The sequence below is a fragment of the Eleutherodactylus coqui genome, unplaced genomic scaffold (assembly GCF_035609145.1).
Source record: "Eleutherodactylus coqui strain aEleCoq1 unplaced genomic scaffold, aEleCoq1.hap1 HAP1_SCAFFOLD_135, whole genome shotgun sequence".
Classification (NCBI taxonomy): Eukaryota; Metazoa; Chordata; class Amphibia; order Anura; family Eleutherodactylidae; genus Eleutherodactylus; species Eleutherodactylus coqui.
The window spans coordinates 294478-363388 of record NW_027101871.1 but is presented as its reverse complement, the minus strand read 5'-3'; the positions used below and the strand labels follow the sequence as shown (position 1 = coordinate 363388).

At 47.7% G+C, this 68911-nt stretch overlaps 1 protein-coding gene across 1 annotated transcript; it reads left to right on the top strand.

The window, feature by feature from the left end:
* Positions 1 to 11481: 11481 nt before the first annotated feature.
* LOC136592645 (disks large homolog 4-like) lies at positions 11482 to 67154 on the top strand. The gene is made up of 7 exons (XM_066588635.1): positions 11482 to 11505; positions 11693 to 11740; positions 11822 to 11923; positions 13603 to 13775; positions 13861 to 13970; positions 61711 to 61802; positions 66326 to 67154. Exons 2-7 carry the CDS (start codon positions 11722 to 11724, stop codon positions 66430 to 66432), a joined length of 603 nt encoding a protein of 200 aa, XP_066444732.1. The 5' UTR covers positions 11482 to 11505; positions 11693 to 11721; the 3' UTR covers positions 66433 to 67154.
* The last annotated feature ends 1757 nt before the right edge of the window (positions 67155 to 68911 follow it).

Sequence of the window (68911 nt, the reverse complement as noted above, 5' to 3'; positions counted from 1 at the left end):
TGTGAGTGATGGGCCTGTACTCTGTAGGGTGTGTGAGTGATGGGCCTCTACTGTGTAGGGTGTGTGAGTGATGGGCCTCTACTCTGTAGGGTCTGTGAGTGATGGGCCTCTACTCTGTAGGGTCTGTGAGTGATGGGCCTCTACTCTGTAGGGTCTGTGAGTGATGGGCCTCTACTCTGTAGGGTGTGTGAGTGATGGGCCTCCTCTCTGTAGGGTGTGTGAGTGATGGGCCTCTACTCTGTAGGGTGTGTGAGTGATGGGCCTGTACTCTGTAGGGTGTGTGAGTGATGGGCCTGTACTCTGTAGGGTGTGTGAGTGATGGGCCTCTACTCTTTAGGATGTGTGAGTGATGGGCCTCTACTCTGTAGGGTCTGTGAGTGATGGGCCTCTACTCTGTAAGGTGTGTGAGTGATGGGCCTCCACTCTGTAGGGTGTGTGAGTGATGGGCCTCTACTCTATCGGGTGTGTGAGTGATGGGCCTCTACTCTGTCGGGTGTGTGAGTGATGGGCCTTTACTCTGTAGGGTGTGTGAGTGATGGCCCTCTACTCTGTAGGGTGTGTGAGTGATGGGCCTGTACTCCCTATAGGCTGTGTGAGTGATGGGCCTGTACTCTGTAGGGTGCGTGAGTGATGGGGCCTGTACACTGTAGGGTGCATGAGTGATGGGGCCTGTACACTGTAGGGTGGGTGAGGGATGGGCCTGTACTCTGTAGGGTGCTTGAGTGATGTGGCCTTACTCTGTAGGGTGTGTGAGGGATGGGCCTGTACTCTGTAGGGTGTGTGAATGATGGCACTGTACTTTGCAGCATGCCTGAGTGATGGGCCTGTACTCTGTAGGGTGCGTGAATGTGCCTGTACTCTGAAGGGTTTGTGACTGATGGGCCTGTTCTCTGTAGGGTGTGTGATTGATGGGTCTTTTACTTTGTAGGGTGTGTAAGTGATGGGGCCTGTACTCTGTAGGGTGTGTGACTGATGGGCATGTACTCTGCAGGGTGTGTGAGTGATGGGCCTCTACTTTGTAGGGTGTGTAACTGAAGGCCTGTACACCCTATAGGGCATGTGAGTGATGGGCTTGTACTCTGTAGTGTGTATGAGTGATGGGCCTCTGCTCTGTAGGGTGTGTGAGTGATGGGCCTGTACTCTGTAGGGTGTGTAAGTGATGGGCCTCTACTCTGTAGGGTGTGTGAGTGATGGGCCTGTACTCTGTAGGGTGTGTGAGTGATGGGCCTCTACTCTGTAGGGTGTGTGAGTGATGGGCCTCTACTCTGTAGGGTGTGTGAGTGATTGGCCTCTACTCTGTAGGGTGTGTGAGTGATGGGCCTCTACTCTGTAGGGTGTGTGAGTGATGGGCCTCTACTCTGTAGGGTGTGTGAGTGATGGGCCTCTACTCTGTAGGGTGTGTGAGTGATGGGCCTCTACTCTGTAGGGTGTGTGAGTATTGGGCCTCTACTTTGTAGGGTGTGTGAGTGATGGGCCTCTACTCTGTAAGGTGTGTGAGGGATTGGCCTCTACTCTGTAAGGTGTGTAACTGAAGGCCTGTACTCCCTATATGGCATGTGAGTGATGGTCCTGTACTCTGTAGGGTGTATGAGTGATGGGCCTCTACTCTGTAGGGTGTGTGAGTGATGGGCCTGTACTCTGTAGGGTGTGTGAGTGATGGGCCTGTACTCTGTAGGGTGTGTGAGTGATGGGCCTCTACTCTGTAAGGTGTGTGAGGGATGGGCCTCTACTCTGTAAGGTGTGTAACTGAAGGCCTGTACTCCCTATAGGGCATGTGAGTGATGGGCCTGTACTCTGTAGGGTGTGTGAGTGATGGGCCTCTACTCTGTAGGGCGCGTGAGTGATGGGCCTCTACTCTGTAGGGTGTGTGAGTGATGGGCCTCTACTCTGTAGGGTGTGTGAGTGATGGGCCTGTACTCTGTAGGGTGTGTGAGTGATGGGCCTCTACTCTGTAGGGTGTGTGAGGGATGGGCCTGTACTCTGTAGGGTGTGTGAGTGATGGGCCTCTACTCTGTAGGGTGTGTGAGTGATGGGCCTCTACTCTGTAGGGTGTGTGAGTATTGGGCCTCTACTTTGTAGGGTGTGTGAGTGATGGGCCTCTACTCTGTAGGGTGTGTGAGTGATGGGCCTCTACTCTGTAGGGTGTGTGAGTGATGGGCCTGTGCTTTGTAGGGTGTGTGAGGGATGGGCCTGTACTCTGTGGGGTGCGTGAGTGATGGGGCCTGTACTTTGTAGGGTGCGTGAGTGATAGGGCCTGTACACTGTAGGGTGCGTGAGTGATGGGGCCTGTACACTGTAGGGTGTGTGACTGATGGGTCTGTACTCTGTAGGGTGTATGAGTGATGGGCCTCTACTCTGTAGGGTGTGTGAGTGATGGGCCTCTACTCTGTAGAGTGTGTGAGTGATGGGCCTCTACTCTGTTGGGTGTGTGAATGATGGGCCTCTACTCTGTAGGGTGTTTTAGTGATGGGCCTCTACTCTGTAGGGTGTGTAACTGAAGGCCTGTACTCCCTATAGGGCATGTGAGTGATGGGCTTGTACTCTGTAGGGTGTATGAGTAATGGGCCTCTGCTCTGTAGGGTGTGTGAGTGATGGGCCTGTACTCTGTAGGGTGCTTGAGTGATGGGCCTGTACTCTGTAGGGTGCTTGAGTGATGGGCCTGTACTCTGTAGGGTGCTTGAGTGATGGGCCTCTACTCTGTAGGGTGTGTGAGTGATGGGCCTCTACTCTGTAGGGTGTGTGAGTGATGGGCCTCTACTCTGTAGGGTGTGTGAGTGATGGGCCTCTACTCTGTAGGGTGTGTAACTGAAGGCCTCTGCTCCCTATAGGGCATGTGAGTGATGGGCCTGTACTCTGTAGGGTGTATGAATGATGGGCCTCTACTCTGTAGGGTGTGTGAGTGATGGGCCTCTACTCTGTAGGGTGTGTAACTGAAGGCCTGTACTCCCTATAGGGTATGTTAGTGATGTGTCTGTACTCTCGGTAGGGTATGTTAGTGATGTGTCTGTACTTTCGGTAGGGTATGTTAGTGATGTGTCTGTATTCTCGGTAGGGTATGTTAGTGATGTGTCTACTCTCGGTAGGGTATGTTAGTGATGTGTCTGTACTCTCGGTAGGGTATGTTAGTGATTTGTCTGTATACTCAGTAGGGTATGTTAGTGATCTGTCTGTACTCTCGGTAGGGTATGTTAGTGATGTGTCTGTACTCTCGGTAGGGTATGTTAGTGATGTGTCTGTACTCTCAGTAGGGTATGTTAGTGATGTGTCTGTACTCTCAGTAGGGTATGTTAGTGATGTGTCTGTATACTCAGTAGGGTATGTTAGTGATGTGTCTGTACTCTCGGTAGGGTATGTTAGTGATGTGTCTGTACTCTCGGTAGGGTATGTTAGTGATGTGTCTGTACTCTCAGTAGGGTATGTTAGTGATGTGTCTGTACTCTCGGTAGGGTATGTTAGTGATGTGTCTGTTCTCTCGGTAGGGTATGTTAGTGATGTGTCTGTACTCTCAGTAGGGTATGTTAGTGATGTGTCTGTACTCTCGGTAGGGTATGTTAGTGATGTGTCTGTACTCTCGGTAGGGTATGTTAGTGATGTGTCTGTATTCTCGGTAGGGTATGTTAGTGATGTGTCTGTACTCTCAGTAGGGTATGTTAGTGATGTGTCTGTACTCTCGGTAGGGTATGTTAGTGATGTGTCTGTTCTCTCGGTAGGGTATGTTAGTGATGTGTCTGTACTCTCAGTAGGGTATGTTAGTGATGTGTCTGTTCTCTCCGTAGGGTATGTTAGTGATGTGTCTGTACTCTCGGTAGGGTATGTTAGTGATTTGTCTGTATACTCAGTAGGGTATGTTAGTGATCTGTCTGTACTCTCGGTAGGGTATGTTAGTGATGTGTCTGTACTCTCGGTAGGGTATGTTACTGATGTGTCTGTACTCTCGGTAGGGTATGTTAGTGATGTGTCTGTACTCTCGGTAGGGTATGTTAGTGATGTGTCTGTACTCTCGGTAGGGTATGTTAGTGATGTGTCTGTACTTTCGGTAGGGTATGTTAGTGATGTGTCTGTACTCTCGGTAGGGTATGTTAGTGATGTGTCTGTACTTTCGGTAGGGTATGTTAGTGATGTGTCTGTACTCTCGGTAGGGTATGTTAGTGATGTGTCTACTCTCGGTAGGGTATGTTAGTGATGTGTCTGTACTCTCGGTAGGGTATGTTAGTGATGTGTCTGTATACTCGGTAGGGTATGTTAGTGATGTGTCTGTACTCTCGGTAGGGTATGTTAGTGATGGGCTTGTACTCTCGGTAGGGTATGTTAGTGATGTGTCTGTACTCTCAGTAGGGTATGTTAGTGATGTGTCTGTTCTCTCGGTAGGGTATGTTAGTGATGTGTCTGTACTCTCAGTAGGGTATGTTAGTGATGTGTCTGTACTCTCGGTAGGGTATGTTAGTGATGGGCTTGTACTCTCAGTAGGGTATGTTAGTGATGTGTCTGTACTCTCGGTAGGGTATGTTAGTGATGTGTCTGTACTCTCGGTAGGGTATGTTAGTGATGTGTCTGTACTCTCGGTAGGGTATGTTAGTGATGTGTCTGTACTCTCAGTAGGGTATGTTAGTGATGTGTCTGTACACTCGGTAGGGTATGTTAGTGATGTGTCTGTACTCTCGGTAGGGTATGTTAGTGATGTGTCTGTACTCTCCGTAGGGTATGTTAGTGATGTGTCTGTACTCTCGGTAGGGTATGTTAGTGATGTGTCTGTACTCTCGGTAGGGTATGTTAGTGATATGTCTGTACTCTCGGTAGGGTATGTTAGTGATGTGTCTGTATACTCAGTAGGGTATGTTAGTGATGTGTCTGTTCTCTCGGTAGGGTATGTTGGTGATGTGTCTGTACTCTCGGTAGGGTATGTTAGTGATGTGTCTGTACTCTCGGTAGGGTATGTTAGTGATGTGTCTGTACTCTCGGTAGGGTATGTTAGTGATGTGTCTGTACTCTCAGTAGGGTATGTTAGTGATGTGTCTGTACTCTCAGTAGGGTATGTTAGTGATGTGTCTGTACTCTCAGTAGGGTATGTTAGTGATGTGTCTGTACTCTCAGTAGGGTATGTTAGTGATGTGTCTGTACTCTCAGTAGGGTATGTTAGTGATGTGTCTGTACTCTCAGTAGGGTATGTTAGTGATCTGTCTGTACTCTCGGTAGGGTATGTTAGTGATGTGTCTGTACTCTCGGTAGGGTATGTTAGTGATGTGTCTGTACTCTCGGTAGGGTATGTTAGTGATGTGTCTGTACTCTCGGTAGGGTATGTTAGTGATGTGTCTGTATACTCAGTAGGGTATGTTAGTGATGTGTCTGTACTCTCGGTAGGGTATGTTAGTGATGTGTCTGTACTCTCGGTAGGGTATGTTAGTGATGTGTCTGTACTCTCGGTAGGGTATGTTAGTGATGTGTCTGTACTCTCGGTAGGGTATGTTAGTGATGTGTCTGTACTCTCGGTAGGGTATGTTAGTGATGTGTCTGTACTCTCTGTAGGGTATGTTAGTGATGTGTCTGTACTCTCGGTAGGGTATGTTAGTGATGTGTCTGTACTCTCGGTAGGGTATGTTAGTGATATGTCTTAACTCTCGGTAGGGTATGTTAGTGATGTGTCTGTACTCTGTAGGGTATGTTAGTGATGTGTCTGTACTCTCGGTAGGGTATGTTAGTGATGTGTCTGTACTCTCGGTAGGTATGTTAGTGATGTGTCTGTACTCTCGGTAGGGTATGTTAGTGATCTGTCTGTACTCTCGGTAGGGTATGTTAGTGATGTGTCTGTACTCTCGGTAGGGTATGTTAGTGATGTGTCTGTACTCTCATTAGCGTATGTTAGTGATGTGTCTGTACTCTCGGTAGGGTATGTTAGTGATGTGTCTGTTCTCTCGGTAGGGTATGTTAGTGATGTGTCTGTACTCTCAGTAGGGTATGTTAGTGATGTGTCTGTACTCTCGGTAGGGTATGTTAGTGATATGTCTGTACTCTCGGTAGGGTATGTTAGTGATCTGTCTGTACTCTCGGTAGGGTATGTTAGTGATGTGTCTGTACTCTCGGTAGGGTATGTTAGTGATGTGTCTGTACTCTCAGTAGGGTATGTTAGTGATGTGTCTGTACTCTCGGTAGGGTATGTTAGTGATCTGTCTGTAATCTCGGTAGGGTATGTTGGTGATGTGTCTGTTCTCTCGGTAGGGTTTGTTAGTGATGTGTCTGTACTCTCAGTAGGGTATGTTAGTGATGTGTCTGTTCTCTCGGTAGGGTATGTTAGTGATGTGTCTGTACTCTCGGTAGGGTATGTTAGTGATCTGTCGGTACTCTCGGTAGGGTATGTTAGTGATATGTCTGTATACTCAGTAGGGTATGTTAGTGATGTGTCTGTATACTCAGTAGGGTATGTTAGTGATGTGTCTGTACTCTCGGTAGGGTATGTTAGTGATGTGTCTGTTCTCTCGGTAGGGTATGTTAGTGATGTGTCTGTACTCTCGGTAGGGTATGTTAGTGATGTGTCTGTACTCTCGGTAGGGTATGTTAGTGATGTGTCTGTATTCTCGGTAGGGTATGTTAGTGATGTGTCTGTATTCTCGGTAGGGTATGTTAGTGATGTGTCTGTACTCTCGGTAGGGTATGTTAGTGATGTGTCTGTACTCTCGGTAGGGTATGTTAGTGATCTGTCGGTACTCTCGGTAGGGTATGTTAGTGATGTGTCTGTACTCTCGGTAGGGTATGTTAGTGATGTGTCTGTACTCTCAGTAGGGTATGTTAGTGATGTGTCTGTACTCTCGGTAGGGTATGTTAGTGATGTGTCTGTACTCTCGGTAGGGTATGTTAGTGATATGTCTGTACTCTCAGTAGGGTATGTTAGTGATGTGTCTGTACTCTCGGTAGGGTATGTTAGTGATGTGTCTGTACTCTCGGTAGGGTATGTTAGTGATGTGTCTGTACTCTCGGTAGGGTATGTTAGTGATGTGTCTGTACTCTCAGTAGGGTATGTTAGTGATGTGTCTGTACTCTCGGTAGGGTATGTTAGTGATATGTCTGTACTCTCGGTAGGGTATGTTAGTGATCTGTCTGTACTCTCGGTAGGGTATGTTAGTGATGTGTCTATACTCTCGGTAGGGTATGTTAGTGATGTGTCTGTACTCTCAGTAGGGTATGTTAGTGATGTGTCTGTACTCTCGGTAGGGTATGTTAGTGATGTGTCTGTACTCTCGGTAGGGTATGTTAGTGATGTGTCTGTACTCTCAGTAGGGTATGTTAGTGATGTGTCTGTACTCTCGGTAGGGTATGTTAGTGATGTGTCTGTACTCTCAGTAGGGTATGTTAGTGATGTGTCTGTACTCTCGGTAGGGTATGTTAGTGATGTGTCTGTACTCTCGGTAGGGTATGTTAGTGATGTGTCTGTACTCTCGGTAGGGTATGTTAGTGATGTGTCTGTACTCTCGGTAGGGTATGTTAGTGATGTGTCTGTACTCCCTATAGGGTATGTTAGTGATGTGTCTGTACTCTCGGTAGGGTATGTTAGTGATGTGTCTGTACTCTCGGTAGGGTATGTTAGTGATGTGTCTGTACTCTCGGTAGGGTATGTTAGTGATGTGTCTGTACTCTCGGTAGGGTATGTTAGTGATGTGTCTGTACTCTCGGTAGGGTATGTTAGTGATGTGTCTGTACTCTCTGTAAGGTTTGTTAGTGATGTGTCTGTACTCTCGGTAGGGTATGTTAGTGATGTGTCTGTACTCTCGGTAGGGTATGTTAGTGATATGTCTGTACTCTCAGTAGGGTATGTTAGTGATATGTCTGTACTCTCAGTAGGGTATGTTAGTGATGTGTCTGTACTCTCGGTAGGGTATGTTAGTGATGTGTCTGTACTCTGTAGGGTATGTTAGTGATGTGTCTGTACTCTCAGTAGGGTATGTTAGTGATGTGTCTGTACTCTCGGTAGGGTATGTTAGTGATGTGTCTGTACTCTCAGTAGGGTATGTTAGTGATGTGTCTGTACACTCGGTAGGGTGTGTTAGTGATGTGTCTGTACTCTCGGTAGGGTATGTTAGTGATGTGTCTGTACTCTCGGTAGGGTATGTTAGTGATGTGTCTGTACTCTCGGTAGGGTATGTTAGTGATGTGTCTGTACTCTCGGTAGGGTATGTTAGTGATGTGTCTGTACCCTCGCTAGGGTATGTTAGTGATGTGTCTGTACTCTCGGTAGGGTATGTTAGTGATGTATCTGTACTCTCGGTAGGGTATGTTAGTGATCTGTCTGTACTCTCGGTAGGGTATGTTAGTGATGTGTCTGTACTCTCGGTAGGGTATGTTAGTGATCTGTCTGTACTCTCGGTAGGGTATGTTAGTGATGTGTCTGTACTCTCGGTAGGGTATGTTAGTGATGTGTCTGTACTCTCGGTAGGGTATGTTAGTGATGTGTCTGTACTCTCGGTAGGGTATGTTAGTGATGTGTCTGTACTCTCGGTAGGGTATGTTAGTGATGTGTCTGTACTCTCGGTAGGGTATGTTAGTGATGTGTCTGTACTCTCGGTAGGGTATGTTAGTGATGTGTCTGTATACTCAGTAGGGTATGTTAGTGATGTGTCTGTACTCTCGGTAGGGTATGTTAGTGATGTGTCTGTATACTCAGTAGGGTATGTTAGTGATGTGTCTGTACTCTCGGTAGGGTATGTTAGTGATGTGTCTGTACTCTCGGTAGGGTATGTTAGTGATGTGTCTGTACTCTCGGTAGGGTATGTTAGTGATGTGTCTGTACTCTCGGTAGGGTATGTTAGTGATGTGTCTGTACTCTCGGTAGGGTATGTTAGTGATGTGTCTGTACTCTCGGTAGGGTATGTTAGTGATGTGTCTGTACTCTCGGTAGGGTATGTTAGTGATGTGTCTGTACACTCGGTAGGGTATGTTAGTGATGTGTCTGTACTCTCGGTAGGGTATGTTAGTGATGTGTCTGTACTCTCGGTAGGGTATGTTAGTGATGTGTCTGTACTCTCGGTAGGGTATGTTAGTGATGTGTCTGTACTCTCGGTAGGGTATGTTAGTGATGTGTCTGTACTCTCGGTAGGGTATGTTAGTGATGTGTCTGTACTCCCTATAGGGTATGTTAGTGATGTGTCTGTACTCTCGGTAGGGTATGTTAGTGATGTGTCTGTACTCTCGGTAGGGTATGTTAGTGATGTGTCTGTACTCTCAGTAGGGTATGTTAGTGATGTGTCTGTACTCTCGGCAGGGTATGTTAGTGATGTGTCTGTACTCTCGGTAGGGTATGTTAGTGATGTGTCTGTACTCTCGGTAGGGTATGTTAGTGATGTGTTTTACTCTCGGTAGGGTATGTTAGTGATGTGTCTGTACTCTCGGTAGGGTATGTTAGTGATGTGTCTGTTCTCTCGGTAGGGTATGTTAGTGATGTGTCTGTTCTCTCGGTAGGGTATGTTAGTGATGTGTCTGTACTCTCAGTAGGGTATGTTAGTGATGTGTCTGTACTCTCGGTAGGGTATGTTAGTGATGTGTCTGTATACTCAGTAGGGTATGTTAGTGATGTGTCTGTACTCTCAGTAGGGTATGTTAGTGATGTGTCTGTACTCTCGGTAGGGTATGTTAGTGATGTGTCTGTATTCTTAGTAGGGTATGTTAGTGATGTGTCTGTACTCTCGGTAGGGTATGTTAGTGATGTGTCTGTACTCTCGGTAGGGTATGTTAGTGATGTGTCTGTACACTCGGTAGGGTATGTTAGTGATGTGTCTGTACTCTCGGTAGGGTATGTTAGTGATGTGTCTGTACTCTCGGTAGGGTATGTTAGTGATGTGTCTGTACTCTCAGTAGGGTATGTTAGTGATGTGTCTGTACTCTCGGTAGGGTATGTTAGTGATGTGTCTGTACTCTCGGTAGGGTATGTTAGTGATGTGTCTGTACTCTCGGGAGGGTATGTTAGTGATGTGTCTGTACTCTCGGTAGGGTATGTTAGTGATGTGTCTGTACTCTCGGTAGGGTATGTTAGTGATGTGTCTGTACTCTCGGTAGGGTATGTTAGTGATATGTCTGTACTCTCGGTAGGGTATGTTAGTGATGTGTCTGTATTCTCGGTAGGGTATGTTAGTGATGTGTCTGTACTCTCAGTAGGGTATGTTAGTGATGTGTCTGTATTCTCGGTAGGGTATGTTAGTGATGTGTCTGTTCTCTCGGTAGGTATGTTAGTGATGTGTCTGTACTCTCGGTAGGGTATGTTAGTGATGTGTCTGTACTCTCGGTAGGGTATGTTAGTGATGTGTCTGTACTCTCAGTAGGGTATGTTAGTGATGTGTCTGTACTCTCGGTAGGGTATGTTAGTGATGTGTCTGTACTCTCGGTAGGGTATGTTAGTGATGTGTCTGTACTCTCGGTAGGGTATGTTAGTGATATGTCTGTACTCTCGGTAGGGTATGTTAGTGATGTGTCTGTATTCTCGGTAGGGTATGTTAGTGATGTGTCTGTACACTCGGTAGGGTATGTTAGTGATGTGTCTGTACTCTCGGTAGGGTATGTTAGTGATGTGTCTGTACACTCGGTAGGGTATGTTAGTGATGTGTCTGTTCTCTCGGTAGGGTATGTTAGTGATGTGTCTATTCTCTCGGTAGGGTATGTTAGTGATCTGTCTGTACTCTCGGTAGGGTATGTTAGTGATGTGTCTGTACTCTCGGTAGGGTATGTTAGTGATGTGTCTGTACTCTCGGTAGGGTATGTTAGTGATGTGTCTGTTCTCTCGGTAGGTATGTTAGTGATGTGTCTGTTCTCTCGGTAGGTATGTTAGTGATGTGTCTGTACTCTCGGTAGGGTATGTTAGTGATGTGTCTGTACTCTCGGTAGGGTATGTTAGTGATGTGTCTGTACTCTCGGTAGGGTATGTTAGTGATGTGTCTGTACTCTCGGTAGGGTATGTTAGTGATGTGTCTGTACTCTCGGTAGGGTATGTTAGTGATGTGTCTGTTTTCTCGGTAGGGTATGTGACTGATGGGCCTGTACTCTTTATAGGGCGTGTGAGTGATGGGTCTTTGATCTTGGAAGATCAGAGGGTTTTGATGTTCTCGTTCCTGGTTTGGTCTGTTTTACAAGTCTTGTGTTCTTTCTGTGCTTCTCCCCATGTTGCACTTTGATGGATTCTTTTGTTTGTAACCTGATTTTCAGTTCCCAGTATGACAAGGTTATCAGGTGCTCCAACAACCTAGGGCCACGTAGAAGTAGACGCGGCCCGTGCAGAGTATCAGTACTCGGCACGGACTGCAGTCTCTCCTCTCCTTCCATTGTTCTTATGTGCCCATCAGAGCGATGGCCTGCAGCATGCCACCATTACAATGTGGGAGACATTATCTACCTTTCACCTGCCTTTCCATCGCATCCTGTCATGTAGATGTCATACAACTGGGAGCCATTCTCTTACTTGAATATCTGTCTCTATCTTTTCACTTCTCTCCTCCGCTGCCCAGGACCGAAGCAGCACTACGGGTTCTCAGAGTATGTATCTCACGTACCCCGACATACATTCCTGTAGCCCCTCCATCCTCCTCCTAATGAACCTGCCTGACATCTCCCTTCCATCCTGTCTTGTATGTACTATTTCTATACATCTACACTATAGCTGAGCTCTGCTGTTCCCGGTATTGGGGGTCCCTCGCCTGACCTTCTCTCCTTTTGTCTCTAGGTCGGGAGGACATTGTGCTCAGTTATGAGATGGTTGTACATATGGAAGGTTGGTGACTTTCATGCTGATTATTGAGGCCTCCTTTGTGTATAGCCTCATGATGGACTCTCTTCTTTCCTTTCCGTACAGTGCACTATGCCCGTCCTATCATTATCCTCGGCCCTGGGAAGGACAGGGTTAATGACGACCTTCTGTCTGAATTTCCTGATAAGTTTGGCTCCTGTGTTCCCCGTAAGTATCCTTGGTGTGGAGATATTGGCTCAGGTCACCTCTGGGCGATGTATCCTGGGTGTTTCTGGGATGGACAGGTGATTAGTCGCAGGTTCCGGTCAGGGTTACATCTGTTCCAGAAGTAGTCCTTACGGTCAGCATTTATTTCTGGAGACATTCTGTTTGTTTATGTCAAATCATAAACTGTTCCCACTGAAGACGTCCATCCCCTGGTGCTGGCCGATGAGTGGAGGAAGTCCTCCATGTTTACCAGGTTACACCTAAAGATAACAAAGATCCAACTTTGAGACTGAGCTGCGATGGATGTCCAGATGCTACTATTCATTGCTGCGTGTATGACTGTAGGGCCCCCGGGGGAAGGATCCAGCAGACCCCACATTCAAGAGTAACGAGAATGACTAGAAGCCTCCATGCAGATGCAACACCTGAGCACACTGGAGCCGTCAGAGAGAAGGTACTGCTCCATGGCGGCATTGTGAAGGAAGCCCACTAGTGACTGGCTGGGTTGCCAATACATGCAAGTCCGGATGAAAGCGAAAGAGTGTAAAGACATTTTGGAGCTGAGCTGCAGCGTGGTGTCAGTAAACTGTATGTTCGTCACACATCATTAGGAGAAATTAACACAAAAATTCTCTAAAATGAAGATGTGTGAAGATTCTGTCCACTGCTGGAGAGATCTGCTCCAACAGTCATTTGGTCGATTGGTGGTGATCTGCTGTAAAGATCTGGTGCATCAGTGATCTGGTAGTGTGGAGATCTAGTTTATCAGTGATGTTGTGATGTAGAAATTGGGTCCATCAGTGATGATATAGTATAAAAGAAGTGGGAAGAAAACACTGGAGATTTACGAAGAGATGCCAGATCTATCCCATAGAAAGAGCTAAGGAAGAACAATGTAGCTTGAAGTTAACGGTGAACCAACATACCAGCTGAGTGTGGAGTGTCAGAGGATCCTGGAAGGCCCTCCAGTAAGTATACAGCATCATATCCTTAAGTAAATCCTTGGAGGGTGAGCCAACTCTTCTAAAACACGTCATGGGGTGGTGAGACATGGTGGATGAGGGGGTAACAGCCCATGGTGCTCAGGAGGATGGTGCTAGAGAAGCAAGTAGGACATTGTCAATGAAAATAATGGATGCTCACAAATTACAGAGGGAGACCTAGGTGGAACCCTGCCATCCCCCAATATCCAGAAGGGGACGTAAAACCAAGTGGCAATATCCAAGTGGAGCTGGTGGTGGTACTCAAAGACCTTTATTATACAAAGTTCAATGCATTTTGGGGAAAGCAGGTCCCCTTCCTCAGGAGAATATCGCTTGACACTGCTGATTTTGGGGTACAAGAAGTGGTGGACCCAGCCCCCCAGACAGCAATATGAACTTATCGAATCAGAAAAGCGAAGTAAAATAAACTCGTCTGTGTTATCAGTCATCTTGTGAGTCCTTCATTACGCAGTACCAGGACTAAAGGTCCATTACCTTACACTTGGTCAGAAGTAGGATCAATGCACATCAGTCACTCCTTTTATGGCTAAGTGTTGGGGTGGTGATCCTGTTACTGTGAAGTGTTTCTTTATGGGACACTCCATTATTTGGGGGACCCCCTGCAGGCCTTCTGGTTATATAATGTATGGCCATCACCCATAGCCTGGCACTATTTACTGTTCTCCTACTCTGCAGATACAACCCGTCCGAAGCGAGATTATGAGGTGGATGGAAGAGATTACCACTTTGTATCGTCTCGAGAAAAAATGGAGAAAGACATTCAAGGTCATAAATTTATTGAGGCTGGACAATATAATGGACACCTGTATGGAACCAGCGTGCAGAGTGTCCGAGAGGTCGCCGAGCAGGTAATCATTGTGTGCTCCCTCCAGATGCCTCCATTATGCTACATGTTACTCCCTTCATAATGTGAACCAGGTAATCTCTCCTCAGGGGAAGCATTGCATCCTGGATGTCTCTGCGAATGCTGTTCGACGCCTTCAGGCCGCCCAACTCCAGCCTATTGCCATCTTTATACGGCCCAAGTCACTGGAAAACATTCTGTAAGTTATAACCTATGAAAACATCTATAGAGATGCCTCTGAGTGTTCATGACCTCCTTACCAGTGCAGAGATGGGAGCAGGCACCGGGCGGCATAGAACTTATCTTTATACTCTGATCAAATCTACTGTATCTGTTTGAGTAGAGAAGACATCAGGACTATTGGTTGTGTCCTTATAAAGAGGTGATCTCCACGACTCATGTCCATGTGTAGAGGTGATCTCCACGACCCATGTCCTTATAAAGAGGTGATCTCCATGACTCATGTCCATGTGTAGAGGTGATCTCCATGACTCATGTCCATGTATAAAGGTGATCTCCTCCATGACTGATGTCCATGTATAGAGGTGATCTCCACGACTCATGTCCATGTATAGACGTGATCTCCACGACTCATATCCTTATATAGAAGTGATCTCCTCATGACTGATGTCCATGTATAGAGGTGATCTCCACGACTCATGTCCATGTGTAGAGGTGATCTCCACGACCCATGTCCTTATAAAGAGGTGATCTCCATGACTCATGTCCATGTGTAGAGGTGATCTCCATGACTCATGTCCATGTATAAAGGTGATCTCCTCCATGACTGATGTCCATGTATAGAGGTGATCTCCACGACTCATGTCCATGTATAGACGTGATCTCCACGACTCATATCCTTATATAGAAGTGATCTCCTCATGACTGATGTCCATGTATAGAGGTGATCTCCACGACTCACGTCCTTATATAGAAGTGATCTCCTCATGACTGATGTCCATGAATAGAGGTGATCTCCATGACTCATGTCCATGTAAAGAGGTGATCTCCTCATGACTGATGTTCATGTATAGAGGTGATCTCCACGACTCATGTCCATGTGTAGAGGTGATCTCCATGACTCATGTCCATGTATAAAGGTGATCTCCTCCATGACTGATGTCCATGTATAGAGGTGATCTCCACGACTCATGTCCATGTAAAGAGGTGATCTCCACGACTCATGTCCATGTAAAGAGGTGATCTCCACGACTAATGTCCATATATTGAGGTGATCTCCACAACTCATGTCCATGTATAGAGGTGATCTCCATGACTGATGTCCATGTATAGAGGTGATCTCCACGACTCATGTCCATGTATAGAGGTGATCTCCATGACTGATGTCCATGTATAGAGGTGATCTCCACAAATCATGTCCATGTATAGAGGTGATCTCCACAAATCATGTCCATGTATAGAGGTGATCTCCACGACTGATGTCCATGTATAGAGGTGATCTCCACGACTGATATCCATGTATAGAGGCGATCTTCACGACTCATGTCCATATATTGAGGTGATCTCCACGACTCATGTCCATGTATAGAGGTGATCTCCACGACTCATGTCCATTCATATAGCTGATCTCGACGACTGATGTCCATCTATAGAGGTGATCTCCACGACCGATATCCATGTATAGAGGTGATCTCCACAACTCATGTCCATGTATAGTGATCTCCATGACTGATGTCCATGTATAGAGGTGATCTCCTCGAATCATGACCATGTATAGAGGTCATCTCCATGAATCCATGTATACGAGTGATGTCCACAACTCATGTCCAGGTATAAAGATGATCTCCATGACTGATGTCTCTATATTGAGGTGATCTCCATGACTCATGTCCATGTTTAGAGGTGATCTACATGACTCATGTCCATGTGTAGAGGTGATCTCCATGACTCATGTCCTTATATAAGGGTGATCTCCTCATGACTAATGTTCATGTATAGAGGTGATCTCCACGAATCATGTCCGTATATAGAGGTGATCTTCATGACTCATGTCCATGTATAAAGGTGATCTCCTCCATGACTGATGTCCATGTATAGAGGTGATCTCCACGACTCATATCCTTATATAGAAGTGATCTCTTAATGACTGATGTCCATGTATAGAGGTGATCTCCACGACTCATGTCCATGTATAGAGGTGATCTCCTCCGTGACTGATGCCCATGTATAGAGTTAATCTCCACGACTCAAGTCCATTCATATAGCTGATCTCGACGACTGATGTCCATCTATAGAGGTGCTCTCCACGACCGATATCCATGTATAGAGGTGATCTCCACAACTAATGTCCATGTATAGAGGTGATCTCCATGACTGATGTCCATGTATAGAGGTGATCTCCTCCAATCATGACCATGTATAGAGGTCATCTCCACGAATTATGTCCATGTATAGAGGTAATCTCCACGACTCCTATCCATGTATACGAGTGATGTCCACAACTCATGTCCAGGTATAAAGATGATCTCCATGACTGATGTCTCTATATTGAGGTGATCTCCACAACTTATGTCCATGTTTAGAGGTGATCTCCATGACTCATGTCCATGTGTAGAGGTGATCTCCATGACTTATGTCCTTATATAGAGGTGATCTCCATGACTCATGTCCATGTGTAGAGGTGATCTCCATGACTCATGTCCTTATATAGAGGTGATCTCCTCATGACTGATGTTCATGTATAGAGGTGATCTCCACGACCCATGTCCTTATATAGAGGTGATCTCCTCATGACTGATGTCCATGTATAGAGGTGATCTCCACGACTCATGTTCATGTTTAGAGGTGATCTCCATGACTCATGTTCTTATATAGAGGTGATCTCCTCATGACTGATGTTCATGTATAGAGATGATCTCCACGACTCATTTCCTTATATAGAGGTGATCTCCTTATGACTGATGTCCATGTATATGGGTGATCTTCACGACTCATGTCTATGTATAGAGGTGATCTACATGCCTGTTGTCCATGTATAGAGGGGATCTCTTCTATGACTGATGTCCATTTATAGAGGTGATCTCCACGACTCATGTCCATGTATAAAGGTGATCTCCACGACTCAAGTCCATGTTTAGAGGTGATCTCCACGACTCATGTCCAGGTATAGAGGTGATCTCCACGACTCAAGTCCTTATATAGAGGTGATCTCCTCATGACTGATGTCCATGTATAGAGGTGATCTCCTCATGACTGATGTCCATGTATAGAGGTGATCTCCTCATGACTGATGTCCATGTATAGAGGTGATCTCCATGACTCATGTCCTTATATAGAGGTGATCTCCATGACTCATGTCTATATATAGAGGTGATCTCCTCATGACTGATGTTTATGTATAGAGGTGATCTCCACGACTCATGTCCTTATATAGAGGTGATCTCCTCATGACTGATGTCCATGTATAGAGGTGATCTCCACGACTCATGTCCTTATATAGAGGAGATCTCCCCCATGACTAATGTCCATGTATAGAGGTGATCTCCACGACTCATGTCTATGTATAGAGGTGATCTCCATGCCTGATGTCCATGTATAGATGTAATCTGTTCTATGAAAAATGTCCATGTATAGAGGTAATCTCCACGACTCATGTCCATGTTTAGAGGTGATCTCCACGACTCATGTCCAGGTATAGGGGTGATCTCCTCCATGACTGATGTCCATGTATATAGGTGATCTCCGCAACTCATATCCATGTATAGAAGTGATCTCCATGACTCATGTCCTTATATAGAGGTGATCTCCACGACTCATGTCCAGGTATAGGGGTGATCTCCTCCATGACTGATGTCCATGTATAGAGGTGATCTCCACGACTCATGTCCATTCATACAGCTGATCTTGACGACTGATGTCCATGTATAGAAGTGATCTTCACGACTGATATCCATGTATAGAGGTGATATCTACAACTCATGTCCAGGTATAGGGGTGATCTCTTTCGTGACTAATGTCCATGTATAAAGGGGATCTCCACGACTCATGTCCATTCATATAGCTGATCTCCATGACTGATGTCCATGTTAGGTGATCTCCACGACTGATATCCATGTATAGAGGTGATCTCCGCGACTCATGTCTATGTATAGAGGTGATCTCCGCGACTCATGTCCATGTATGGAGGTGATCTCCCCGACCCATGTCCATGTATGGAGGTGATCTCCCCGACTCATGTCCATGTATAGAGGTGATCTCCCTGAGTCATGTCCATGTATAGAGGTGATCTCCCTGAGTCATGTCCATGTATAGAGGTGATCTCCATGACTCATGTCCATGTATAGAGGTGATCTCCATGATACATGTCCATTAGGGATGAGCGAGTATACTCGCTAAGGCACTACTCGCTCGAGTAATGTGCCTTAGCCGAGTATCTCCCTGCTCGTCCCTGAAGATTCAGGGGGCGGCGCGGGTCGGGGGGCTGCGGGGGGAGAGCGGGCAGGAACGGAGGGGAGATCTCTCTATCCCTCTTTCCCGCCTGCTCTCCCCTGCTCCCCGCCGCAACTCACCTGTCAGCTGCAGCGGCCCCCGAATCTTTAGGGACAAGCAGGGAGATACTCGGCTAAGGCACATTACTCGAGCGAGTAGTGCCTTAGCGAGTATACTCGCTCATCCCTAATGTCCATGTATACAGGTGATCTCCACGACTCATGTCCATGTATAGGGGTGATCTCCAAGAATCATGTCCATGTATAGAGGTAATCTCCACGACTCAGGTCCATGTATAGAGGTAATCTCCACGACTCAGGTCCATGTATACGGGTGATCTCCACAACTTATGTCCATGTAGAGAGATGATCCCTATAACTGATGTCCATGTATAGAGGTGGTCTCCACGACTGATGTCCATGTATAGAGGTGATCTCGACGACTCATGTCCATGTATACAGGTGATCTCGACGACTCATGTCCATGTTTAGAGGTGATCTCTACAACTCATGTCCATTTTTAGAGGTGATCTCCATGACTCATGTCCATGTATAGAGGTGATCTCCATGACTGATGTCCATGTATAGAGGTGATCTCCATGACTCATGTCCTTATTTAGAGGTGATCTCCACGACTCATGTCCATTCATATAGCTGATCTCGACGACTGATGTCCATGTATAGAGGTGATCTCCACGACTGATATCCATGTATAGAGGTGATCTCCACGACTCATGTCCATGTATAGAGGTGATCTGCATGACTCATGTCCATGTATAGAGGTGATCTCCATGACTCATGTCTCTATATTGAGGTGATCTCCATGTCTCATGTCCATGTATAGGGTTGATCTCCTCCGTAACTGATATCCATGTATAGAGCTCATCTTCACGACTGATGTCCATGTATAGAGGTGATCTCCACGAATCATGTCTATGTATAGAGGTGATCTCCATGAGTCATGTCCATGTATAGAGGGGATCTCCACGACTCATGTCCATGTATAGAGGTGATTTCCACTAATCATGTCTATCTATAAAGGTGATTTCCACTAATCATGTCTATGTATAGAGGTGATCTCCATGAGTCATGTCCATGCATAGAGGTGATCTCCACGACTCATGTCCATGTATAGAGGTGATCTCCAAGACTCATGTCCATGTATAAAGGTGATCTCCAAGACTCATGTCCCTATATTGAGGTGATCTCCACTACTCATGCCCATGTATAGAAGTGATCTCCATGACTCATGTCCATGTATAGAGGTGATCTCCATGACTCATGTCCATGTATAGAGGTAATCTCCACGACTCATGTCCATGTATAGAGGTAATCTCCACGACTCATGTCCATGTATAGAGGTGATCGGAGACTCATGTCCATGTATAGAGGTGATCTCCACGACTCATGTCCATGTATAAAAATGATCTCCATGACTAATGTCCATTAGAGATAAGCACCAAAATGCTCGGGTGCTCGTTGCTTGAGTCGAACGTTTCGTAATGCTCGCAAGATCGTTTTGAGTAGCGAACCCGATTGAAGTCAATGAGAAAATCGAGCATTTTTGTATGGGACCGATGCTCAGCATAGGTGATGACTAGACATGAGCGAGCACCAAAATGCTCGGGTGCTCGTTACTCGAGACGAACTTTTCGCGATGCTTGAGGGTTCGTTTCGAGTAACGAACCCCATTGAAGTCAATGGGCGACCCGAGCATTTTTGTATTTCGCCGATGCTCGCTAAGGTTTTCATTTGTGAAAATCTGGGCAATTCAAGAAAGTGATGGGAACGACACAGCGACGGATAGGGCAGGCGAGGGGCTACATGTTGGGCTGCATCTCAAGTTCCCAGGTCCCACTATTAAGCCACAATAGTGGCAAGAGTGCCCCCCCCCCCGCACTGTCAGCATAAAGATCGTTCTCCTCTGCCACAGCAGTAACAGCTGTGGCAGAGAAGAACGATGTTAGCCCATTGAATTCAATGGAGCCGGCAATACAGCAGGTTCCACTGAAAGCAATGGGCTGCCGGCGATCGCAGGATGAATGGTCGGGAAGGGGTTAAATATACAACCCCTTCCCTGCAATTCATCCAGAAATGTGTTACAATAAAAATATATACCGGCGTATAAGGCGACGGGGCGTATAAGGGGACCCCCCAACTGTCACCTTATACGCCGGGAATACAGTGGAGCAAAGAATAAAAATCATTACTCACTTCACCGGTGCTTCTGCGGCGCTCCTGCAGGCTGTCACTCCTTCCTGACGTTCTGCGGCGCTCCTGCAGGCTGTCGCTCCCTCCTGGTCCCCGGCAGAACATTGCTTTCTGGACACAGGGCTTGAAATCCCCGCCTCCAGAAACACACGTGCCTTCAGCCAATCACAGCCATTCAATGACATCATTGTCATTGGCTGTGATTGGCTGAAGGCACGTGTGTTTCTGGAGGCGGAGATTTAAAGCCCTTCGTAGAGAAAGCAGTGCTCTGCCGGGGACCAGGAGGGAGCAACAGCTCTTGAAGCCTAAAATCACTCCTAACACGCTCCCTATAGCAGCAGCACTTTCCCTGATTTATGTCAGAATGCATCTGTGGCGAGCCGCGGGAGGGCAGATTTTAATACTCGGGTGACACCTAATCTCGCCAGCCACTCACTGCAGGGGGGTGGGTATAGGGCTTGAACGTTGCAGGGGGAAGTTGTAATGCCTTCCCTGTCTTTCTATTGGCCAGAAAAGCGCGCAAATTTCTCAGGGAAGAAAATGAAAGTAACCCGAACACCGCGTGGTACTCGTTACGAGTAACGAGCATCTCGAACACCCTAATACTCGAACGAGTATCAAGCTCGGACGAATATGCTCGCTCATCTCTAGTGATGACCTGTGAAACATCAGAAAATATCAGAAAGTCATGGAAACACCACAGAAATGCATAGGTAATGGCAGGAGCAGCATGCATGGCTGCATCTGAGGCTCCCAGGTCCCACTATTAAGCCAAAATGGGGGCAAGAGCCTGGCATCACCCCCCTAACAATTTACTTGGGACAAATCCTAATTAGCAAGGCACACGCGCTGGCACATCTTAGCTAAGCACCACACTACCTGCAACCAAGGACAATCACTGCCTGCGGGTGACACCGCTACCTCTTCTCCTGGGTTTCATGCTGACATTGCTGTCCACACACAACCCTGCGTCCACAGCGCACACAAAAGTTTCCCTACGCAGCCTTCAGCTGCCCTCATGCCACACACTTGCTCCATAGCTACACCACCCTCATGTCTATTTTAAGTGCGTACTGGATGAGGAGGAACCGGAGGCACACACTGCAGAGGGTTGGCAGGGCCAGGCAGCGACCCTCTCTGAAAGTGTGGCCGATAGCCCACAATGCTGTTGAGAATTGATGATAAATTGACGTACGATCATCATTCCAATCCTGTGCCACCTCCGTCACAAAATTGTCAGGAGCTGCAAACGTGGGCATAAAGGGGACTCAGGTGCCAGCACTTCTACACATCTCCACAATGCAGCAATACTATGTGTGGGAAACATGTGAGCGGGTCCAGGGTCAGGCTTAGTCCCAGCCTCCACCTTGTGTGACCCAAGGTGCCGCAAGTTACATAGCAATTGGAAATCCATGTGTTCTTGTTAAGGACCGTTACACATGACCGGTCACATTAACCTTTCAAGCCTTGGGTTCCAAATTAGTTCGTACCTGGATGCATCAGGGAGGCCAAAAACTATATGATTTATAGTAGTTAGTTCCCACAGATACGTAGAGATGAGCCGCGGCAAGTATACAGCCCACTCTGCTTAAGGCGCGTACACTGAAAGTTTATTAATAATAATAATAATAATCTTTATTTGTATAGCGCCAACTTATTCCGCAGCGCTTTCAGGCATGGATAAATGCAAAACAATACAACAATTACAATATAAGGTACATTGGGTTAGACACAAATGGGTTGAGGGTGGTACAGGAGGTGCAGGGGTTGGGGAACATAGGCAATAGGAAATTTTATGTACAGATAATTTATCAGAAGGCACTTGGTATAGTTCTAATACAGGAAAGGAATACGTCATTAGTCATGGGGTTAATCTTATTGGGTTAGAAAAAACATCAAGAATCGTGTATTGTTCAACAATCAGCGTAGTGAGAATATCTTTGTGAAATGTCCTTCAAATGATTATTCCTCCCTTGTGAGTTTGGATGATCGCAGCGTCTTATCAGCACAATTTGCTCTTTTCCCAAAGCTCAGAACGTCGGGGAGTCTCTTCTGATAGCGACTGTACCAGGCAAATGTTCTCGGATGAATAGAAAAAAAATCATTAGACATTGCACCGAATGTCATGCTCTAAAGTTATTTCTGCTTTAATTATTGTTTCACTACACACAAGCTTATTTACATCTTATAATGCTCCATTTTGTATCTAGCGGCCATTTTGAGACAGATTCTTCCATTTTATGGACCTGTACCTTCTCAAACCCCCCTAGAAACTGTCTCAAAATAAACAATACCTTATAACTTCTACTGGGCGGGGTAAGGTTTGCTTTCCCTATCTCTAGTTTATGATCTATGCCCTACCTATCATTGTTGGTCAGCTGTCCAAGGGCTAATCCCTTCCCCGACAACTAATCCTAGCTAACTAAACGCGAAGACACAGAAGGGATCTACAACACACATGCTACTCTATTCTAATGGCTGGGAGACTAGAGTGGTCACCCCTGCTTCTGCTGAAACAGCTCCATAAGGGGACAAATCGCTCTGTTGTATTATAGGCATATAGCCATCGCCTGGGGTTTCTACATCTACGTATACGGGGGCGACAGGTACCATCTGGTCTGTAAGCTTAGCACAGGAGCGTTTTATGCAGGGCACAATACAGACAGAAAGTAGCAGGAGTATGATAAGAGTAACCAGAATCCCTATTCCTATCTGCATCAAGAATTGTTTCCATTGTCCGGTCCATGCAAACCACTCATCCCAGGGGTTAGTTATCCCAGAATTACGCTTCAGCTCTTCTGACAATGTGGCCAATTTCTTTATTGCGATAGTCACTTTACCTGTGGGCCCTGTGTTATCTGGAATATACGTACAGCAAGTCTCACCAATCATTTTACAAACACCACCTTTCTCGGCTAGCATCATATCCAGAGCCACTCGGTTCCGGAAAGCCATGGTGGCCGTGGGGCCCAACTGATCAGCAAGCCCCTAAAGTGCATCTCTTGTATAGCTCACGAACCCCTGCTGGTTGTAATATATATACAAACATTCTTATTGATGGTTACTATTCCAAACAGGGACTCAAATCCGGCCCCAACCTGATCCCTGGCCTCAAACCCATCCGGCACCCCCCTTGGCACTCCGACCACATCCATATATACACACATGTGGATGAAACCTGCCACCTGGTTTCAGATTGTGACGCTCGTCTGTAGGACCTGAGAGAGAAGCAGAGACCACAGAATGCGTTATTGACAATTCCTTGGAGAGACCTATGACAAAATTAACAAGAGAATCATTCCCCAAACTCGGCTACTGTGGCATGTACCCTCCGGAGAAAAAGAAAAACTAATAGAAGACACTCAATTCAAGATTTGCCCGTTTCCTTCATTGCCCATGGATCTACTTTCCCACTACTCCGCGGATGGTAGGGTGTGTGAAAAGCCTGAAATATACCCAAAACAGACATGATGTGTTGCATTATTTCACCTGTGAAGTGTGTACCTTTGTTTGACTCAATCACTTCCGGTACCCCATATCTGCAGATTACCTCATTCATGAGCTTCTGTGCGGTTACCTGCTTATTTACTTTGGTAACAGGGTAGGTCTCTCCAACCTGAAAAGAAATCAACAACAAGCACATATTCATGCTTCCCAACAAGTGGGAGCTGAGTGTAGCCAATTGGCAATCCCTGAAATGGGTAGAGTGGCCCCGGCAAGTGTTATGTGGCCCCTTTACTTCTGCCCTGTTGCTTACAGCAAAGATCATGCAAAATTGGACAAATGATGCAGCAGCTACAGGAAACCCAGGGGCCACCTGTCCTCGTTCAAGCGCCTATATCATTGCTGCTTTGAGAGGTGCGTCTTTCCGTGCATCAGCTGGGCCATCATGGGGCACAGGGACCGTGGTAGGCAAGTGCTGTTGACTGTTCGCCATACGCCGCCCTGTTCTGTTGCTCCCATATTTAGTCCATTTGTCTTTTTTCTTCCTTGCTGGCTTGTAACTGTAAAGTCCTTAGCATATCAAAGTCCAAAGTTTTTATCAAAGTCCAAAGTTTTTATCAAAGTCCAAGATTTTTGTCAAATTCTTCTTTTCTTCCACGGCTTCAGGGCCGCTGCCTTTGCTGTGTGGTCTGTGATGGTGTTGCCTCTTGCTTCTCCGGTGTAGGAATTGGTGTGAGCTTTCCACCTTGTCAGGTAGAAGTAGGGCCTCCGTGAGACTCTGCACCGCTGCACCATTCTTAATTGGCTGTCCTGCTGAGGTAACAAGCTGTCTGGCCTTCCATGTTGGGCCGTAATCATGAGCTATGCCAAATGCATACCGGGAGTCAGTGTAAATGTTTGCCGTCTTACCTTCTACCACTCTACCCGCCTCAGTGAGGGCCTTCAGTTCCGCTTCTTGTCCTGAAACATGCGGAGGCATTCTGCTTTTAGGACATCTTGTTGTGTATATCCGATGTGGAGTCGTCCATCCTCACCCTGGGACCATCTTTAAAAAACAACTCAAAATATGCATTGTTAACAGGGGCTTCAGTAACCTCTTAAAACTTACATTTTCTTGTTGCATCACTGCCTGACAATCAGGCTGATATTCTATTTCAAATAGATCACAATCTTGTTGCAAACAATTTAAAAATAGCTGATTTGCAATACCTAGATCACCTATGCCTTCTCCTCCCCCCTGTGAACCAGGATACTCAATTGAAAGAAGAGTAGCCAGGTTCAAAAGAGCACATTGTAGCCGGATCTGACAGGCCAGAGATAAGTGCTTGGTTGCACTTGCGTGAGTATGCTCCGAATCACATGAGGGGTGAGGACCACTAAGGAATGGGGGGGTGGGGGTGGGGTGTAGTCCAATACCAACTCCGAAGATTTGTTAACCATTGCCTGTACTGCTGCCACCGCACAAACACATGAGGGAGCTCCTCGAGCCACTGGATCCAGCCTCATGGAGTAGTATCCAATTGGCCGTGGTTGTCCTCCGTGCTTTTGTGTCAACACTGCCGTCACATGGCTAGAAAGTTCAGTACAGAAAAGAGTAAAGGGTAAAGAGTAGTTGGGAATACCCAAGACTAGAGAGCTGCTTCAGAGGTGAGAGAGAAAAGAATAATTGAAAGACAGTCATAGAGTGGTTGCATAAGAGAGGAAACCGAGTAGAACCATGGGTGACAGTCTGAAACAAGGCCCAGAAAGGTGCGGAGTTTGGCAACAGATGTAGATACAGGTATGGCCTGGAGAACAGCCTTTTGTTCCTATGTCAGATGTCCAGTAACTTGGCCTAAACAATGACCCAGGAGAACAACGTTTATTTTGCAGAATTGGAGTTTGTCCTTAGAGGCTTTACAGGCATTTTCTGCAAGAAAAATTAACAGTGAAATTGTGGCCTGTTGGCAGGCTTCCAAATTATCAGCACACAGCACCGACATGCCGTAGGTGTCTGACTGACGCCTCATCAGCACACAGCGCCGACATGCGGTAGGTGGCTGACTGACACCTCATCAGCACACAGCACCTACATCACACAGCGCCGACAGCACACAGCACCGACATGCCATAGGTGTCTGACTGACACCTCATCAGCACACAGCGCCGACATGCCATAGGTGTCTGACTGACACCTCATCAGCACACAGCGCCGACATGCCATAGGTGTCTGACTGACACCTCATCAGCACACAGCGCCTACATCACACAGCACCAACAGCACACAGCGCCTACATCACACAGCGCCGACAGCACCTACATGCGGTAGGTGGCAGACTGACACCTCATCAGCACACAGCACCTACATCACACAGCTCCGACAGCACACAGCGCCTACATGCGGTAGGTATCTGGCTGACCCTTTAGTGTCTTTTCTGGAGTGGAAAAAGAGGGGTGTTTGTTGGAGCAGTTAGTTTACAAGACTCTTCTGAACTGTCACCTGAGGTCTCAACCCGTACTGATCTATCCGGTGGGAATTTGATGGATGCAGATAAGGCCTGTAAGATATCAGTGCCAATAACAGAGACATGAATATTCTACAAACATCTATCCACATTGAAAATTTACAGTCTGCATATGCAGGGGGGAGAAAAACTTGTATCCCCAGTCAATATCTGCATCACACATCTTACATTTATCACAGTCTGAACACGGGTCACTAACTCTCATCCATCCATGCGGTCAAGTCTGTCTCTCTCATTCAAATGCCTATGATTCAGCACACACACAATGTTTGCGTCGTTACAGAGTTCAGGAAATTGTGGATACATTGCAGTAGGATGCACACCGTTCACACCAGGAGATAACGCGTATGATGCAACTGTCCTCATCTTGCAAACAAATGCATTCAATCACTACCACCCCTCCCTGGAATCAGTCAAACTTTAACTGTCTGTAATACTAGAGATGTACAACAGATTCCACAACAACCACTTCATCACTAATATTTCCCATAAAAGGAACACACATTTAGCAATTATACACACGTCCAACCAATCACAGAACTGACATTTACACAACAGCAAGAATATACCATAAAAATTCCTATCCTTCCTATTTTTAAGACAGTATGATTCACTGGATTCATTATGGGTTCTATACTGTTAAAGCAAGCAACGCTCTTGTCCAAGGTTCTCCGCTCTAATCTTTTAGCCTTGAGAGTTAGATGAAGAGAAAAACAAAGGGAAGGGGGGAGATTGGAGACAAGGGGGAGGACCTGCTCCGGACTAGCTGCGGCTTCTCATAGATCAAGCATTAACCCTCTCCTTCGTTCTGTAAGCTTTTCTACTGCCGTCTGCGATCCTAGCACCTATAGTGACCTTTCTTCTCAGCAGTATCTGACTTATGAGGAATGGACAACACGTACAGCAATGACACAATGGTAGGACATTAAGACATACAAATTGTCACATAGATCACAGATTCTGCCTGAACTCGCCCCCAGGTTCCTCCTCGCGACAACTACATTTGTGGGCAATTTTGAGCACAAACCTACTTGGGATAGGGGTGCTAAACACAGACTGCAGAACAGATAATCGGGAGGAGGCTGTTTGCAGGCGCGATGAGGGGACTTGAATGTTTCTATGCAAAATTCAGAAAAGGCACTCGTCATTGCAGTTCAAAGAATTGGTATGCCAGGTAAAAACATACATAGATGGGAGGTCAGAGGCCAGCTCATTTCTGCTGCGGAGCTAAGATGACATCTGAGGGCTAACTGAAGGTATTGTTGCAACAGATGCTAAAATGGCTGCTGGGCCATGGCTGGCACTGAAATGGCCACCGAAGGTGTGGCCTGACTGGGCGATGGTGACAGGAGGGTCCAGGAATACTACATACTAGACACGTATCAAGATATACCGACTGGTATTGGCCCCAATAACAACACGGCCATCTAGGGGCAGGACAAAAGGGAGAAATAGATCGTCCATGACACGGCCGGGGCGGTGCCCTCAGATGGTGAAGAAGGGCTGCCTTCCTTTTTTTTCAACTCAAAGCATATGAATAATCGCCATCTTGAAATTGCAACTTTCTTACTTCAACTTTACGTCACTTACTGAAACATTTTTCTCTGCAAACTTGAGCAATCGTCTATTAACTACAATTCCTTCATTATCAGCTAACACACTTTCCAAGCCTTCTCCGACAGCCCCCACCTTTGTAAAACAACTGTCAGCTCTCAGTGAATATGAACTATTCCCTGCATTTAGACTCATAGATAAACACATATGCTGGGTTTTGAATTCCACACCTTGTGCACATCCAATGTGGAATATCATCAGTCTTATCAGAGCCCTCGTATGGAGGCGGTCTGACAGGCTTACGGTACTTGTAAGACTTTACATGTTCTTCAATCCATTCAACTTCCTCATAACCTTCAGCTTTCAACTGTACAGAAACCTTATGCCACATTTCAGCGTCAATCAATAAACCAGCATCATTCAGTGACCCTCTACACTTAATCAACATTTCTGACCACAATCCAGGTTGTAGCCTGCCACCAGACGGCATACCCACTATCTCACATAACTTCTTAACCTTCTTCACATACTCCTTGCCTCCTCTACATGACACCAAGTGGACAGGATCCAGGAGACCAGTAACACTGGACTTCTTCTTAAAGAACTTCAACATGTTTCTAATATCCGAGCCCTTTTTCCACTGGAGGTCTGATGCCCTATGCTCAATCACGTGATGTTCAAAGACTTTCACGTCTGATGCCCAATGCTCAATCACCCCCTGGAACCTATACTCATGGATATTTTTAAATACACCTAATATCCGAGCCCTTTTTCCACTGGAGGTCAGAATCGCCCCCTGGAACCTATACTCATGGATATCTTTAAATACACCTAATATCCGAGCCCTTTTTCCAATGGAGGTCAGAATCACCCCCTGGAACCTATACTCATGGATATCTTTAAATACACAATAAATTTGCAACAACAACTTAGGTACCTATATCTATCGATTCTGTCCCTTGGTGTCACTTAAGATTACCCAAGACCTGAGGTAACAATGTCTATTGATGACAACTTAACAATTGTACATTGAAATAACGACTGACCGCAGGACAGACTACAATCAAACGTGCCAAAACAGACCACGGTAGACATCATATATATGTATATATGTGACTTACCGCGCTGTATGGAGTTGATCAGTCCCCGGCCTTTGGCACGGCTGATATCATCAATCCAGGTCTGTGTCGTAGTCCAATGGTTATCATCAGCGTCAATCAATAAATCCTGCCGACCACGCCAGTTGTAAAGGACCGTTACACATGACCGGTCACATTAACCTTTCAAGCCTTGGGTTCCAAATTAGTTCGTACCTGGATGCATCAGGGAGGCCAAAAACTATATGATTTATAGTAATTAGTTCCCACAGATACGTAGAGATGAGCCGCGGCAAGTATACAGCCCACTCTGCTTAAGGCGCGTACACTGAGAGTTTATTCACTTGGAATAGTTCTAATACAGGAAAGGAATACGTCATTAGTCATGGGGTTAATCTTATTGGGTTAGAAAAAACATCAAGAATCGTGTATTGTTCAACAATCAGCGTAGTGAGAATATCTTTGTGAGATGTCCTTCAAATGATTATTCCTCCCTTGTGAGTTTGGATGATCGCAGCGTCTTATCAGCACGATTTGCTCTTTTCCCAAAGCTCAGGACGTGGGGGAGTCTCTTCTGATAGCGACTGTACCAGGCAAATGTTCTCGGATGAATAGAAAAAATCATTAGACATGGCACCGAATGTCATGCTCTAAAGTTATTTCTACTTGAATTATTGTTTCACTACACACAAGCTTATTTACATCTTATAATGCTCCATTTTGTATCTAGCGGCCATTTTGAGACAGATTCTTCCATTTTATGGACCTGTACCTTCTCATCCCCACACTATTCATTCTGTGTAGGTGTCAGATAGCTGTAAGATGTCCCACAGCATAGACGAGCCCCTGGAACCCAAGGAAATTATTACACATAAAGAAATCAGAGCACCCAAATAAGGCAGTTTCACCCTGCCAAGGACCTCAACCTCGGCTCACACCCTCAGTAATCGTGGGCATAAAGCGGACTCGGATGCTAGTGCAGCTGTGAACGTCTCATTAATGCAGTAACGCTCCTTTTGTTTGGCCCAAGCCAGTGTCTCAGCTAACTGTGGTAACACGGGAGAAAATACATGTTGCCCACTGCTGATCCTCAGACCTCATCCAGGAGGAAGAGGTGGCATAACAAGGCCAAGAAAACATGACAGAGGTAGGACCCGCAATACTCTGTGTGGGAAGTACGTAAGCGGGCCCTGGTTCAGGCTCGGTCCCAGCCTCCACCTTGTGTGACCCAAGGTGCCGTGAGTTACATAGCAATGGGAAATCCATGTGTCCCCACACTATTCATTCTGTGTAGATGTCAGATAGCTCAACACCGCAGTGGGAAGTCTTTGAGTTCCTTGGGCTCGCCTCAGAGTGCCCAAACATGGCAGAGTTTCACCCTGCTAAGGGCCTTGGCCCACATTTCTGCCCTGTATTTGTGCCAGATATGTAAAACACTGCGATGGGAAGTCTTTGTGCCCCCACAGTATAGGCGGTCCCCAGTAACATTTCTGTAGCAAACGTATAGGTGGACCCCAGTAACATTTCTACAGCAGAAGTATAGGCAGACCCCAGTAGCATTTGTGTAGCAGAAGTATAGGCAGACCCCTGTAACATTTCTGCAGCAAGAGTATAGGCGGACCCCAGTAACATTTCTGTAGTAAAGGTATAGGCAGACCCCTGTAACATTTCTGTAGCAGAAGTATAGGCAGACCCCTGTAACATTTCTGTAGCAAAAGTATAGGCGGACCCCTGTAACATTCCCGTACCAAGAGTATAGGCAGACCCCAGTAACATTTCTGTAGCAGAAGTATAGGCAGACCCCTGTAAACATTTCTGTAGCAAAAGTATAGGCGGACCCCAGTAGCATTTCTGTAGCAAAAGTATAGGCAAACCCCTTAAACCATTCAGTAGAAACTGCATAGGTGGACCCCAGTAACATTTCTATAGCAAGAGTTAAGGCGGACCCCAGTAACATTTCTGTAGCAAGAGTATAGGCAGACCCCTGTAACATTTCTGTAGTAGAAGTATAGGCGGACCCCAGTACCATTTCTGTAGTAAAAGTATAGGTGAACCTCTGAAACATTGGTGTACCAAGTGTATAGGCGGACCCCAGTAACATTTCTGTAGCAAGAGTATAGGCGGACCCCTGTAACATTTCTGTAGCAAGAGTATAGGTGGACCCCTGTAACATTTCTGCAGCAGTATAGGCAGACCCCAGTAACATTTCTGTAGCAAAAGTATAGGCAGACCCCTTAAACCATTCAGTAGAAACTGCATAGGTTGACCGCTGTAACATTTCTGTAGCAAGAGTGTAGGTGGACCCCTGTAACATTTCTATAGCAAGAGTATAGGAGACCCAACCTTTGGAACATTGGTGTACCAAGAGTATATGTGGACCCCAGTAACATTCCTGTAGCAGAAGTATAGGCAGACCCCTGTAACATTTCTGTGGCAAAAGTATAGGCAGACCCCTGTAACATTTCTGTAGCAAAAGTATAGGTGAACCCCTTAAACCATTCAGTAGAAACTGCATAGGTGAACCCCAGTAACATTCCTGGAGCAGAAGTATAGGCAGACCCCAGTAACTTTTCTATAGCAAAGGTATAGGCGGACCCCTGAAACATTGGTATACCAAGAGTATAGGCAGACCCCAGTAAAATTTTTGTAGCAAAAGTATAGGCGAACCCCTGTAACATTTCTGTAGCAAAAGTATAGGCAGACCCCAGTAACTTTTCTGTAGCAGAAGTATAGGCAGACCCCTGTAACATTTCTGTAGCAAAAGTATAGGCAGACCCCAGTAACTTTTCTGTAGCAGAAGTATAGGCAGACCCCTGTAACATTTCTGTAGCAAGAGTATAGGCAGACCCCTGAAACATTGGTGTACCAAGAGTATAGGCGGACCCCTGTAACATTTCTGTAGCAGAAGTATAGTCAGACCCCTGTAACATTTCTGTAGCAAAAGTATAGGCGTACCCCTTAAATCATTCAGTAGAAACTGCATAGGTGGACCCCAGTAACATTTCTATAGCAAGAGTATAGGCGGACCCGAGTTACATTTCTGTAGTATAGGTGTACACCAGTTACATTTCTGTAACAAGAGTATAGGCGGACCCCAGTAACATTTCTGCAGTAGAAGTATAGGTGGACCCTAGTAACATTTCTGTAGTAAAAGTATAGGCAGACCCCTGTAGCATTCCTGTAGCAGAAGTATAGGCAGACCCCAGTAACATTTCTGTAGCAGAAGTATAGGCAGACCCCAGTAACATTTCTGTAGTAAAAGTATAGGCAGACCCCTGAAACATTTCTGTAGCAAGAGTATAGGCGAACCCCTGAAACATTGGTGTACCAATAGTATAGGCGGACCCCAGTAACATTTCTGTAGCAGAAGTATAGGCAGAGCCCTGTAATATTTCTGTAGCAGAAGTATAGGCAGAGCCCTGTAACATTTCTGTAGCAGAAGTATAGGCAGAGCCCTGTAACATTTCTGTAGCAGAAGTATAGGCAGACCCCTGTAACATTTCTGTAGCAAGAGTATAGGCGAACCCCTGAAACATTGGTGTACCAAGAGTATAGGCGGCCCCTAGTAACATTTCTGTAGCAAGAGTATAGGCGAACACCAGTAACATTTCTGTAGCAAGAGTATAGGCAGACCCCTGTAACATTTCTGTAGTAAACGTATAGGCAGGCCCCTGAAACATTGGTGTAGCAAGAGTATCAGCGGACCCCTGTAACATTTCTGTAGTAAAGGTATAGGCAGACCCCTGTAACATTCCTGTAGCAGAAGTATAGGCAGACCCCAGTAACATTTCTGTAGTAAAAGTATAGGCAGACCCCTGAAACATTGGTGTACCAAGAGTATAGGCGGACCCCTGTAACATTTCTATAGCAAGAGTGTAGGCGAACACCAGTTACATTTCTGTAGCAAGAGTATAGGCGGACCCCAGTAACATTTCTGTAGCAGCAGTATAGGCAGACCCCTGTAACATTTCTGTAGTAAAAGTATAGGCAGACCCCTGTAACATGTCTGTAGCAAGAGTATAGGCAGACCCCAGTAACATTTCTGTAGTAAAGGTATAGGCAGACCCCTGTAACATTTCTGTAGTAAAAGTATAGGCAGACCCCAGTAACATTCCTGTAGCAGAAGTATAGGCAGACCCCTGTAACATTTCTGTAGCAGAAGTATAGGCAGACCCCAGTAACATTTCTGTAGTAAAAGTATAGGCAGAACCCTGAAACATTGGTGTACCAAGAGTATAGGCGGACCCCAGTAACATTTCTGCAGCAGAAGTATAGGTGGACCCCTGTAACATTTCTGTAGTAAAAGTATAGGCAGACCCCTGTAACATGTCTGTAGCAAGAGTATAGGCAGACCCCAGTAACATTTCTGTAGTAAAAGTATAGGCAGACCCCTGTAACATTCCTGTAGCAGAGGTATAGGCAGACCCCTGTAACATTTCTGTAGCAAGAGTATAGGCGAACCCCTGAAACATTGGTGTACCAAGAGTATAGGCAGACCCCAGTAACATTTCTGTAGCCATAGTATAGACGAACACCAGTAACATTTCTGTAGCAAGAATATAGGCAGACCCCTGTAACATTTCTGTAGCAGAAGTATAGGCAGACCCCAGTAACATTTCTGTAGTAAAAGTATAGGCAGACCCCTGTAACATTTCTATAGCAAGAGTATAGGCAAACACCAGTTACATTTCTGTAGCAAGAGTATAGGCGGACCCCAGTAACATTTCTGTAGCAGAAGTATAGGTGGACCCCAGTAACATTTCTGTAGCAGAAGTATAGGCAGACCCCAGTAACATTTCTGTAGCAGAAGTATAGGCAGACCCCAGTAACATTTCTGTAGTAAAAGTATAGGCAGACCCCTGAAACATTGGTGTACCAAGAGTATAAGCGGACCCCTGTAACATTTCTATAGCAAGAGTATAGGCAAACACCAGTTACATTTCTGTAGCAGAAGTATAGGTGGACCCCAGTAACATTTCTGTAGTAAAAGTATAGGCAGACCCCTGTAACATTCCTGTAGCAGAAGTATAGGCAGACCCCTGTAACATTTCTGTTGTAAAAGTATAGGCAGACCCCAGTAACATTTCTGTGGTAACAGTATAGGCAGACCCCTGTAACATTTCTGTAGCAAGAGTATAGGCAGACCCCTGTAGCATTCCTGTAGCAGAAGTATAGGCAGACCCCTGTAACATTCCTGTAGCAGAAGTATAGGCAGACCCCAGTAACATTTCTGTTGTAAAAGTATAGGCAGACCCCAGTAACATTTCTGTAGTAACAGTATAGGCAGACCCCTGTAACATTTCTGTAGCAAGAGTATAGGCGGACCCCTGTAACATTTCTGAAGCAAGAGTATTGGCGAACCCCTGAAACATTGGTGTACCAAGAGTATAGACGGACCCCTGTAACATTTCTGTAGCAGAAGTATAGGCAGACCCCTGTAACATTTCTGTAGCAAAAGTATAGGCGTACCCCTAAAACCATTCAGTAGAAACTGCATAGGTGGACCCCAGTAACATTTCTATAGCAAGAGTATAGGCGGACCCGAGTTACATTTCTGTAGTATAGGTGTACACCAGTTACATTTCTGGAGCAAGAGTATAGGCGGACCCCAGTAACATTTCTGCAGCAGAAGTATAGGTGGACCCCAGTTACATTTCTGTAGTAAAAGTATAGGCAGACCCCTGTAGCATTCCTGTAGCAGAAGTATAGGTGGACCCTAGTAACATTTCTGTAGTAAAAGTATAGGCAGATTCCTGTAGCAGAAGTATAGGCAGACCCCAGTAACATTTCTGTAGCAGAAGTATAGGCAGACCCCAGTAACATTTCTGTAGTAAAAGTATAGGCAGACCCCAGTAACATTTCTGTAGCAGAAGTATAGGCAGACCCCTGAAACATTTCTGTAGCAAGAGTAGAGGCGAACCCCTGAAACATTGGTGTACCAATAGTATAGGCAGATTCCTGTAGCAGAAGTATAGGCAGACCCCAGTAACATTTCTGTAGCAGAAGTATAGGCGGACCCCAGTAACATTTCTGTAGCAGAAGTAAAGGCGGACCCCTGTAACATTTCTGTAGCAGAAGTATAGGCAGACCCCTGTAACATTTCTGTAGCAAGAGTATAGGCGCACACCAGTAACATTTCTGTAGCAGAAGTATAGGCAGACCCCTGTAACATTTCTGTAGTAAAAGTATAGGCAGACCCCAGTAACATTTCTGTAGCAGAAGTATAGGCGAGCCTATGAAACATTTCTGTAGCAAGAGTATAGGCGACCCCCTGAAACATTGGTGTACCAATAGTATAGGCGGACCCCAGTAACATTTCCGTAGCAAGAGTATAGGCAGACCCCAGTAACATTTCTGTAGTAAAAGTATAGGCAGACCCCTGAAACATTGGTGTACCAAGAGTATAGGCAGACCCCTGTAACATTTCTATAGCAAGAGTATAGGCGAACCCCAGTAACATTTCTGCAGCAGAAGTATAGGCAGACCCCAGTAACATTTCTGTAGGAAGAGTATAGGCGGACCCCAATAACATTTCTGCATCAGAAGTATAGGTGGACCCCAGTAACATTTCTGTAGTAAAAGTATAGGCAGACCCCTGTAGCATTCCTGTAGCAGAAATATAGGCAGACCCCTGTAACATTTCTGTAGCAAGAGTATTGGCGAACCCCTGAAACATTGGTGTACCAAGAGTATAGGCGGACCTCTGTAACATTTCTGTAGCAAGAGTATAGGCGGACCCCAGTAACATTTCTGCAGTAGAAGTATAGGCGAACACCAGTAACATTTCTGTAGCAGAAGTATAGGCGAACCCCTGTAACATTTCTGTATTAAAAGTATAGGCACAACCCTGTAACATTTCTGTAGCAGAAGTATAGGCAGACCCCAGTAACATTTCTGTAGTAAAAGTCTAGGCGAACCCGTTAAACCATTCAGTAGAAACTGCATAGGTGGACCCCAGTAACATTTTAGTAGCAAAAGTATAGGCGAGCCCCTGAAACATTGGTGTACCAAGAGCGTAGGCAGACCCCAGTAACATTTCTGTAGCAAAAGTATAGGGGACCCCTGTAGGATTTCTGTAGCAAAAGTATAGATGAACCCCTCAAATCATTCAGTAGAAACTGCATAGGAGGACCGCTGCAACATTTCTGTAGCAAAAGTATGGGCAGACCCCAGTAACATTTCTGTAGCAAGAGTGTAGGCGAACCCCTGAAACATTGGTGTACCAAGAATGTAGGTGAAGGCCAGAAAAATTAGTTAGATAACAGTATAGGTGAGGGCCAGAAAAATTGGTGTACCAAGACTACAAATGCACCCATGAAAAATTGCTCAACCTGCGAGGGCAGGTGAAACCCATAAACATTTTTTAAAGATACAGCTGTTGCTTAATTTGTAACAGAGCCTGGAGGCAGCCCTGTGAAAAAAATTAATTTCTGTTAAAGTATCAATACTTTTGAAACTTTGAAAAATTGTAAAAAACTTTTAAACCGAGCCTTTTGGGCCGGAGAAAAATTGGCAGTTCAGCGTGGTGACATGCTGTTTTAAGAGGAGTAGGAGGAGTAATAATATCCGAGAGTGATTGACAAAGCTAATTCCCCCTTTTTTGTGGTGATAGAGGATGCTTTTTTCTCCTGTTGCAGCGAAAAGAATCATTTGGTTCAGCTGCTCTGCGCCGGTGGAGAAGAGAAGTCTGGGGAAATCCAGCCTTTGTTCATCTTCATGAGTGTAAGCATGTCGGCACTGGCAGTTGACAGGCGGGTACGCTTATCCGTGATGATTCCCCCAGCCGCACTAAACACCCTCTCTGACAAGACGCTAGCGGCAGGGCAGGCAAGCACCTCCAGGGTGTACAGAGCGAGTTCAGGCCACGTGTCCAGCTTTGACACCCAATAGTTGTATGGAGCAGAGGCATCACGGAGGACGGTGGTACGATCGGCTACATACTCCCTCACTATCTTTTTACAGTGCTCCCGCCGACTCAGCCCTGACTGGGGAGTGGTGACACAGTCTTGCTGGGAAGCCATAAAGCTGTCAAAGACCTTGGAGAGTGTTTCCCTGCCTGTGCTGGACATGCTGCCTGATCCCCGTGCCTCCCCTGCTACTTGGCCCTCTGAACTGCGTCTTCTGCCGCTAGCGCTGTCAAATGGGTACTTTAGCATCACTTTTTACACCAGGGCCCTGTGGTATTGCATCACTCTCGTACCCCTTTCCTCTTCGGGAATGAGAGTGGAAAGGTTCTCCTTATACCGTGGGTCTTGAAGGGTGTACACTCAGTAATCCGTGTTGGCCAGAATATGTCTAACGCGAGGGTCACAGGAAAGGCAGCCTAACATGAAGTTAGCCATGTGTGCCAGGGTCCCAGTACGCAACACATCGCTGTCCTCACTAGGAAGATGACTTTTAGGATCCTCCTCCTCTACAGCCCATACACACTGAACAGATGAGAGGCAAACAGCATGGGTACCCTCCGCAGTGTGCGCAGCTGTCTCTTCCCCCTCCTCTTCCTCCCCCTCCCCATCCTCCAAAACGCGCTGAGATATAGACATGAGGGTGGTCTGGCTATCAAGTGACATACTGTTATCCCCCGTCTCCTGTTCCAACCGCAAAGCGTCAGCCTTTATGCTTTGCAGCGAACTTCCTAGCAGGCAAAGCAGCGGGATGGTAACGCTAATGATTGCCGCATCGCCGCTCACCATCTGGGTAGACTCCTCAAAGTTTCCGAGGACCTGGTAAATATCTGCCATCCATGCCCACTCCTTAGTAAAGAATTGCGGATGCTCACTACCACTCCGCCGCCCATGTTGCAGCTGGTATTCCACTATTGCTCTACACTGCTCGTACAGCCTGGCCAACGTGCAGCGTAGAATTCCAGCATGTGGGCATGTCACACAGCAGTCGGTGCTCGGCAGCTGAAACCGACGTTGCAGAGTCCTCAGGGTGGCAGCGTCCGTGGTGGACTTGCGGAAATGTGCGCAGATGCGGCGCACCTTGCTGAGCAGGTCAGACAAGTAGGGGTAGTTTTTCAGAAACCGCTGAACCACCACATTGAAGATGTGGGCCAGGCATGGCATGTGTGTGAGGCTGCCGATCTGCAGAGCCGCCACCAGGTTACGTCTGTTTCACACACGACCACGCCCAGTTGGAGGCTCAGCGGCGAAAGCCAGAGGTCGTTCTGTTCTGTCAGACCCTGCAGCAGATCGGGGGCCATGTGCCTCTTGTCACCTAAGCTGATTAGTTTCAGCACGGCCTGCTGACGCTTGCCCACCGCTGTGCTGCCACGCCGCATGTTACCGACTTCTGGCGACGTGCTCACAGGGTTTGGGGAGGGTTTGGAGGAGGTGGCATAAAACGCTGCAGATACCAGCACGAAGGTAGGACCCGATATTCTGGGGGTGGGTAGGACGTGAGCGGTCCCAGGCTCTGACTCGGTCCCAGTCTCCACCAAGTTCACTCAATGTGCCGTCAGGGAGATATAGTGGCCCTGCCCGCCAGTACTTGTCCACATGTCCGAGGTTAAGTGGACCTTCCCAGTGACAGCGTTGGTGAGGGCACGATTTATGTTGCGGGAGACATGCTGGTGTAGGGCTGGGACGGCTGGGATGCTGCCGCCATCATGTTTTTGAAAGCCTTCGTTTCCACAAGCCTGTACGGCAGCATCTCCAGGCTGATCAATTTGGCAATGTGCACATTTAAAGCTTGTGCATGCGGGTGGGTGGCGGTGTATTTGCGCTTTCGCTCCAACACTTGTGTTAGCGACAGCTGGACGCTGCGCTGGGAGACATTGATGGATGCGGTGGAGGACAGTGGAGGTGTGGGTGCAGGCCGGGAGGCGCTCGTGCCTGTGTCCTGGGAGGGGGATTGGATCTGTGTGGCAGACTGGGGCACAGGGGAAGAGGCAGTGGTGTGACCCGGAGGCGGTGAACGGCCTTCGCCCCACCTTGTGGGGTGCTTGGCCATCATATGCCTGCGCATGCTGGTGGTGGTGAGGCCGGTAGTGGTGGCTCCCCGGCTGATCTTGGCGCGACACAGGTTGCACACCACTGTTTGTCGGTCGTCTGCGCTCCCACTAAAAAACATCCACACCTTTGAACACCTAGCCATCTGCACGGAGGCTTGCCACGAGGGGGTGGTTTGGGAAACAGTTGGGGGATTCTTCGATCTGGCCCTGCCTCTCCCCCTGGCCACCCCACTGCCTCTTCCAACCTGTTCTGCTGCTGCACTTGCCTCCCCCTCTGAAGACCTGTCCTCAGTAGGCTTAGCAAGCCAGGTGGGGTCAGTCACCTCATCTACCCGCAGCTCTTCCTCCGAATCCTCTGTGCGCTCCTCCCTCGGACTTACTGCCCTTACTACTAACTCACTGACAGACAGCTGTGTCTCATCATCATCATCATCCTCACCCACAAAAAGCTCTTGAGACAGTTGCTGGAAGTCCCCAGCCTCATCACGTGTACTCTGGGAACTTTCCAAAGGTTGGGCATCGGTCACGACAAACTCCTCAGGTGAGAGAGGAACGAGTTTTTCCCACTCATGGCAGGGGCCCGAGAACAGTTCCTGGGAGTCTGCCTGCTCATCAGAATGTGTCATTTTCATGGAGTGAGGAGGCTGGGAGAAGAAGGAGCAGCAGCCCGAGGATTCAGAGTTGCAGTCCCTAGGCCAGGAGTAGTGGACTGCGTAGAAGACTGGGTGGTCAATACATCGCTGGATGCATTTTCTGCCATCCACGACAGGACCTGCTCGCACTGCTCTGTTTGTAATAAAGGTCTACCATGCGGACCCATAAATTGTGATATGAAGCTGGGGACCCCAGAAGCTTGCCTCTCTCCTAATCCCGCAGCAGCCGGCTGTGATTCCCCCACAACTAGGAACTCGGCCTATGCCCACACCCTCACTTGGACGTCCGCGTCCTCGACCCTTACCCCTACCCCTCATCATGGGGGATTAGGAATAAAGCAGGGCCCAAATAAATGACCCCACTGTACAGCACTGACAACTGTGGTTTAATTCACCGCACACAGAGACTGTAGATAGCGGAGGCTCTATGCTGTGACTTGTGTCTTGCGCTGATACCTAGGGGTAATTTACCGCTCGCAGAGACTTGTAGATAATAGAGGCTGTGTGGAGGGGAGAAGACTCTAAAGCCAGTGGATAGTGCTGGTAACTGCGGCAATCTCAACCCCCCCAAGGAAAGGGTATAGTGGGACGCTCTGCACAGCGGCAGAGCTGAAATACTTTGCAGTGGCCCCGGTAATATTACAGTACTGTTTAGCGGTGAGACCTCTGTCTAATGCACTGCAGACACAGAACGGTATAACTGAAGTCGTTCGCAGCAGGCTAGGAAATGAAAGAGAGCAGTTTCACGGTGAGAGCGGGCTTGTACGGTACTGCAGGCTGAGAACGCTATTACTGACAGGCTGGGAACAGGCCTAGATGCGTAATGCAAAAATTGATGCATTACTACTCCCAGCCAGCCACAACTATAATGCACACGGTCAGATGTGGCCCTAAGAAGGACCGTTGGGGTTCTTGAACACAGGATCCTACTCTAACACTTTCCCTATATCAGCAGCAGCACTTTCCCTATACTCTGCATAATACACTGCAGACTGAGAACACTATAGCTGTAATGACCTGCACGGCCCGAGATGCTTAAAAAAAAAAAAGGTGCACTACTGCTCCCAGCCAGCCACAACAGTAATGCACACGATGTGGAGTAGCCCTAAGACAGACCGTTGGGGTTCTTGAAGAGTAGATCCTACTCTAACACTCTCCCTATATCACCAGCAGCACTTTCCCTAACCTCTGCCAGCGTCTGTCTGAGGCGAGCCACGGGCGGGACCAGTTTAAGTACTCGGCGGTCACCTAATCTCGCCAGCCACTCACTACTGTGGGGTGGGATAGGGCTGGTACGTCACAGCAGGAAGTGGTACTGCCATCCCCGCATGTCTATTGGCTAGAAAATGGCGCTAAACTTGCAGGGAATTAATGCAATTAAGTTGAGTACCGCGTGGTGTTCATCTCGAGTAACGGGCATCTCGAGTACCCTAATGCTGGAACGAGCATCAAGCTCAGACGAGTACACTCGCTCATCTCTAATGTCCATGTATAGAGGTGATCTCCACGACTCATGTCTATGTATAGAGGTGATCTCCACAAATCATGTCCATGTATAGAGGTGATCTCCACGAATCATGTCCATGCATAGAGGTGATCTCCGCTACTCATGTCCATGTATAAAGGTGATCTCCACGACTCATGTCCATGTATAGAGGTGATCTCCATGACTCATGTCCATGTATAGAGGTGATCTCCATGACTCATGTCCATGTATAGAGGTGATCTCCACTACTCTGTCCATGTATAGAGGTGATCTCCACTACTCATGTCCATGTATACGGGTGATCTCCACTACTCATGTCCATGTATACGGGTGATCTCCAAGACTCATATCTATGTATAAAGGTGATCTCCACGACTCATGTCCATGTATAAAGGTAATCTCCACGACTGATGTCCATGTATAGAGGTGATCTCCACGACTGATGTCCATGTATATAGGGGATCTTCACGACTGATGTCCATGTATAGAGGTGATCTCCACGACTCATGTCCATGTATAGAGGTGATCTCCACTACTCATGTCCATGTATAGAGGTGATCTCCACGAATCATGTCCATGCATAGAGGTGATCTCCGCTACTCATGTCCATGTATAAAGGTGATCTCCACGACTCATGTCCATGTATAGAGGTGATCTCCATGACTCATGTCCATGTATAAAGGTGATCTCCACGACTCATGTCCATGTATAGAGGTGATCTCCATGACTCATGTCCATGTATAGAGGTGATCTCCACTACTCATGTCCATGTATACGGGTGATCTCCACTACTCATGTCCATGTATACGGGTGATCTCCAAGACTCATATCTATGTATAAAGGTGATCTCCACGACTCATGTCCATGTATAAAGGTAATCTCCACGACTGATGTCCATGTATAGAGGTGATCTCCACGACTGATGTCCATGTATATAGGGGATCTTCACGACTGATGTCCATGTGTAGAGGTGATCTCCACGACTCATGTCCATGTAGAGAGGTGATCTGCACGGCTCATGTCCATGTATACGGGGGATCTCCACGACTCATGTCTATGCATTGAGGTGATCTCTATGAGTCATCTCCATGTATACGGGTGATCTCCACGACTCATGTCCATGTATAGAGGTGATCTCCACGACTCATGTGCATGTATAGAGGCGATCTCCGTGACTCATGTCCATGTATACGGGTGATCTCCAAGACTCATGTCCATGTATAGAGGTGATCTGCAGGATTGATGTCCATGTATAGAGGTGATCTCCACGACTGATAACCATGTATAGAGGGGATCTCCACGACTGATGTCCATGTATAGAGGTGATCTCCACGACTGATGTCCATGTATATAGGGGATCTCCACGACTCATGTCCACGTAGAGAGGTGATCTCCACGGCTCATGTCTATGCATAGAGGTGATCTCCGCGACTCATGTCTATGCATAGAGGTGATCTCCACGACTCATGTCCGTGTATAGAGGTGATCTCTACGGCTCATGTCCACGTAGAGGGGTTATCTCCACGATTCATGTCCATGTATACGGGTGAACTCCACAACTCATGTCTATGTATAGGGGTGATCTCCGCGACTGATGTCTATACATAGAGGTGATCTTCACGACGCATGTCTATGTATAGAGGTGATCTCCACGACTCATGTCCATGTATACGGGTGATCTCCACGACTCATGTCCATGTATAGAGGTGATCTCCACAACTGATGTCCATGTATAGAGGTGATCTCCACGACTGATGTCCATGTATATAGGGAATCTCCACGACTGATGTTTATGTATATAGGTGATCTCCACGACTCATGTCCACGTAGAGAGGTGATCTCCACGGCTCATGTCCATGTAGAGAGGTGATCTCCACGACTCATGTCCATGTATACGAGTGATGTCCACGACTCATGTCTATGTATAGAGGTGATCTCCACGACTCATGTCCATGTATACGAGTGATGTCCACGACTCATGTCTATGTATAGAGGTGATCTCCGCGACTCATGTCTATGTATAGAGGTGATCTCCGCGACTCATGTCCATGTATACGAGTGATGTCCACGACTCATGTCTATGTATAGAGGTGATCTCCACGACTCATGTCCATGTATACGAGTGATGTCCACGACTCATGTCTATGTATAGAGGTGATCTCCGCGACTCATGTCTATGTATAGAGGTGATCTCCGCGACTCATGTCTATGCTTAGAGGTGATCTCCACGACTCATGTCCGTGTATAGAGGTGATCTCCATGGCTCATGTCCAGGTAGAGGGGTTATTTCCACGATTCATGTCAATGAATACGGGTGAACTCCACGACTCATGTCTATGTATAGAGATGATCTCCGCGACTCATGTCTATGCATAGAGGTGATCTTCACGACGCATGTCCACGTAGAGAGGTAATCTCCAAGACTCATGTCCATGTATACGGGTGATCTCCACGACTCATGTCCATGTATAGAGGTGATCTCCACAACTGATTTCCATGTATAGAGGTGACCTCCGCGACTCATGTCCATGTAGAGAGGTGATCTCCATGACTGATGTCCATGTAGAGAGGTGATCTTAATGACTGAACCATGTATAGAGATGATCTCCACGACTGATGTCCATGTAGAGAGGTGATCTCCATGAATCATGTCCATGTATAGAGATGATCTCCACGACTGATGTCCATGTAGAGAGGTTATCTCCATGTATCATGTCCATGTATAGAGGTGATCTCCACGACTGATGTACATGTATAGAGGTGATCTCCACAAATCATGTCCATGCATAGAGGTGATCTCCACTACTCATGTCCATGTATAGAGGTGATCTCCACGACTCATGTCCATGTAGAGAGGTAATCTCCACGATTCATGTCCATGTATACGGGTGATCTCCATGACTCATGTCCATGTAGAAAGATGATCTCCATGACTGATCTCCATGTATAAAGGTGATCTCCATGACTGATGTCCATGTATAGAGGTGATCTCCATGACTGATGTCCATGTATAAAGGTGATCTCCACGACTCATGTCCATGTATAGAGGTGATCTCCTTGACTGATGTCCACGTATAGAGGTGATCTCCACAACTGATGTCCATATTTATAGGTGATCTTCACGACTGATGTCCCTGTATAGAGGTCATCTCCACGACTCATGTCCATGTAGAGAGGTGATCTCCATGGCTCATGTCCATGTAGAGAGGTGATCTCCATGACTCATGTCTATTTAGAGAGGTGATCTCCCCGACTCATGTCTATGTATAGAGGTGACCTCCGCGACTCATGTCCATGTAGAGAGGTGATCTCCATGACTGATGTCTATGTAGAGAGGTGATCTTAATGACTGAACCATGTATAGAGGTGATCTTCATGACGCATGTCCACGTAGAGAGGTGATCTCCACGACTCATGTCCATGTATATGGGTGATATCCACGACTCATGTCCATGTATAGAGGTGATCTCCATGGCTCATGTCCATGTATAGAGGTGATCTCCATGGCTCATGTCCATGTAGAGAGGGGATCTCCATGGCTCATGTCCATGTAGAGAGGTGATCTCCCCGACTCATGTCCATGTATAGAAGTGATCTCCGCGACTCATGTCCATGTAAAGAGGTAATCTCCACGACTCATGTCCATGTATACGGGTGATCTGCACGACTCATGTCCATGTAGAGAGGTGATCTTCACAACTCATGTCTATGTATAGAGGTGATCTCCATGACTCATGTCCATGTATAGGGGTGATCTCCATGACTCATGTCCATGTATAGGGGTGATCTCCACGACTCAGGTTCATGTAGAGAGGTGATCTCCATGACTGATGTCCATGTATAAAACTGATCTCCACGACTCATGTCCATGTATATAGGTGATCTCCACGACTGATGTCCATGTAGAGAGGTGATCTCCATGAATGATGTCCTTGTATTAGCTCTTTAACGCAACAGAATATAAACTCATGTCCTGTGGATGACACAGGTTCAGAAGTGATGCTGCACCGTCCTGCAGTGGTCTACCGCTGCAGCAGTGGGGATGCATGAGGACAGCAACCCCTCTGTGATGTCATCGATGTAATTGCAGAATGCCGATGGGCTGCCATGGCAACAGGACACCAGCTACAGGTGACCCGGCTTGCCAATGATTATTATTAGAGATGAGCGAGCACCAAAATGCTCGGGTGCTCGTTACTCGGGACGAAATTATCGCGATGCTCGAGGGTTCGTTTCGAGTAACGAACCCCATTGAAGTCAATGGGCGACCCAAGCATTTTTGTATATCGCCGATGCTCGCTAAGGTTTTCATTTGTGAAAATCTGGGCAATTCAAGAAAGTGATGGGAACGACACAGCAACGGATAGGGCAGTCGAGGGACTACATGTTGGGCTGCATCTCAAGTTCCCAGGTCCCACTATTAAGCCACAATAGCGGCAAGAGTGGGCCCCCCCCCCAACAACTTTTACTTCTGAAAAGCCCTCATTAGCAATGCATACCTTAGCTAAGCACCACACTACCTCCAACAAAGCACAATCACTGCCTGCATGACACTCCGCTGCCACTTCTCCTGGGTTACATGCTGCCCAACCCCCCCCCGCACGACGCAGTGTCCACAGCACACACCAAAGTGTCCCTGCGCAGCCTTCAGCTGCACTCATGCCACACCACACTCATGTCTATTTAGAAGTGCGTCTGCCATGAGGAGGAACCGCAGGCACACACTGCAGAGGGTTGGCACGGCTAGGCAGCGACCCTCTTTAAAAGGGGCGGGGCGATAGCCCACAATGCTGTACAGAAGCAATGAGAAATATAATCCTGTGCCACCGCCATCAGGAGCTGCACACGTGGGCATAGCAATGGGGAACCTATGTGCCACACACTATTCATTCTGTCAAGGTGTCTACATGCCCCAGTCAGACCGCGGTTTTTTATAAATAGTCACAGGCAGGTACAACTCCGCAATGGGAATTCCGTGTGCACCCACAGCATGGGTGGCTCCCTGGAATCCACCGGCTGTACATAAATGTAGCCCATTGCAGTGCCCATCACAGCTGAGGTAACATCCGATTAAATGCAGGTGGGCTTCGGCCCACACTGCATGCCCCAGTCAGACTGGGGTTCTTTAGAAGTGGACACATGCAGTTACAACTCCCTGTGGACCCACAGCATGGGAGGGTGCCAGGAAGCCACCGGCGGTACATAAATATATCCCATTGCATTGCCCATCACAGCTGATGTAACGTCAGCTGTAATGCAGGTGGGCAAAAAATTAATTGGATTACACTGTAGGCGAGGGCCCACAAAAATTGGTGTACCAACAGTACTAATGTACGTCAGAAAAATTGCCCATGGCCAACCAAGATGGCAGGTGAAACCCATTAATCGCTTTGGTTAATGTGGCTTAAGTGGTAACTAGGCCTGGAGGCAGCCCAGTTAAAATAAAAATTGGTTGAGGTGAAAGTTCCAACGCTTTAATGAGCATTGAAACGTATAAAAATTGTTTACAAAAATTATATGACTGAGCCTTGTGGGCCTAAGAAAAATTGCCCGTTCAGCGTGATTACGTGAGGTTTCAGGAGGAGGAGCAGGAGGAGGAGGAGGAATATTATACACAGATTGATGAAGCAGAAATGTCCCCGTTTTGGATGGTGAGAGAGAACGATGCTTCCATCCGCGGGTGCAGCCTACGTATTGCTTAGGTATCGCTGCTGTCCGCTGGTGGAGAAGAGAAGTCTGGGGAAATCCAGGCTTTGTTCATCTTGATGAGTGTAAGCCTGTCGGCACTGTCGGTTGACAGGTGGGTACGCTTATCCGTGATGATTCCCCCAGCCGCACTAAACACCCTCTCTGACAACACGCTAGCCGCAGGACAAGCAAGCACCTCCAGGGCATACAGCGCGAGTTCAGGCCACGTGTCCAGCTTCGACACCCAGTAGTTGTAGGGGGCAGAGGCGTCACGGAGGACGGTCGTGCGATCGGCTACGTACTCCCTCACCATCCTTTTACAGTGCTCCCGCCAGCTCAGCCTTGACTGGGGAGCGGTGACACAGACTTGCTGGGGAGCCATAAAGCTGGCAAAGGCCTTGGAGAATCTTCCCCTGCCTGCGCTGTACATGCTGCCTGATCTCCGCACCTCCCCTGCTACCTGGCCCTCGGAACTGCACCTTCTGCCACTAGCGCTGTCGGATGGGAATGTTACCATCAGTTTGTCCGCCAGGGTCCTGTGGTATAGCATCACTCTCGAACCCCTTTCCTCTTCGGGTATGAGAGTGGGCAGGTTCTCCTTATAGCGTGGGTCGAGCAGTGTGTACACCCAGTAATCCGTAGTGGCCAGAATGCGTGTAACGCGAGGGTCTTGAGAAAGGCATCCTAACATGAAGTCAGCCATGTGTGCCAGGGTACCTGTACGCAACACATGGCTGTTCTCACTAGGAAGATCACTTTCAGGATCCTCCTCCTCCTCCGGCCATACACGCTGAAAGGATGACAGGCAAGCAGCATGGGTACCCTCAGCAGTGGGCCAAGCTGTCTCTTCCCCCTCCTCCTCATGGTCCTCCCCCTCCTCCTCAACGCGCTGAGATATAGACAGGAGGGTGCTCTGACTATCCAGCGACATACTGTCTTCCCCCGCCTCCGTTTCCGAGTGCAAAGCGTCTGCCTTTATGCTTTGCAGGGAACTTCTCAAGAGGCATAGCAGAGGAATGGTGACGCTAATGATTGCAGCATCCCCGCTCACCATCTTGGTAGACTCCTCAAAGTTTCCAAGGACCTGGCAGAGGGCTGCCAACCAGGCCCACTCTTCTGTAAAGAATTGAGGAGGCTGACTCCCACTGCGCCGCCCATGTTGGAGTTGGTATTCCACTATAGCTCTACGCTGCTCATAGAGCCTGGCCAACATGTGGAGCGTAGAGTTCCACCGTGTGGGCACGTCGCACAGCAGTCGGTGCACTGGCAGATTAAACCGATATTGCAGGGTCCGCAGGGCGGCAGCGTCCGTCTTGGACTTGCGGAAATGTGCGCTGACCCGGCGCACCTTTCCGAGCAGGTCTGACAAGCGTGGGTAGCTTTTCAGAAAGCGCTGAACCACCAAATTAAAGACGTGGGCCAGGCATGGCACGTGCGTGAGGCTGCCGAGCTGCAGAGCCGCCACCAGGTTACGGCCGTTGTCACACACGACCATGCCCGGTTGGAGGCTCAGCGGCGAAAACCAGCGATCGGTCTGCTCTGTCAGACCCTGCAGCAGTTCGTGGGCCGTGTGCCTCTTATCTCCTAAGCTGAGTAGTTTCAGCACGGCCTGCTGATGCTTGCCCACCGCTGTGCTGCCACGCCGCGCGACACCGACTGCTGGCGACGTGCTGCTGCTGACACATCTTGATTGCGAGACAGAGGTTGCGTTGGAGGAGGAGGAGGAGGAGGGTGGTTTAGTGGAGGAAGCATACACTGCCGCAGATACCAGCACCGAGCTGGGGCCCGCAATTCTGGGGGTGGGTAGGACGTGAGCGGTCCCAGGCTCTGACTCTGTCCCAGCCTCCACTAAATTCACCCAATGTGCCGTCAGGGAGATATAGTGGCCCTGCCCGCCTGTGCTTGTCCACGTGTCCGTTGTTAAGTGGACCTTGGCAGTAACCGCGTTGGTGAGGGCGCGTACAATGTTGCGGGAGACGTGGTCGTGCAGGGCAGGGACGGCACATCGGGAAAAGTAGTGGCGACTGGGATCCGAGTAGCGCGGGGCCGCCGACGACATCATGCTTTTGAAAGCCTCCGTTTCCACAACCCTATACGGCAGCATCTCCAGGCTGATCAATTTGGCTATGTGCATGTTTAACGCTTGAGCGTGCGGGTGCGTGGCGGCGTATTTGCGCTTGCGCTCAAACAGTTGCGCTAGCGACGTCTGGACGCTGCGCTGAGAGACATTGCTGGATGGGGCCGAGGACAGCGGAGGTGAGGGTGTGGGTGCAGGCTGGTAGGCACTCGTGCCTGTGTCCTCAGAGGGGGGTTGGATCTCAGTGGCAGGTTGGGGCACAGGGGGAGAGGCAGTGGTGCAAACCGGAGGCGGTGAACGGCCTTCGTCCCACCTTGTGGGGTGCTTGGCCATCATATGCCTGCGCATGCTGGTGGTGGTGGCTCCCCAGCTGATCTTGGCGCGACAAAGGTTGCACACCACTGTTCGTCGGTCGTCAGGCATCTCTGTGAAAAACTGCCACACCTTAGAGCACCTTGGCCTCTGCAGGGTGGCATGGCGCGAGGGGGCGCTTTGGGAAACAGTTGGTGGATTATTCGGTCTGGCCCTGCCTCTACCTCTGGCCACCGCACTGGCTCGGCCTGTGCCCACACCCTGACTTAGGCCTCCGCGTCCTCGCCCGCGTCCACGTCCTCTAAGCCTACCCCTACCCCTCAGCATGCTGTATTACCAGTAGTGCAGAAACAGAACGCTGTAATTAAATGTGCCGCTTATTGGCCTGTGGTTGGAGGCTGACTTCGCTTACGGAACGCACAGCAGAGAGAGGAAAGAATTTTGCGCAAGCCTGCTGTAACACTTAGCTGGCTGCGTATGAATTAGGACAACTACCCCCAGCAGAGACCCAGTACACTGAGGACGGTCACAGGCAGCCCAAATAGATTTTTTTTCCCAAATGTTTTTGGAAAGGCCCACTGCCTATATTCAATAAATATGTCTTCTGTCCCTGCCTCACCACTACTGGCCCTGGACAATGTAAAATTACTGCAGGACGCAATGCTCTGCACGGCCGATATACAAAAAAAAAAAAAGTGCAACACTGCAAAAAGCAGCCTCCACAGTACTGCACACGGTTAGATGTGGCCCTAAGAAGGACCATTGGGGTTCTTGAAAGTGAAAGTAACTCGAACATCGCGTGGTACTCGTTACGAGTAACGAGCATCTCGAACACCCTAATACTCGAACGAGTATCAAGCTCGGACGAGTACGTTCGCTCATCTCTAATTATTATCGCTATTACAAGCAATAAGGCATTGCAGTATAGAAGTCCTGCAATGCCTTATCATAGCTGCTCTATTGTCCAAGTCCTACAGAGACATAAAGAGTGTAAGAAAACAAATATATGTAAAATTAACTACAACAACAAAAATGTTTTCCTCATTTTCCCCTTTGTAGAAAAAAATGTTAAATTTAAGAGAAACCCCACATATTTGGCATAATCGCATCCGTAATAACCTGCACTATGAATTGAACACACTATTTATCCTGTGCAGCAAAAGAAAACAGATGCAGAATGCTTTTTTTGCTCATTCTACCCCCAAAAAAGCTATTAAGTCTCCTCTCAGCCTTCTCTTCTGCTAAACATTCCCAGATCCTTTACCCGTTCCTCATAGGACATGATTTGCAGACCGCTCACCATCTTGGTAACTCTTCTCTGAACTTGCTCCAGTTTGCCTATGTCTTATTTAAAGTGGAGTGCCCAGAACTGGACCCAGTTTTCCAGATGAGGTCTGACTAAGGAAAAATAGAGGGGGATAATGACCTCACGTGATTTAGACTCTATGCTTCTCTTAATACATCCCAGAATTGTGTTTGCCTTTTTGGCTGCTGCATCACATTGTTGACTCATGTTCAGTCTATGATCTATTAGTATACCCAAGTCTTTTTCACATGTGCTGCTGCTTAGCCCAATTCCTCCCATTCTCTATGTGCTTTCCTCATGTTTCTTGCCCAGATGTCAGACTACATTTCTCCTTGTTAAATACCATTCTGTTAGTCGCCGACCACTGTACAAGCTTTTCTAGATCTTTTTGAATCCTCTCTCTTCCCTAGTGTTAGCTATCCCTCCTCGCTTTGTGTTGTCGGCAGATTTGATCAGTTTCCCATCAATTCCCTCCTCCAGATCATTTATAACAATGTTGACCAACACTGGGCCTAGGACAGAGCCTTGTGGTCCCCACTTGATACATTCTTCCACTTGGATGTGCAGCCATTTAAGACCACTCTTTGAGTACGATCACTCAGCCAGTTGTGAATCCACCTAACAGTTACCTTGTCAATCCAAGATTTGATCATTTTTTCAATAAGTATGGTATGAGATACTTTCACAAATGCTTTACTAAGGTCAAGATATACTATATCCACCGCATTTACCTGATCAACCCAGCCGGTGATTCTGTCATAGAAGGACATTAGATTAGTCTGACATGACTTGTTTGTTATAAACCCATGCTGGCTCTGGTTAATTACTCCATTCTCATCCAAGTACTTGCATACATGCTGTTTAATAATCTGTTCAAAGATCTTTCCCGGTATAGAAGTCAGGCTCACAGGCCGGTAGTTTCCTGATCCACCTTCTTCCATTTTTTGAAGATAGGGACAACATTTGCCCTTTTCCAATCTTCTGGGACTTCTGTTCTCCAGAAATTTTCACAGATTATGGCGAGTGGTTCAGCAATTACCTCCACTGCTTCCTTTAGTATCCTAGGATGTAATTCATCTGGACCTTGAGACTTGGATTCATGTAAGTTAGCTATATGTTCCCTCACCATCTCTCTGCTTACAGATAGCCTGCATTCTTTTATTCCCCCAATAGCACAGGGAAGATCAGCTGATGTTACATCTAGTTTCTGAGAGAAAACAGATACAAAATAGGAATTTAACAGTCCGTCCTTCTCACCATCATTCTTATTCAATTCACCATTTTCATCCTGTAAGCATTGTTTTGCCAACTGGCAAACAACAAGTTCGGGTATGGCTTTAAAGAAGGACAGATGGGTGGATACAACGCAATGTATTAATCTTATGAAGTCGTGCTTACTTTAGAGATACTGAGGAAAAACATATGTTCACCATTTTGCATAATTCTCTGCGTTACCCAGGAAACACCACGTGGAGGTAACCATGCGACGTTTCCTTTATATAAAATGACATCAGGAAGTGAGAGAATTAGATTACGTACATAAAAGTTGGACAATAATTCTTTTGCGCTTAGAATTGAATAATCGAGTTGGGACCTATTAACTTTTCATATTTATGACACAATCAATGCTTGAGCCAAATTTCATGTTTCTATGACATTGGGAAGTGAGAGATTTAGATTATGTACGTAAAATTTGAACGCTAATTCTTTTGCGCATAGAATTGAATAATGGAGTTGGGACCCATTCGCTTTTCCTATTTATGACATAATCAATGCTTGTGCCAAATTTCAGTTTCTATGACACCAGAAAGTGAGAAAATTAGATTCCGTACGTAAAATTTGGACGCTAATTCTTTTGCGCTAGAATTGAATAATCGAGTTGGGACCCATTAGCTTTTCCTACTTATGACATAATTAATGCTCGTACCAAATTTCCCGTTTCTATGACACCGGAAAGTGAGAAAATTCCATTCCGCATGTAAAATTTCGACGCCAATTCTTTTGCGCTAGAATTGAATAATCGAGTTGGGACCCATTCGCTTTCCCTATTTATGACATAATCAATGCTCCTGCCAAATTTTATGTTTCTATGACACCGGAAAGTGAGAAAATTACATTCCGCACGTAAAATTTGGACGCTAATTCTTTTGCGCTAGAATTGAATAATCGAGTTGGGACCCATTAGCTTTTCCTATTTATGACATAATCAATGCTCCTGCCAAATTTCAAGTTTCTATGACATTGGGAAGTGAGAGATTTAGATTATGTACATAAAATTTTGACGCCAATTCTTTTGCGCATAGAATTGAATAATCGAGTTGGGACCTATTTACTTTTCCTATTTATGACATAATCAATGCTCATGCCAAATTTCCCGTTTCTATGACATTGGGAAGTGAGTGATTTAGATTATGTACGTTAAATTTCGACGCCAATTCTTTTGCGCTAGAATTGAATAATCGAGTTGGGACCCATTAGCTTTTCCTATTTTGGAGATAATCTATGCTCATGCCAAATTTCATGTTTCTACGACATCGGGAAGTTGGAGAACTTTTGGCCAGTCAGTCAGTCAGTCAGTCAGTGAGTCAGTTAGGGCTTTAAGCTTTATATATATAGACTAGCTGATATACCCGGCTTCGCCGGAGTTAATTTGGTACTGGTGTTTATCTGATGTTCACACGGAAAATCTTATGAAGTCGTGGTTACTTTAGAGATACCGAGGAAAAAAATATGTTCACCATTTTGCATAGTTCTCTGCGTTACCCAGGAAACACCACGGGGAGGTAACCATGCAACGCTTCCTTCATATAAAATTACATCAGGAAGTGAGAGAATTAGATTCCGTACATAAAATTTGGACGCTAATTCTTTTGCGCTTAGAATTCAATAATGGAGTTGGGACCCATTAGCTTTTCCTATTTATGACATAATCAATGCTCGTGCCAAATTTTCAGTTTCTATGACACCGGAAAGTGAGAAAATTAGATTCCGTACATAAAATTTGGACGCTAATTCTTTTGCGCATAGAATTGAATAATCGAATTGGGACCCATTAGCTTTTACTATTTATGACATAATCAATGCTGGTGCCAAATTTCCCGTTTCTATGACACTGGAAAGTGAAGAAATTACATTCCGCACGTAAAATTTTGACGCCAATTCTTTTGCGCTAGAATTGAATAATCAAGTTGGGACCTATTAACTTTTCCTATTTATGACATAATCAATGCTCGAGCCAAATTTCCCGTTTCTCTGACACCGAAAAGTGAGAAAATTACATTCCGCACGTAAAATTTCGACGCCAATTCTTTTGCGCTAGAATTGAATAATGGAGTTGGGACCCATTCGCTTTTCCTATTTATGACATAATCAATGTCCGTGCCAAATTTCACGTTTCTATGACACCAGAAAGTGAGAAAATTACATTCCGTACGTAATATTTGGACGCTAATTCTTTTGCGCATAGAATTGAATACTGGAGTTGGGACCCATTCGCTTTTCCTATTTATGACATAATCAATGCTGGTGCCAAATTTCACGTTTCTATGACACCGGAAAGTGAGAAAATTACATTCCGCACGTAAAATTTGGACGCTAATTCTTTTGCGCATAGAATTGAATAATCGAGTTGGGACCCATTCGCTTTTCCTATTTATGACATAATCAATGCTCGTGCCAAATTTCACGTTTCTATGACATTGGGAAGTGACAGATTTAGATTACGTACGTTAAATTTCGACGCCAATTCTTTTGCGCTAGAATTGAATAATGGAGTTGGGACCCAATTTCTTTTCCTATTTTGGAGATAATCTATGCTTGTGCCAAATTTCATGTTTCTACGACATCGGGAAGTTGGAGAACTTTTGGTGAGTCAGTCAGTGAGTCAGTCAGTCAGTGAGTCAGTCAGTCAGTCAGTCAGTCAGTGAGTCAGTGAGTCAATCAGTCAGTCAGTCAGTGAGTCAGTCAGTGAGTCAGTGAGTCAGTGAGTTAGTGAGTCAGTGAGTCAGTGAGTCAGTCAGTGAGTCAGTCAATCAGTCAGTCAGTCAGTGAGTCAGTCAGTCAGTCAGTCAGTGAGTCAATCAGTCAGTCAGTCAGTCAATCAGTCAGTCAGTGAGTCAGTCAGTCAGTCAGTGAGTCAGTCAGTCAGTGAGTCAGTCAGTGAGTCAGTCAGTCAGTCAGTGAGTCAGTCAGTCAGTCAGTGAGTCAGTCAGTCAGTCAGTCAGTCAGTGAGTCAGTCAGTGAGTCAATCAGTCAGTCAGTCAGTCAGTGAGTTAGTGAGTCAGTGAGTCAGTGAGTCAGTCAGTGAGTCAGTGAGTCAATCAGTCAGTCAGTCAGTGAGTCAGTCAGTCAGTCAGTCAGTCAGTGAGTTAGTGAGTCAGTGAGTCAGTGAGTCAGTCAGTGAGTCAGTCAATCAGTCAGTCAGTCAGTGAGTCAGTCAGTCAGTCAGTGAGTCAGTCAGTGAGTCAATCAGTCAGTCAGTCAGTCAGTCAGTCAGTGAGTCAGTCAATCAGTCAGTCAGTGAGTCAGTCAGTCAGTCAGTGAGTCAGTCAGTGAGTCAGTCAGTGAGTCAGTCAGTCAGTGAGTCAGTCAGTCAGTCAGTGAGTCAGTCAGTCAGTCAGTCAGTCAGTCAGTGAGTCAGTCAGTGAGTCAATCAGTCAGTCAGCCAGTGAGTCAGTCAGTGAGTCAGTCAGTGAGTCAGTGAGTCAGTCAGTCAGTCAGTCAGTCAGTGAGTCAGTGAGTCAGTCAGTGAGTCAGTCAGTCAGTCAGTCAGTCAGTCAGTGAGTCAGTCAGTGAGTCAATCAGTCAGTCAGTCAGTGAGTCAGTCAGTGAGTCAGTCAGTGAGTCAGTGAGTCAGTCAGTCAGTCAGTCAGTCAGTCAGTCAGTGAGGGCTTTCAGCTTTATATATATAGATAACAATAGGTGATACTACATAAACAATGGTTACATTAATAGGTATACGGATCAGCCTGATGCAGAGAACAGGAGGGCGTCTGGGGAACGTCACTGTGAGGGCACTCCCCATCAGGCTCCCCCAAACCCTCGCCTGTCTTTTATTCTAGTATGATCTATAGCTTGGATATTTCCATCACTAATATCGATGCATAGAGCTGCTGGAAAAGGTCACCATTAACCAGAGCAGACAAACAAGACTGATTCCTAAAACAATGGCAGCACTGATCTCCAAGTATACATAGGGCTCCAGTTCAGCCTTAAGACAATGAGGATAGATTTGCATGATTAATTAGACAATAGATCCCAAGACTCTATAGACAATGATGACACAATGTGCTGACATTAACATGGTCTCCAGCTATCCTTATAATTTATACAGTGAGCATTCATGGCTCTATAGATACAAGATGGGGGGCTACAAAGAGCCAAATATATTTGCACCACAAGCATCCAAAAGCATCTTTGACTTTTATTGCTTTTGGCCTCTCTTACAAGCCTCCATTCATTATCAGCTTTAGCTTTTCTGACCCTTGTCCTACAGTTTCTGCAGACCCCATTATATTCTTCTTTAGATATTCCCCCTCTTCCCATTTGATAAACATATTTTTCCTCCTCTTTAACATGTGGACAAGTTCTGTGTTCATCCATCTGGGTCTCTTTAAATGCTTCCCATTCTTCATTCTTTTAGGGATTGGTAACGATTGAGCTTTGAGAATCTCATTCCACAATATTTCCCAACCTTCTTGGACATTTCTGTCCTTAAGAACATCCAGCCATTGGATTCTTCCTATCCTCTTCTCAGGTCTTCCTCCCCTTGTTATCCAACATCCAAGGATATCATGATCACTGCCTCCTAAGGTCCCAGCCACCCTTACTTCCTCAACCATTCCCTCCCTGTTGGTAAGAATTAGGTCCAAGATAACAGATCCCCTTGTTTTCTCTTCTACCTTCTGGAAGATAAAGTTGTCACCAAGAGTGGATAAGAATCTGTTGGATCCATTACTTTTACCTGAGAGATTCCCAACAAATGTCTGGATGGGTAAAATCTCCCATGATCACTATGTTGGGCTTCTTTGAGAGCTTGGCCATCTGATGTAGAAAGAGTTCCTCCATATCTTCTGCTTGCCCAGGTGGCCTATAGTAAATGCCTACAATGGGGTCCTTTCTGTTGTTCTCTCCTTGTATTCTTACCCAAACAGTTTCTACAGAACTCCCGGCTCTGAAGCTTGAATCTCTGTGGAGATGAATGTTCTCCTAACATACAACACAACACCTCCTCCCCTTTATTAGGTCTGTTTCTTATAAATACATTGTATCCTTCAAGCCTTGCATCCAATCATGTGTATCATCCCACCAAGTTTCCGTGATGCCAATGACATCATATTTCTCTTGTGTTAGGAGCTCCAGTTCCCCTTGTTTGTTTCCCATGCTCTGGGCATTTGTGTAGAAACATGCTAGCTCCATCAGTGATGCCCTTGTATAGAGGTCTGCTCCATCGGTGATGCTCTTGCATAGGGGTCTGCTCCATCGGTGATGCCCTTGCATAGGGGTCTGCTCCATCGGTGATGCCCTTGCATAGGGGTCTGCTCCATCGGTGATGCCCTTGCATAGGGCTCTGCTCCATCGGTGATGCCCTTGTATAGGGGTCTGCTCCATCGGTGATGCCCTTGTATAGGGGTCTGCTCCATCAGTGATGCCCTTGTATAGGGGTCTGCTCCATCGGTGATGCCCTTGTATAGGGGTCTGCTCCATCGGCGATGCCCTTGCATAGGGGTCTGCTCCATCGGTGATGCCCTTGTATCGGGGCCTGCTCCATCCGTTATGCCCTTGTATCAGGGCCTGCTCCATCCGTGATGCCCTTGTATCGGGGCCTGCTCCATCGGTGATGCCCTTGTATCTGGGCCTGCTCCATCGGGGATTCCCTTGTATCGGGGCTTGCTCCATCGGTGATGCCCTTGTATTAGGGCCTGCTCCATCGGTGATGCCCTTGTATCGGGGCCTGCTCCATCGGTGATGCCCTTGTATCTGGGCCTGCTTTATCGGTGATGCCCTTGTATCGGGGCCTGCTCCATCGGTGATGGCCTTGTATCGGGGCCTGCTCCATCGGTGATTCCCTTGCATAGGGGTCTGCTCCATCGACGATGCCCTTGCATAGGGGTCTGCTCCATCGGCGATGCCCTTGCATAGGGGTCTGCTCCATCGGTGATGCCCTTGCATAGGGGCCTGCTCCATCGGTGATGCCCTTGTATAGGGGTCTGCTCCATCGGTGATGCCCTTGTATAGGGGTCTGCTCCATTGGTGATGCCCTTGCATAGGGGTCTTCTCCATCAGTGATGCCCTTGCATAGGGGTCTGCTCCATCAACGATGCCCTTGCATAGGGGTCTGCTCCATCGGCGATGCCCTTGCATAGGGGTCTGCTCCATCGGTGATGCCTTTGTATCGGAGTCCGCTCCATCGGTGATGCCCTTGTATCGGGGTCTGCTCCATCGGTGATGCCCTTGTATCGGTGATGCACTTGTATCAGGGTCTGCTCCATCGGTGATTCCCTTGCATAGGGGTCTGCTCCATCCGTGATGCCCTTGTATCGGGGTCTGCTCCATCGGTGATGCCCTTGTATAGGGGTCTGCTCCATCGGCGATGCCCTTGCATAGGGGTCTGCTCCATCGGTGATGCATAGGGGTCTGCTCCATCGGTGATGCCCTTGTATCGGGGCCTGCTCCATCCGTTATGCCCTTGTATCAGGGCCTGCTCCATTCGTGATGCCCTTGTATCGGGGCCTGCTCCATCGGTGATGCCCTTGTATCTGGGCCTGCTCCATAAGGGATTCCCTTGTATCGGGGCCTGCTCCATCGGTGATGCCCTTGTATTGGGGCCTGCTCCATCGGTGATGCTCTTGTATCGGGGCCTGCTCCATCGGTGATGCCCTTGTATCGGGCCCCGCTCCATCGGTGATGCCCTTGTATCGGGACCTGCTCCATTGGTGATGCCCTTGTATCAGGGCCTGCTCCATCGGGGATACCCTTGTATCGGGGTCTTCTCCATCGGTGATTCCCTTGTATCGAGGCCTGCTCCATCCGTTATGCCCTTGTATCAGGGCCTGCTCCAGCCGTGATGCCCTTGTATCGGGGTCTGCTCCATCGGTAATGCCCTTGTATAGGGGTCTGCTCCATCGGCGATGCCCTTGCATAGGGGTCTGCTCCATCGGTGATGCATAGGGGTCTGCTCCATCGGTGATGCCCTTATATCGGGGCCTGCTCCATCCATTATGCCCTTGTATCAGGGCCTGCTCCATTGGTGATGCCCTTGTATCGGGGCGTGCTCCATCGGTGATGCCCTTGTATCTGGGCCTGCTCCATCAGGGATTCCCTTGTATCGGGGCCTGCTTCATCGGTGATTCCCCTTGTATTGGGGCCTGCTCCATCGGTGATGCCCTTGTATCGGGGCCTGCTCCATCGGTGATGCCCTTGTATCGGGGCCTGCTCCATCGGTGATGCCCTTGTATCGGGACCTGCGTCATCGGTGATGCCCTTGTATCAGGGCCTGCTCCATCGGGGATGCCCTTGTATCGGGGTCTTCTCCATCGGTGATTCCCTTTTATCGGGGCCTGCTCCATCCGTTATGCCCTTGTATCAGGGCCTGCTCCATCCGTGATGCCCTTGTATCGGGGCCTGCTCCATCCGTGATGCCCTCGTATCTGGGCCTGCTCCATCAGGGATTCCCTTGTATCGGGGCCTGGTCCATCAGTGATGCCCTTGTATTGGGGCCTGCTCCATCGGTGATGCCCTTGTATAGGGGTCTGCTCCATCGGTGATGCCCTTGTATCGGGACCTACTCCATTGGTGATGCCCTTGCATAGGGGTCTTCTCCATCGGCGATGCCCTTGCATAGGGGTCTGCTCCATCGGTGATGCATAGGGGTCTGCTCCATCGGTGATGCCCTTGTATCGGGGCCTGCTCCATCCGTTATGCCCTTGTATCAGGGCCTGCTCCATTCGTGATGCCCTTGTATCGGGGCCTGCTCCATCGGTGATGCCCTTGTATCTGGGCCTGCTCCATAAGGGATTCCCTTGTATCGGGGCCTGCTCCATCGGTGATGCCCTTGTATTGGGGCCTGCTCCATCGGTGATGCCCTTGTATCGGGGCCTGCTCCATCGGTGATGCCCTTGTATCGGGCCCCGCTCCATCGGTGATGCCCTTGTATCGGGACCTGCTCCATTGGTGATGCCCTTGTATCAGGGCCTGCTCCATCGGGGATACCCTTGTATCGGGGTCTTCTCCATCGGTGATTCCCTTGTATCGAGGCCTGCTCCATCCGTTATGCCCTTGTATCAGGGCCTGCTCCAGCCGTGATGCCCTTGTATCGGGGTCTGCTCCATCGGTAATGCCCTTGTATAGGGGTCTGCTCCATCGGCGATGCCCTTGCATAGGGGTCTGCTCCATCGGTAATGCATAGGGGTCTGCTCCATCGGTGATGCCCTTATATCGGGGCCTGCTCCATCCATTATGCCCTTGTATCAGGGCCTGCTCCATTGGTGATGCCCTTGTATCGGGGCGTGCTCCATCGGTGATGCCCTTGTATCTGGGCCTGCTCCATCAGGGATTCCCTTGTATCGGGGCCTGCTTCATCGGTGATTCCCCTTGTATTGGGGCCTGCTCCATCGGTGATGCCCTTGTATCGGGGCCTGCTCCATCGGTGATGCCCTTGTATCGGGGCCTGCTCCATCGGTGATGCCCTTGTATCGGGGCCTGCTCCATCGGTGATGCCCTTGTATCGGGACCTGCGTCATCGGTGATGCCCTTGTATCAGGGCCTGCTCCATCGGGGATGCCCTTGTATCGGGGTCTTCTCCATCGGTGATTCCCTTTTATCGGGGCCTGCTCCATCCGTTATGCCCTTGTATCAGGGCCTGCTCCATCCGTGATGCCCTTGTATCGGGGCCTGCTCCATCCGTGATGCCCTCGTATCTGGGCCTGCTCCATCAGGGATTCCCTTGTATCGGGGCCTGGTCCATCAGTGATGCCCTTGTATTGGGGCCTGCTCCATCGGTGATGCCCTTGTATAGGGGTCTGCTCCATCGGTGATGCCCTTGTATCGGGACCTACTCCATTGGTGATGCCCTTGCATAGGGGTCTTCTCCATCCGTGATGCCCTTGCATAGGGGTCTGCTCCATCGGTAATGCCCTTGTATCGATATCTGCTCCATCGGTGATGCCCTTGTATCGATGTCTGCTCCATCGGTGATGCCCTTGTATCGATGTCTGCTCCATTGGTGATCCCCTTGTATAAGGGTCTGCTCCATCGGTGATGGCCTTGTATAAGGGTCCGCTCCATCGGTGATGCCTTTGTATCGGAGTCCGCTCCATCGGTGATGCCCTTGTATCGGGGTCTGCTCCATCGGTGATGCCCTTGTATCGGTGATGCCCTTGTATCAGGGTCTGCTCCATCGGTGATTCCCTTGCATAGGGGTCTGCTCCATCGGTGATTCCCTTGCATAGGGGTCTTCTCCATCGGTGATACCCTTGCATAGGGGTCTTCTCCATCGGTGATTCCCTTGCATAGGGGTCTTCTCCATCGGTGATTCCCTTGCATAGGGGTCTTCTCCATCAGTGATTCCCTTGCATAGGGGTCTTCTCCATCAGTGATTCCCTTGCATAGGGGTCTTCTCCATCAGTGATGCCCTTGCATAGGGGTCTTCTTCATCGGTGATGCCCTTGCATAGGGGTCTTCTCCATCGGTGATGCCCTTGCATAGCGGTCTTCTCCATCGGTGATGCCATTGCATAGCGGTCTTCTCCATCGGTGATGCCCTTGTATAGAGGTGTGCTCCATCAGTGATGCCCTTTTATAAAGGTCTGCTCCATCGGTGATGCCCTTTTATAAAGGTCTGCTCCATCTGTGATGCCCTTATATAAAGGTCTGCTCCATTGGTGATGCCCTTGCATAGGGGTCTTCTCCATCGGCGATGCCCTTGCATAGGGGTCTGCTCCATCGGTGATGCCCTTGTATAGGGGTCTGGTCTTTTGTGATGTTGTCTGGTACAATGTGTAGCACAGATTTAAGTTTCTTGCTGATGCTTGGGGTTTGTGGATGTATTTACCAGTCAGTGATTGATCATCTTTGGTGGAATGTTTTTAGATATGGTACGATGCAGATATGACCACTTGTCAGGAAGCTGGTTGTCACTCACATCCTTTTTTTGTGTCAGGAAGCTGTGTCAGGTTGTGGCTCACATTTCTTTTCTTTTCTCGGCAGAGAAATTAACAAACGTCTAACCGAGGAACAAGCCAGAAAAACATATGAAAGGTCTACAAAGCTGGAGCAAGATTTCACTGAGTGTTTCTCAGGTGAGATGGGGGAGCCACATGCCTGTAGTTTAGCTGTGTGTGTATGGAGTACACTTCTGTAAATTCTCTTTGAGATGCACTGAACATGTGAGCTCTGTAAGCTAGAATGCTGCATAGAACAAACCAGATTTTATTCACCATGGAACATATCAGAGATATGGGGGGATGGGGGGGGGGGGATTCCTCAATTTAGAGATTGATAGCAGCAACACGTCTCACAAAGTTTCGGACAGGTAACAAAAGGCTGGATCAGTAATTAGTACTAATGATTAATAGCAGGAGGGTCAAACTTCTACTAAATCAAATGACTGTGTATAACAAGACTGTGTTAGAGAGGCCGAGTCTCTCAGAAGCAGAGATGGTCAGAGGTCTACCAATCTGTGAGAAACTGCGCATAGAGATTGTGGAATAATGTCAGAAACATGTTCCTCAACATAAAACTGTTAAGACTGCGTATCCAACATCTACAGGACATCATATAACCAAGATCCAGAGACTCTGGAGACACTCGTGTGCAGAAGGGACAAGACTGACGGACAATACTGAATGCTGGAGATCTACGGCCCTCAGGCGGTGTTGCATTATATACAGACAGGATTCTGTAATACCAATCACTGCAGGGCTCAGGAATACTCCCTAAATCACTGTCTGTGACACAGTTTACCATGCAAACCAGAAATACAAGCTGTATGATGCAGAGAAGCCATATACCAACACAATCCAGAAGTGCCGGCGTCTTCTCTGGGCCAAAGCTCATTTACAATGGACCGAGGCAGAATGGAAAACTGTTCTGCGGTCAGAGGAATCAAAATGTGAAATAATTTTCAGAACCCACGGACACCGTGACCTACAGATACCAGAGGAGAGCAGCCATCCAGCTTGTTATCAGCACACAGTCCTGCCTCACTGATTGTGTGAGGGTGGCATTAGTGCAGATAACACATAATGACAGGCCCTATCAGTGCTGACAGTATATAGAGGTTGTAGAACAACATATACCCCATTCAGACAACGTCTCTCTCAGGGAAGACCTTGTATATTTCAGACGATCCTAAAACCCCATACTGCATCCATTACATGAGCTTCACAGGACAAGAGTCTGGGGTGAGCCAACCACCTGCAGTCCAGACCTTCCACCACATACTACATCCATCACAACAGCATGGATTCACAGGAGAAGAGTCCGGGGTAAACCGTCCGCCTGCAGTCCAGACCTTCCGCCATATACTACATCCATCACAACAGCTTCACAGGAGAAGAGTCCTGGGTGAACCGGCCGCCTGCAGTCCAGACCTTCCACCACTTACTGCATCCATTACATGAGCTTCAGAGGAGAAGAGTCCGGGGTGAACTGGCCGCCTGCAGTCCAGACCTTCCACCACATACTACATCTTTCACAACAGCATGGCTTCACAGTAGAAGAGTCCAGGGTGAACTGGCCGCCTGCAGTCCAGACCTTCCACCATATACTACATCCATCACATCAGCTTCACAGGAGAAGAGTCCGGGGTGAACTGGCCACCTGCAGTCCGGACCTTCCACCATATACTACATCCATCACAACAGCATGGATTCACAGGAGAAGAGTCCGGGGTGAACCGTCCGCCTGCAGTTCAGACCTTCCACCACATACTACATCCATCACAACAGCTTGGCTTCACAGGAGAAGTGTCCAGGGTGAACCGGCCGCCTGCAGTCCAGACCTTCCACCATATACTACATCCACCACGACAGCTTCACAGAAGAAGAGTCCGGGTTGAACCAGCCACCTGCAGTCCAGACCTTCCACCACATACTACATTCATCACAGCCGCTTCACTGGAGAAGAGTCCAGGGTGAACCGACCACCTGCAGTCCAGACCTTCTACCATATACTACATCCATAACAACAGCTTCACAGGAGAAGAGTCCGGGATGAACTGGCCATCTGCAGTCCAGACCTTCCACCATATACTACATCCATCACAACAGCTTGGCTTCACAGGAGAAGTGTCCAGGGTGAACCGGCCGCCTGCAGTCCAGACCTTCCACCATATACTACATCCACCACGACAGCTTCACAGAAGAAGAGTCCGGGTTGAACCAGCCGCCTGCAGTCCAGACCTTCCACCACATACTACATTCATCACAGCCGCTTCACTGGAGAAGAGTCCAGGGTGAACCGACCACCTGCAGTCCAGACCTTCTACCATATACTGCATCCATCACAACAGCTTGGCTTCACAGGAGAAGAGTCCAGGGTGAACCGGCTGCCTGCAGTCCAGACCTTCCACCACACACTACATCCATCACAACAGCTTCACAGGAGAAGAGTCCGGGGTGAAATGGCCGCCTGCAGTCCAGACTTTCCACCACATACTACATCTATCACACCAGCATGGCTTCACAGTAGAAGAGTCCAGGGTGAACCGGCCGCCTGCAGTCCAGACCTTCCACCATATACTACATCCATCACATCAGCTTCACAGCAGAAGAGTCCGGGGTGAACTGGCCGCCTGCAGTCCGGACCTTCCACCATATACTACATCCATCACAACAGCATGGATTCACAGGAGAAGAGTCCGGGGTGAACCGTCCGCCTGCAGTTCAGACCTTCCACCACATACTACATCCATAACAACAGCTTTACAGGAGAAGAGTCCTGGGTGAACTGGCCGCCTGCAGTCCAGACCTTCCACCACATACTGCATCCATCACAACAGCTTCACAGGAGAATAGTCCAGGGTGAACCGAGCACCTTCAGTCCAGACCTTCCACCACATACTACATTCATCACAGCCGCTTCACTGGAGAAGAGTCCAGGGTGAACCGACCACCTGTAGTCCAGACCTTCCACCACATACTGCATTCATCACAGCCGCTTCACTGGAGAAGAGTCCAGGGTGAACCGACCACCTGCAGTCCAGACCTTCTACCATATACTGCATCCATCACAACAGCTTGGCTTCACAGGAGAAGAGTCCAGGGTGAACTGGCCGCCTGCAGTCCAGACCTTCCACCATATACTGCATCCATCACAACAGCTTCACAGGAGAAGAGTCCGGGGTGAACCGGCCGCCTGCAGTCCGGACCTTCCACCATATACTACATCCACCACGACAGCTTCACAGAAGAAGAGTCCGAGTTGAATCAGCCGCCTGCAGTCCAGACCTTCCACCATATACTACATCCATCATAGCAGCATGGCTTCACAGGAGAAGAGCCTGGGGTGAGCCGGCTGCCTGCAGTCCAGACCTTCTACCATATACTACATCCATCACAACAGCTTCACAGGAGAAGAGCCTAGGGTGAGCTGGCCACCTGCAGTCCAGACCTTCCACCACATACTACATCCATCACAACAGCTTCACAGGAGAAGAGTCCGGGGTGAACTGGCCGCCTGCAGTCCAGACCTTCCACCACATACTACATCTATCACAACAGCATGGCTTCACAGTAGAAGAGTCCAGGGTGAACCGGCCGCCTGCAGTCCAGACCTTCCACCATATACTACATCCATCACATCAGCTTCACAGGAGAAGAGTCCGGGGTGAACCGGCCGCCTGCAGTCCAGACCTTCCACCATATACTACATCCACCACAACAGCATGGCTTCACAGTAGAATAGTCCGGGGTGACCCGGCCGCCTGCAGTCCAGACCTTCCACCATATACGACATCCATCACAACAGCTTCATAGGGAAAGAGTCCAGGGTGAACCGGCCGCCTGCAGTCCTGACCTTCCACCATATACTGCATCCATCACAACAGCTTCACAGGAGAAGAGTCTGGGGTAAACCGGCTGCCTGCAGTCCAGATCTTTCACCATATACTACATCTATCACAACAGCTTCATAGAAGAGTCCGGGGTGAACCGGCCACCTGCAGTCCAGACCTTCCACCATAGGGAAACATTTGGAGATATCCTTCAAGGACTGCCGAGGACTGCAGAGCAGCTAGAATCCTCCATCGGACAAGAAGGGGACAACATCCCAAAACTCGAGCAATTGTTCTCCTCACTTCCCAGAAGAGCGGATGCTACAAAACGGTAGACACGACCCCAACCGACCTTTGTCAGGTGTGTTGCTGCCATCAATTCCTAAAAGACAAATATCTCCTCTTTCCCTCTGTGTGTTTTGTTGGCAATAAAATCTGGTTAGATGAGATCTACAGATCATTAATTCTTGCTTTATTTACATTTTACACAACAGCCCAATGTTTTTTAGAATTGGGGATGTATATACTACTGCATATATCACTGCAGTCCAACATTAGTCTCAGCAGATGATACAGTAAAGCTGGGAAGGCCTCTGCAGGATATCTGGGCCTTCAAGTGTCTGCTGCGGGGCTTTTGTATAGCCAGTGCTGAGATCAATATACTGACCAAGAGGCAGTGATGTGGAGGGTCATACACCATCAGGGGTATCACTGACCCTTAGACTGTTGGGTAATGCTGGGGCCCTTGCGCTCAGTGACTAAAATGCTGATGCTTATAGAAGTGTGTTCTAACCCTCTGGTAAATCATTCTTTGTCTTCTTTCCACAGCGGTGGTCGAGGGGGAAAGCTTTGAAGAGGTCTACCATAAAATTAAAGGGATCATCGAGGATCTCTCAGGGCCCTACATCTGGGTTCCTTCCCGAGAAAGACTTTAAAACCAGCCTCCTTCTCCAATCCCACCGTAAAATAGTGGAGACTTCTCTCTCCTGGAGCATTGTATATCTGGAGGCAATAAGGCACTCCGGCACCTACCTGGCCTCATGTTGCCACCCCCACCTGGAGTGCCTGATTACTTCTAAATGGGGCTGACTTATCCGCCAACAGGAGACCTAAAACATTGTGTTTCTATAGGTTCTTCTGTGTGTATCTTATACGGGCACAAAGTCTCTATAGACCACAACCCAGCTCTTCTGTTCTTGCTCGGCTCCTCGTGGGAGTGGTTTCCTTGTGAGGTAGCCCCTGCTGTGGGTTGAGCCTGTTGTATAAAAAAGACTTTTAGTCCCAGTTTTTTATCTCGCTGTCTGCGTTTTATTTTGTGCATGCGTCTTATACTGGAAGGGGGAGGATTTGGAATTAATGGACAAATACCCCATTATTCCCCCCCATCCCCACGCACATGCCCTAACAGTACTGGGCAATATGGACAATAATTTCCCCTGAGAGGGGCACTCGATTCTTGGATGTCTCCTTAGCTCTCAAACAAAGCCATGGAGGGGTTAGGAGTGCAATGTTCTGCAGGCACTGTCAAATGAGAGGTGTAGGAAGTGCTGAAAGAGCCATGAACTGCAGGGCCCAGGAAGGTAAAGGGTTACATACCGTACAGTAATAAAAAAAAAATAAAACTATTTTATGTGGATAAATAAAATGTTCTATATTTACTTATCGTCTTGTGCTCTTTTCTCATCTCTGACCAGAAGGGGCCGTCTGTCCGGAGAACGTTAAAATACTGGAATGTGGCCAATTGCGGACAGTATGGGCCTCTCCTAATACCTTAAAGACAATATAGTTGGATGTTTCTCAAGTAAGAGGTTAAATGCAAGCCACGGAGCTCTGTGGTAGATAGAAGCCACGGAGCTCTGTGGTAGTCAGATAGAAGCCACGGAGTTCTGTGGTAGTCAGATAGAAGCCACGGAGCTCTGTGGTAGTCAGATAGAAGCCACGGAGCTCTGTGGTAGTCAGAAAGAAGCCACGGACCTCCGTGGTAGTCAGATAGAAGCCACGGACCTCCGTGGTAGTCAGATAGAAGCCACGGAGGTCCGTGGTGGTCAGATAGAAGCCACAGACCTCCGTGGTAGTCAGATAGAAGCCACAGACCTCCGTGGTAGTCAGATAGAAGCCACGGACCTCCGTGGTAGTCAAATAGAAGCCCTGGACCTCCGTGGTAGTCAGATAGAAGCCACGGACCTCCGTGGTAGTCAGATAGAAGCCACGGACCTCCGTGGTAGTCAGATAGAAGCCACAGACCTCCGTGGTAGTCAGTTAGAAGCCACAGACCTCCGTGGTAGTCAGATAGAAGCCACGGACCTCCGTGGTAGTCAGATAGAAGCCATGGACTTCCCCCGTAGTCAGTTAGAAGCCACGGACCACTGTGGTAGTCAGATAGAGGCCGGGGTCCTACGTGGTAGTCAGACGAGAGCCAGGGTCCTACATGGTAGTAAGATGGAAGCCAGAGTTCCACCTGGTAGTCAGAAGCAGGATTCCTATATGGCAGTCACATGGGCACCAGGGTCCTGCATGGTAGTCAAAATAATAACAATTTTAATCTTTTTTTCAGAAGGATGCCAGGTTCCTCCATGGTAGTTAGATGGAAGCCAGGGTCATACATGGTAGTAAGATAGAATCCAGGGTCGTACATGGTAGTCAGATGGAATCTAGAGTCCTACATAGTATTCTGAGGAAAGTTAGCATCCTACATGGTAGGCCGACTGTAGCCATGGTCCTATATGGTAGGCCGACTGTAGCCACAGTCCTACATGGTAGTCAGATGGATGTCAGGGTCCTATATGGTATTTAGACAGAAGCCAGAGTCCTACATGGTAGTCAAATGGATGCCAGGGTCCTTCATTGTAGTCAGAAGGAAGCCAGGGTCCTCTATAGTAGTTTGATAGAACCAAATTCCTATATGCTAGTCAATCTAAAGCCAGAGTCCTACATGTTAGGCAGATGAAAGCCAGAGTCCTACATGGTAGTCACAGGAAAGCCTCAGTCGTACATTGTTTTCAGATAAAAGCCAAGGTCCACCATGGTAGTCTGACGTATGCCTGGGTCCTATATGGTAGTCAAATGCAAGCCAGAGTCCTATATAGAAATCGGGGAAAGCCAAGGTCTTACATTGTAGTCAGGAAAGCCAGAGTCCGACATGGTAGTCTGATAGAACCCAGGCTTCTATATGGTAGTCAGATGGAAGCCAGGGTCCTACATGGTAGTCAAATGTAAACCACTGCCCTACATGGTTTTCAGATGAAAGCCCGGGTCCTACATGGTAGTCAGATGGAAACCACAATCCTACATGCTATTCAAATGGAAGCCATAGTCCTACATGGTAGTCAGACAGGACCCAGGTGCATTCGTATTCGTCAGATGGAAGACAGGTTCTATGTCGTATTCATATGGAAGCCAGGCACACACATGGTA

What these genes read in the sequence shown, in the direction of transcription:
- LOC136592645 (XM_066588635.1), top strand. An exon ending in GTTTGGCTCCTGTGTTCCCC is followed by an intron (nt 11,924 to 13,602) that starts GTAAGTATCCTT and finishes CCTACTCTGCAG; the next exon opens with ATACAACCCGTCCGAAGCGA. An exon ending in TTTCACTGAGTGTTTCTCAG is followed by an intron (nt 61,803 to 66,325) that starts GTGAGATGGGGG and finishes TTCTTTCCACAG; the next exon opens with CGGTGGTCGAGGGGGAAAGC.